Raw genomic sequence first — 72,089 nt, forward strand, 5'->3', positions numbered from 1 at the left:
TTGTTGGTTTTCAATTTGTTGTTAGATATGAATTGACATTCAAGCCCGGAGGACATCAGGCCCTCCTTAATGTGCCACAACAAAAGTCTCGGTTTTAAACCAACAACAAATCAATGACTAACACTTCTGTTAGACAATAAAATTAAATAATAAATATTATTAAACTTTCCTCAAAAGCCAATGGTCACACGTGAGGGATTAAAGATTTTCAAAGGTTACTTCAGGGGCGGTGCAGCAGCTTGAGAGAGAAACAGATACGCACACGCACGCACGCGCGCGCACACACACACACGCACACGCACACGCACGCACGCTCACACACGCACACACACAAAACAATATACAACACCAAAATCTTTTTGTTTTGTCTGTGTGGCGGCTTGATTATGAACCGCTGATCTTGATAACAATTATACAAACAAATCCGGAATCTTCAAATAGTATTAGTTGCCCTACTCATTTTAGTTAATAACCAAGCTCAAGTGAACAGAATGAGCAAAGAAATGGACAGAGCACAATTTGAACCGAAAAGAACATAGCACATACCTGTTCATTAAGTCAGTTCATAGTTGGAGGAGGAACTCTATGAAAAGAATCCTAACAGGGGCTGCCAGTGTGAAGACTTTCTATTAAATAAAAAGGCAAAGGTGACTTTATTTAACTATTTTCCATCTCAGGCATCAGTGCACTTTTCTCTTTGAATACATGCAAAATTACAGGGCGAAGCAAAGAAAAGTGGTGCAGGCATGGCAGAATGAAGAAAACGCGAAAAGCCAGGATCTTGTTAAAAGCCCCCATGTGCCAGCCAGGGGGAGGCTGAAGCTGCAAGTCATTAAATGTGCCTGAAGATGGTTTGGGAAAACATCCAGGCAATTTAGAGGAGAATGTTTCGCAAAATGACGAGTGGAGTGATGTTTGACAGCAGAAGGTCAAATAGTAGTAATAGATGGTCGAAAAGATTTTTACTTTCAAGCCTGAACTAACAGAAAACATAAAAAGCCCTATATTTAAGTCCGTGTTTGCACCTGCTTTTTAATTTTATGTGATTTTCCAGACTGTGTCAACACTCCACAGTGGAAACTCAGTTGAGTGTCAAAAATGTACATTATAAAAAAGAAACACTCATTTATTTACGTATTTCAATTAATACAATTAATAAACGACATCTAAGCCACGATGTGTTTTACTTACATTTTTTTATGATTTCATCATATTATTAGACATTATATATGAATTGCTGCAACAGCAGGTATCGCGACAATAGTTAATGAGGATTGTCTTACGATTGTAAAAAACAGATACTGCTGCTGTTTACGAAGTTGAAATGTGCAATCGCTTCCAATAGCAAAGATGTTAGAAATACTAAATTGACTTTTAATATCTTTATTGATATCTTCCTTAAATCGAAAGATGGCTTTCACTATATCCTCACAAGTACACCGTTATTGTGAATGTTTTTTATATGTGCCCAAAGTCAGCTGCCTGCGCCTGCGACTCAAATGAGAACAAGCCAGCTCCACCTTAGAAGAAAGGGGAAACGGTTTCTCATAAAACCCAAAATGAATGCTGTGGCAGTGTTTAATTGTGTAAGATCCCTTTTGCAAATCATTGCTTTGTCCTTTTTTTTTTGTCCAACTTCAGAATGAACAAAGCAGTAGCTGGTTTTGCTGAAGGTGAGCCATATAACTCAACATCATTTTACTGCAAAACGTTCCTGTAAGACGTGTCTATTTTTTCCCCGAATGTTACATCCTTTGCTTGACACTATTATTCTATAAGCTTCAAGTACTGTAATTTCTGGACTATAAGATGCTACTTTTTGCACAAGCTTTTAACCCTGCAGTTTATAGTCCGGTGTGCCTTATCTACGGATTTTTCATGGATTTATCATATTGTTAGAGGATTTGTTTTGGTAATACGGATAATATGATAATGAACAAAACATGATTTTCCCCTAATTTTAGCTGGTGTGGCTTATAGTCCAGAAATTATGATGATTATATTTGACTTGTAGAGCACCTTAGAGCACTTCAAGTGCATTCTCAGTGCCACCCTAACAACTAGATGTTCGGTAACTTGCTCAATGACACTTGGGCACAGTCCCAGGGGTTCAGTATGGAACCCACAACATTTGGTTTAGCAGACATTTTGTCTCTAGCCAAATGTCAACTGGGATGTACTCTGACTCATTTGAGAACTCAAATGAGGACAAGGGCAATAGAAAATGAATGAATTGGTGAACGGGTTTGATTTCAAATGTACTTTTTGATTTTTAACTCATGGCGTTGTGATACAATTCCTTGACTTTGCTTTTTATGACTAATTGACAACCAATCCATGGCATCGTCCATCTTTTACACAGAGTCGGCTTCCCCTGACACTTACAGAATACGTGTTGCAGGAAATAGATGGATGGACACTTCCAACTTAATCGTGATGTTTTGGCGAGTAAGGAGAGAGATTTCTCATGGCAGCACAGAAGGAATATTGTAAACTCTATTCCTAGTCATCTTGTGGTGAATGATTTGTGAGTCGGGGAGCACTGTAAAATAGTGGTTAGCACATGTGCTTCAAAGTTCTGAAGTTTGCATGTTCTCCCAGTACATGTGCAAGTTTTCTTTCCTACCTTCCAAAAATGGTCACTATAGGCTCTAAATTGTCCATAGGTGTAAATATTTGTAAGACGATTTTCTTTCATGCCCAGTGCAAGTATAGCACAAAAAGTGCTAAACTGTGAACATGGGGGAGGTTTTCTTTCTTTGGAATTTTCATTCACAGGCGCAGTGAGCAAGTTTAAGTTGAACAGTTGGGAATATTGTGAAGAAAAGAAAACAGGTTAGAGAAGAGAATGTCTGCTTCCATCTCAGCCTTGCAGGAGAGAAAAAAAAAAGCTCTGGTCTCGTAGCTCCATACTGACCTGGATCAAAGAGAATCCTGATCTGATCCAAATATCGTTTGAATCTTTCATGCTAGCTGGGGTGAAGCTTAAATCAGACATGGCTGCAGAGTTCTCTGATAAGCAGGTAGCCTCTCGTTTTCATATGGGAACCTCAAATGTTTTTAGTTCACATGTATGGCCCCGAACGGAGGCTGTGTATATTTTGAAAGGAACAAAAATATTACACTTGTGTATTACAATTAAACACGAGAAAAAAATAAACATTATAGAGAAATGCAGTGAAACGTCAACAATCAATGTACCGTAATTTCCGTACTATAAGCCGCACCCGACTATAAGCCGCACCAGCTAAAATTCGAGGATATTTTAGTTTTTTTATTACATAAGCCACACCGGACTATAAGCCGCACGTGCACACGAGTTTTTTTTACAAAGAAAGACAGTACACAGAAAACCTTTTTAAAGTTTGAATAACATACTTTAACATGTCTTTCTAAACATTGCCTGTGACGCAGCAGTAGTACCGCAGCAACACGGAAGTGTGCACACGAGTTATTAACAAAGAAAGACTGGACACAGAAAGCTTTTTTAAAGTTTTAATAACATACCTTAACATTTCTTTCCAAACACTGCCTGTGACGCGGCAGTAATACCGCAGCAACATGGAAGTAACACAGCACTAATAGGGTTTGATTAAATAAAACATACCGGTAAAAGTCACTCAGACGCAGCGGTAACACAGCAGCAACACGGTAGCACAGCACTAACAGGGCTGGTTAAAGTAAAAGTAAAAAAAAGAGCTTCATCATCTTCATCTTCCTCCTGTGCACTGAAACCATCGAAGTCTTCCTCAGTGTCCGATTGGAATAGCGTTAGATATCCTTCGCCTCACACTTTCTCAGTCTCTCTTTCGTCGTCGCTTTTATTCATTTCTTCAAGTGTGATGAGGGTCTGTTCATGCTAATCTTATTCATGCACGAAGCGTTAAATTACATTAAACTAGTGAGCGACACGTATAGCTCCAGAGTAGACGGGACCACGAAATAAAGAAAAGGGTGACGCAACACAATGTCATCAACATCGACTGCCTTTAGCTTAAAAGCGGCATCATATGCATTCCTTTTGTCCCCCATAATGACGGTTTGTGTATAAAAGCTTCCTTTCAGTAATGTCCGTCTTGATCGCATTCTGCGTGATGCGCGAAATGTTCAAAACACAAACTAGCATGTCTTCTTCGGCGCATTATCTCTTCTTTGTCTGTCTCGCTCTTGCTTCCTGCTAGAGCGCCCCCTGAAGGCCGTAAAAATCTATACATACACCGCGCCGCCATTTAAGCCTCGGGGTTCAAAGTAACCTTCTGAATAAAATGCATTAAAAGTTCACATTCATTACAACTTGTTTTTGGTGAGCAAAATGTCAGAAGAATTGAATTTAAATGCTGATTGATTGGGTTTTAATACAATGCAGATGGTCCTAACAGCGCCACTGCTTTGTGTAATCTCTGAGTCACATGGCAGACTAAGACAAAGGGTTTAGAGCACAGGTGTCCAACTCAAGGCCCGGGGGCCAGATACGGCCCGCCACATCATTCTATGTGGCCCGCGAAGACAAATTGTGCATCAAATTCGTGTGTCATCACTAGAATTGCAAATTGTCTTCACTTTTAATAATATCTTGTTTTTTAAAATATTTGACCAGTTTTTACTCGTCTGATTTGAAAACGAGTTATTTGTCAGTTTGTTTTGTAGCTTTTACTGTATATAATATGAGGTGCTCATACATTTATTTGGGTTGACAGTCATAATGGCCCTCTGAAAGAAGCTATGACTACAATGCGGCCCGCGAAAGAAACGAGTTTGACACCCCTGGTTTAGAGCCCTTTGACGCAGGTCACCTAGCGTGCATTCCTACTAAAGCTCATAATAGTCACAAGCAAGACAGCCAGAATAAGCAGCAGTCATAGTAGTGTTTCAAAATAGTATTTTTGTTGTTTTTTTCTTCAAGATACCGCACAACAGTGGTCCACAGCCTTTTTACGAGTGTATAAAGTGAGTGTGATCAAGTCATCAAAAAAATCACGAAAAAATCTTATATAAGCCGCACCTGACTATAAGCCGCAGGGTTCAAAATTTTGGAAAAAAGTCGCGGCTTATAGTCCGGAAATTACGGTTGATTGATTGGGTAGAGCAAAGAAATTGAATGGCTCTAGAGCACCAACATGGACATACACTTACACACACGGCATTTTGATTGACTTTGGGAAAAGGCATTTGTACAAACACGTTTTTCCGATTAATAATTTAAGTTTCTTGTATGTTACAGTGAAACGGGAGAAATTAAAATCAATTGCGTAAATGCAAATTCCCAAGCGAAGGACACAACTAGCAGTTAATTGAGAAACGACATCTATTAGAATTAGAGGCCTTTATTTGAGGAAATACATCCATTCTTAAGGTATATGCATGAGGACAGGCTTGCTCGCTGCATCACTGAAGCATCAATGACTTTGGAGTTGGACGCACTAAAGACCGCGGCTGTTAAATAATGAAGCAGTGCATGGCAGATATACAATACGCATACAACATGTAAATATTAATGACGGCATAAATCACCTGCATCCCCTGTGCCTCTTTTCTCATTCGGCAGCCTTCAACTGATTTCAATGCAATCCACACATTGGATCGGCTCACGCCTAAACGCTCAAAGCTGGATGGTAAATAGAGGCTTGATGATGCTTGGGAGTGCTGCATTTAAAGACCACTTTCTTTAGAGAAGAAAGCACAAGACAAATCCATTCAGAGTTTATTATGCATATGCCAGTATGAGCTTTGATGTGTAACGCAAAGAAACTGGCACATCCATGAATTCAATTTGCATGTTGAACACTAATATTTCCATAGCAGCTGATACGCATGAGAAAGTAGCAAGCTGGTTGTTGGATGAAGAAAACAAGGTGGACTAAATCTTACTCCGTCAAGTCCTCCAAATGCGTTTTATTTTGTACTTTTTTGCGTGTTTCTGTAATGTCACTTTTGACTACTAGATTGCTGGACACTTATTTAGTTTGAGATGGTGTAAAATTGCATGAAGGACAAAATTGTGATTTTTTGTTGAAAACTATTGAATATCATTTGCTGTAATCCTGCTTTTTAATCCTACAGAAAGTGACAGCTGTGGTTCCTGTTGTAATGTATATCTTATATCAATGTAATATTGATATATATTGTGACATGATCATTTGGTTTGGAAAACTGGGATTTGTTTCCTGTAAACACACAACTCTTACAATTTGCACAATATTTATATTACACATTGCTCTCGCCATATTCATATACTATGTTAACATTGTGCTAAAAATGTGTTTGAAGTAATTAAGTGCTATCAATGCGAGGAAAACATGCCAATATTTTTGTACTGTAAATAAACATTTCTATATCTGCGATTTCACTTATTAAGGGATGGTCTGGAATGTAACCCCCACAACGGAGGGGACGTACATTATTTCCGGTTTTATAGGCAAGTTTAAATCTTGAGACTATGGCTCAATGACTGCTTGCATCTGTCAAGGCGCACATGCTTACTCCTGCATTATGTGTACTTAATGACGTGTCAAATGTAATTAGATAAATCTATCCATTTGGGCTCCTTAACGAGACTCAAGTCCACATGCTTGCTAATGAGCCGGTATACAATCATTCGTCCTGGGAGAGGAAGCAACCGCAGACGTTCACTGGAGTCACACATTAAATCCACCTATTTATCTTTGAGAGGTGACTCTTGCAACATAGCAAGTAACAAGAACAGGCGTGCACACATTCACTAATTATGTGTAATCATCACTCCACCATGAGAATGATGCTCCATTGGCTTATGTTCTGTTGCAACTGGAGCAGAAGTGGTATTTGTCTTATACAGTGGTGTTACACAACCACAAACAGGTATCAGTAAACAGATGGGCTACAAAGCAGAACAGTCAATTCTACTATACACTGGTCCTCCAACTTAAGAGTTTTATTTCTTCCATTGTTCCTATAATGCCATAAGGTATTGACGTGCACGCGTGAATAAAAAAACATTTTGTTGCAAGCATTTGGCCTATATTATACCATTATGTTCAAAATTAACTAAGTGAAAATGTTTATTTGTAATATTATAATTTTTATGTAACTGGAGTGCATGAATTTCATCCTGCAGTTTTTCCCCATTATGCAGGCGCATGCAGAAGTAAATAGCCAGTTGCATTATGGGAAAGATGCTACGTTTGTAGCATTTAGCTCCAAGTTTGTTCAAACATATGTGTGAGTACTTTTGAATCTATGTGCGAATATATTTGAACGCTGGAACGTTTGAACGTATTTGCCAGTACGTTCGAATATATTTAAATACATACCGTATTTGCCGGTGTATAGGTCGACTCGGTGTATAAGTTGACCCCCTAAAATTCGACGGAAATTTACGATTTTATGATATATCCTTTGTATAATTCGAGCTCAATTGTTGCATTATATTAAACTTCAAAATTCAATATGCGAAATTTATTGACGAAATGTGTTCAAATTCCGGGAGGCCGTGCGCATGCGGCTGTTTATAAGCACCGCGGAGGAGATCGCGGAGCCTCATTCGACTTCCAGCGGCCGGCGAGCTCGCGCACGCCGCCCGGCACCAACGGGAGGCCGGAAATAGCTCCAAGCCGAGCGGATCGGCACTTTATAAGCACCGCGGAGGAGATCGTGGAGCCTCATTCGACTTCCAGCGGCCGGCGAGCTCGCGCACCCGCCCGGCACATCCGGGAGGCTGTGTGCACGCGCCAAGGGGCCGAAAATAGCCCCCCCCCCCCCCCCCCCCGAGCGGATCGGCTGTTTATAAGCACCGCGGAGGAGATCACGGAGCCTCATTCGACTTTCAGCGGCCGGCGAGCTCGCGCACCCGCCTGGCACATCCGGGAGGCCGTGCGCACGCGCCAATTGGCCGAAGATAGCCCCCGCCGAGCGGATCGGCTGTTTATAAGCACCGCGGAGGAGATCGCGGAGCCTCATTCGACTTCCAGCGGGCCGCGCACTCGCGCACGCCGCCCGGTTCAAATTTTCTAAGTGCAACGCACAATGAGATGCATGAGAAACGGCCTTGGTTACCACACATTTGAAGCGATGAATACGAAGTTAAGTTTTATGACTCGGTGTATAAGTCGAGGTCGATTTTTTTCGGTCGATTTTGGATCGAAAAAGGTCGACCAATACACCGGCAAATACGGTATCTAAATAATTTTGAATCTACTGGCAAGTTCGTTTGAACATATTTGCCAGTCAAAATATGTTTTCTCCACATTGGCAACCCCACGCCTCCGTAGGAAACAACTAAAAACTCATCTGGCAGACTGGAATGAACTGTTATAGTCTTCCGCCCTTGAATTTGTACCTTAAACGTTTTTTCCCCATTGAAAAGAAAAGCCCTTGTTACAGTGAATGTCAGCATTTCCTAAACCGTGAATTAGTTGCTTTTTATGGACACTAGAGAAAAATAGTGGGTGAGAGACGGTGCCCTTTCTTGCCGCGACACATTCCAATTGCAGTCTCAAGAAATGTTCATCTTTTACACACTCGGACAGGCTTAAATATAACTGGACCTCACCAAGCCTTTTTCTTTGTGGAGCCTTTAATGTACACTTTCGAGTCTTGAAAGGTCACTATACTATAGGACAGTCTTCTGCAAGTTAGAAATGAAAGTTTTTCTTCAAAATTTTGATGGCGTACCTCTCTTGCAAAACACCTGGACAGTGATTAGACAAACAATTAAATGCTGCGACTCAATCACAGCTAATAACAAGAACAAGTAAACCGTAAATCAAAATGCAAATGTTTCCAGTTTCACTTATTATTACGAGACAAAAAAAAAAAAAATAGCATGCATTTACAACTTCAGGGTTATTGCGTTCACAAGCAAAGCATTTACGGTTGTTCACATCAGGGAATCGAAGCTTCTATTTTTTAATGCCTTGTGGATTTAATGATACAGCTGGCAAATGTTTAATGCTTTTAAGGCTTCATAATTCAAAGAGTGTGCCCGCTGACATGTACCTCGTGCTCAAACAATATGACAAAGTGGAGCTAGTTTACCAAAGTTTACTTTTCCAAACTCTCTCACTATTTTTCGTGACTAGGAACTTTAATTCCTGTGAAGAAACAGTATATGTTGTTTTAGCATGTTGGCAGTGAAATTTGTACATGAGACTCAACTCTGAACAATTCCAAAAACAAGACAATACATCATGACTTCATTACACTGACGTTTACATTGTATATGTACGGTAAATCTGTCCGATCACAAAAAATGTAATCTTCCAGTTTAGAAACAGTAATTTTAGGATTAGCCTAATGCTGTGTTTGAAGGCCGCCCAGGGTAAAACATGACATGAGGAATATTTCATAGCAAACATCCAAGGATTCAATCAAACCCTGCAGTTGATTTGTCTCATGTCTACCGATTAAGGTACGATACTCCGAAGCCTTGTGTGCCAGGTAAAAATAAACCCGTAATGAGCCGAGATTTAATCATGGCCCGTGTACTTTCTAATTACTTTTCGAGGTAATTGCATTATGAGCCGTAAACAGAAGACGGCTCCTGGAGTCCAGACGTGTTGTTTCTCCTTCTCATCTGTTGGCCTGACGCTAATTGCTCTGCATTTTAAAATGTTGGCAGAGGCGCACATGGAGACGCTAAACGCTCAGTGTTAGGTCACAGCTAATGCGCTGCGGGAAACCTGCACAGGGCAGCTAATTAACTAATTGTGCTCCCGCTGCATTGTTTTTCATAACACCGTTAGTGTGCTGGGGAATGAATCCCCCGCAGAGAAAAGTAATGAAAAAGCTTAAACTAGGGCAAAAAATTTAATCAAGTTTAAATTAAAAATAACAAAACAGAAAAGGTTTATAATGACCTGGCATTAAAAGGGGAAGTCAAAAAAGGGCTTTGTTCTATGTTCCCCACTAGTCTTAAAATTGTACTCTGATTAATACTGTGTTTGTTAAATATGAATTAAGAAGAAAAATCCACCCCTTTGTAGCCATCTCAGGAGTTGGAGATTTTGCCTCGTACTGCTACTTGCTGAAAATGACATCACAGTGCCATTGCCTACAGCTTCAACTATGTAGCAAACGTCACAAACCCATTAACGAGGTCTTGGGAGTTTAAGATCAGGGGATGTTTGAGAATATCTGCCATTTTTCACATGTCCTGAGTGTTGTTGTTAGTCACCTAAATGTTGAACAGAGGCTGTGATTTACCGAAGTCAAATTCCTTGTTTGGCACGCTGAAACATGGCGAATAAAAAACTCTTGAATCTTGAACTCTTGAATCTTGACTCTTACCTCGACGATCATTATTTTGCTCAGTCTATTTGGATCATTTCCTGTTTCATTTTGTATCATTTGTCACATTTATTTGTGTTTTGTCTTGAGTTATACGCTATTGTACAGTCTATTCTCTCACTAAAGATCATCAGAATGCAAAGAAAGCAGCGAGCAGACATCATTTTGATGCCTGATTGACTTCATGCATTTATGGATGCGTGCGCAATGCACATCCTCCATATTGCAGCCAAGTCTCGTCTCCTTATTTGACACCAGACCTAGCCCATAATGTGTTTACAAGGGATTTTTAATAGGCGCTTTCATTTAGACGAGCCTCTTCCCTCATCGACCATTAGACAAGGACAAATTGAGCTTTTCTGGGCATTGTATTTCACCAATTTGTCATGTCGTCTGTCGGCTGATCTCGTGTTTGAAGCATGATCTGTTTTTGATAAATCCATCTGAGTCGGGAGGAGATTGAATCCATCGTCTCGTGAAAATGCCTGCAATGCAGTCTTTTTTGCTTCAAATCGCTACTAGGCTAGGCTGACAATTTTAGTACAAAGACAGGAGGTACAGAGGACAAAGATTTTTCTTTTTCATTTATACTATGGTAGATAATAAAAATGCTATTATGGTTTTGCATGATATATTTGTCCAGTTGTTTTAAAATATGTACTTCTTACAAGTCCCGTTTGACTATAGAAATGGGATGAAAAAAATGACAGTAATTTCCAATAAGATGGCGGTGAGGCAATTTTATCTGTCCCAAATTGGGATATTGATAAGATAAAACTAATGAAACAACAATTGTGGTAAAAAGATGACTTTTTAGGACTTTTATTCCTATCCACAACTTATCTAAAAGGTTTGCATGTAAATTACCCATGGCCCATACCATGGAGGCGTCAAAGCCAGTTTGCGAAGCGTCTATGGAAATGTTACTGTAATATGAAGATGAGAAGATACATTCATCCAACTAACAAATTACTTTTCAGATAAGCGTTGCCTCTCAGGAGGAGGAAACGTGAGTAATTTCACGCCAAGTGATTACCCAAATTGCAGCGCACCACCTGATATGAATAAACACAATGGCAGCTGTGGAACTTAATTGCACATATAGGGAATAAATATGACAATAATTTGAGAATTAACAAACCAAAGAGCAATTAAAAACAAGAAAAGAAACATTCGGTTTAGCTGTTTTCAAGCAATTATGAGTATGCTGTCATCCCCACCATGTTTACCTTTGCCTCCTCTTGCATTTTTTTCGTTTAAATCTACTGTGTCACTTTACTTTTTCGACAACATCATGCTTCAAAACACTCGCAGACAGAACGTGTGAATACTAATGAGAGTTAACATCAGACCCCTGAAAAAAACTGTCTGCAATCTCATCAAACTCGCCTACGTACCTTTTTAAAGTTTTTTTTTTCCTTTCCTGGGACGCTTGCAGCTGTCAACATCCATCTCGGGGAATTATCTTTTTCGACGCTCGACAAAGGCGTCACCTTCTGTCGGTCCATTGAGCTCACTGCTGTCAGTCGAGCAGCTGATCGCCGTCAACATTCTCGGCGGGAACAGAGATCAAAGTTTTTGGGATGGAAGCCAGAGGTTTTTGTACACGAGGAAGACGCCCCAAAGAGCTGCGGGATATGAAATGACACGTGATCTAAACTTTGTGCGACCAAAAATCAATCGGGGACAACCCTCGGAAACTTTGTTTTACTTACCTCACCCACAAGCACGAGATCTTGCGTGGAGGCACTCGTTACTGTGCATTTTTCCCATCCATCCATTTCCATTCGTTCTTGTCCTCATTATGATCATGGGTGACAACCATTATCAATGGATAATTTAAAGCCACAGTTTTCAAAGTGTTGTGTAATATCACTCATGCTCCCTGCAGTGGTGGATGAAAGAATCACTGAATAAATAAGTTGCTCAAACTTTATTTTTTTTATCCTATACAGTTCATTTGTTAAGTACATTGATTAATTATGCAATTCAATTCATTCATTCATTCATTCATTCATGCATGCGTTTTGGAACAATTCAATGTTTTCCATGTAATACATTTAATCGAATCATTTAGGTTTTTTTTATGAGATTGAAGGGGGATATTTAAACTGCATTATATAGTGACTTCACATTATATTAAATATACTCTAGCAATATATATATGCTGCAGTATTTCAATGTTTATCCTTACAGTGGATATTGGAGCGCAAGGTTTTTTTTTTTTTGATGGCATTTGGGGAAAAGGTTATGGAACCATTGATTTTGAGTCATCACTGAACATAACATGCACATTTTGGAATGTGACAAAAAAACTGGAACGCACAGAAAGAACATGCAAGACCGGACCTGAGATTGAAACCTCTGAACCGTGAGGAAAACATGCCAACCACTATCCTGGATTTTTTTCTCTGCATAAAACCTAAACGTGAACCTGCTGACACCGGCAACAAGAAGAAAGAAATTTCTCGAAAAGGCAGAGAGATAAGTGAAGGGAAGCTTTTACACACAGCCTTGTAAATTGACAGCTCTTCTGCAAGAAAAATGAAAAAGTATATATGATTCAAAATGAAAGTTTATCGTTCCAAGGGACCAATTTCGGACTTATTTTCACCATGTAAAAAGTGGGCAGCATGGAGGCTTAACGTTCCGCCTTACATCAGAAGTATACAGAAGTAACATATGAAATTTATGGGGGCCCAATTATTTGTGGCCCACAGTACATACTGTATTTTTTATTATCCTTTATTGGGCACGTAATCATCACATTAAACATAACAGCAAATATGACCAGGTATAGCCTACACCAGTCCTCATAATTTAAAGCAATAAATTATAAAAGCAATGATATCAAAATTCACATAACAAAAGTAGCAACATATTAGATCTATAGTAATACCAGAAATTTTTGATTTATGTTATATATGTTTTATATATAAGAAAGGCATGTTATTTTAAATTTTGACATTTTATATTAGATCTTTATTTTGAAGGCAACATGTTTTCGGGTTAATGTGAGTTAAAAAGATGATGATGACTGAGAAATAAATGCTAATATTAAGGAGATGAAATCAAATGATTTTATATGATAATCCCTCATGTTACGTTCTTCTTTTGGAGAATCAATGACACATGGTATGACAAAAAGATGTACACTAGACAAAATAAGTTAGAAACCACTGGTCCAATTCATGACCACATCGTTAGCCGACTCGCTGGTGAGGGAGGCCGCGAGCTAGCTTGCTAGCTCACTATCCCGTTAACTAGCTCTTGGACCGGTGGCAAAATCGTCTAAGTCGTCTCTCTCCATATCTACACACATAACAGAAGCACTGTAGCCCGAATAACACAAAACGCAATACATGCCAGTTAAGATGCATTTTTGTTTTTAGTAGTAGGAACATTAAGTATCAATCTAAGAATCTATCTTTAAAGATATTTTACCACAATAATATGCTCATTTTATCGGATATTGAAGCGTTATACTTGGCACTCTCCTCAGTCTCTTCTCAGTTGTTTATATGCTGCGAAGTAAACACCAAAATCCTTGTTATCGTTTTCTCTCTAGTGTGGTCACACCGATTGACGTGTTCTCGTGCCACATGGGTTCCCGGACACAGCATTAGTGTGTTCTCATCTAGACCATTTTGTTTTCCGCTAAATGATGTGTAAACATGTACACTTGCTCATTGGCTCTTGTTAAAGTCATGTAAACAGCAGGCTTGCGGCACACATTTGCAGTTCATTTGAGTCAATTTTGTTTTTGCATGATTATGTAAATGATGCATTCATCCCTTGGAAGCGCATTAAGGGTTCACTGGAAGACATCAAAGATAACACATTTATTTTCCAAACATAATTTCCCTGTAGAACTGTTTGCATTCTGTTATTATGCATATATGCCAAAACATCTGCACAAAAGAATGATGCATTCAGACTTTGGTTTTTGAACGTATGACATAAACCAGTCTCCTTGCCGACTCAATTCAGTCTCATAAATACACACTGCAGTTAAATCAAATTCTATTGCTGCAAACATGAGAAGATCATTCATCAAAAATTATGTGTTTCAGAGATGTTATGAAGAGATGGCAACACAGATTTGATCCCACCATTCGTTTTCTAGTATCTCTTTATAGATAACATGACACCACGAGACAGTACAAGGTTGTATTTGACCGTTATACTTCTCAAACAATTGTAAATCTTAAAAATAGGATTTCATTACTCAGAAACCAACTTTCATTTCTTCCATCAGCGTTGTTCTCATAACACATTTGTTTGATGCGGAATCATTGACTCACTGACATTAGCTCCAGGCAAAATATGGAGTTAGTGAATAATTAAAATATTAGTCTGGACCATATTTTACTCACCTATTTTTTTTTTTTCTATGATGGAATTTGTATGTGTTTGATAAACAGTAGCTCGCACTACATCAGTGCCTATCGCCTGGAGGCGAGAAAACTGGAGACACAAGGGAAGGTTGCACTGATGTGTACTGCTGTGTTTAGTTTTATTTCATTATTATTACAATATTTTTGTTCATTGGTGAAGTACTCGGGGTTGCATTTTTATGTATGAAAGAGGATCTACAAATAAAGTTGAATTTAGAAAAGGTGGACTACTCTAGTCTGGACTGAACTGAAAGACACAGACAGTCAAACAACCATTCATCTATTTTAAAGTAATTCCCAGAATGTTTACTTTCACTGTACTTTATCTTTGAGACTTATGTCATAAGGTTGAAATGTGGCATGTGTGACCTCACTGTCATCACACGAATGATTTGCTTCCTGCACGCTGAACAAAGACATCCAACATAGCTGACGACAGTCAGGCTTGTGGCAAAAGATGATATTAGTGATAAAGGGCTCTCAATCACACGGTCAGAGGCGCTGTCTGTCTGCTGACTGATCACTTTCCACACAATGGTGGCCAGCACTCACGTTTGTCTGACTAAGCCTGTAATGATAACTTGAGAAATTAGTCTGTTGTCACCACTGACATTAGCCAGTATTCAAAGAACGCAGTCAAAGTACCCTGAAGTCACCAGTGGTTAAGCAATGGAATGGACGAGGCAGACGCTTGGCTCCACTTTTAAGCTGGCAACCGAATCACTTAATGATGTTTAATGACAGAAGACCATCAGCAGCTGAAGCGCCACAGGGCTTCCTCAGCACTGCTTTTATATTTAGCTGCAGAACTGAGCAAAAGTCTTAGGACATCATTAAATGGGTTGTTTCAGAAATACTATCTTTTAAGGCTTCACCACAACAAAACATGTCACTCTTATTTATGGCTCAGGTTTAAATCCGATGCCGTTCTTGACGTACATAAAGCCTCCCATTTATCTTGGCTTGGGACATGGCACTGGAGATTCTCAATGATTGGAGTGTTGAGTCATTAGTCAGTGGTGAGATAATTTTTTTTTTGCTCAGCTTTGACTGAGTGGTACGTTGACTCAGAATTTAGTTTGCTCCATGAGCATAGTAGTAACGCAAGCCATTCATGCAGAAGTGTTGCTTATTCACCATCATGGTGGCAAGGATTAGCCGATGCACGTTGCTAGTGTGGCTAGCTGGTGTGGCATAAGTACACACTTATTACATACTTTACGTTGAGGGCCATCTCTGTGACTTGATTATCAAGAAAAATCTGTGACTTTCAGATATGCTATTTAATGTGTTTTGAGGAGCCGTAAACTTCTAATTTTAACTTGCAAACTGTGATATTTTGAGCATTGTATTTCTTGTAACAAATTAATTTTGTACACCTTATGATCTTTGCTGGCACACGACTATGCTGTAGCACTGTGATTGGGAATTACCTACTACTATTACTTCAAGCAATTTCACTTTCCGATTTTCCTACTTTTCTTGAGCGTAGATTGTAAGCCATAAAATTCTCACTTTTGCAGCAAGGGATTTATGGCCGTAGTTTGTTGTGTTGCACAGTGTGCGCTTGAAGCTTACAAAATGGGCAGAATAAGAGTCAGGTTTCCATGGCGACACAGTAACCCATGTTGACAGGTATGTGTTGACAGACGGCCCAGATGCTGTTGTTCACTTGGTCTGTTTCCACAGAGATTTGAATGGAGAAAAATTTAGGTTCTCGTCTGTGCCGGTTGTCAATGCAATGTTGTGGGCATGTGGTAAGGCTAGAAAAGAACCCACCGCTCTCCCCCACACACACGGCACATCACGCACCTACAGCTGCTTTGTTGTGCTCCTATCGCACTGGGCCACATGCACTTTTGTGTGCAAACATAAAAACAGCAGCAAATCTTCTGTGCTGCTTGAGACGACTTATCACACCGATAGCTTTCTGTGAAAATGGGCTCAGAGAAGTGAAACCACTCGCAGTGCAGATGCTGTTGTTGCCCTTGTTTTCTTGGCCTGTTTGATAACATTGGTTGGACTGAAACACCATTGCAATTTTGTTGAATGTGAATAAATGAAACTGCTGGCATGACACTGAGACTGATGTGTATTTGTTACAAAACTGAAGATGAAGAAAGTCTTGGCACAACGCCCTGAATACACAATTGTGTTTTCTACTACAACAACATGCTGGATATTATTACTATAACAAATGCAGGAAGCAATTCCTTCTAAGGAAAAAATGTCTTGTGACTGCAGCTGTTGACCAACCAAAATGCTAAAATAATTTTTCTTGCGACCCTGGTGTGCAGAATTCTTAGCACACAATCAATTTTTTTTAAACGGCTATGCTCTTTACTTGGCTACATGGCTGCCCACACAACAGGGAAAGGACGATGAAAGTCGACAGTCATAATGGCAGCAGACGCTTTCCTTATAAAACATGAAATTTGCTTTGCATGTTTAAGCGACACTTATTACGAAGCAGAATTTGTGGCCCACCAATGCTTGTCGTCTCAAACGAAAAAAAAAAAATCCTTTAGCAACTTGGGGCAGAGGGCCTAACATAGTCGCAAACTGAGCAAATAATTCCTAAAACAACATGACACAACTAATTACAAAAAATAATTAATAATGAAAGCACAGTGACATCTGCTGGATTTGATGGCATCTAGTCTTCCGTTGCCACTATTACCAAGTAGTTTACACTAAAGTTCCTTTTATTCCCCATCGTCTGCTGCTCTGGTCCTGTCTTTCCACACCACATGATGTTTACACACACAGGTAAAGAAGAACAAAGTGCACTGAGGGCCACCAACACGTCATTAGTATTCATTACATTGGCGACACAGGGACAATTCCTCCTGCTGTCATTCCCACAGGCCTCCGGGAATCCACTGAAGGTTAATTTATATAAGTCCCCCCCCTCATCTACTCATCTCTATTCCATTAAGCTCTTCTAATACATCTTTGCTTTGCCATGTAATCTCTTTCCTACTGTCAGAGCTTGTTCTTTATCTGCCAAGATATTGCATCTTACCGATCAGTTTTATTATTGCTTATGTGGAAGTTCAGTAAAATTAAGAAATACCAGAATTGGATGGGTCGAGTTATCTTTTTTCTTTTTTTTTCTTAAAAATTCTTGAATCTTTTTGACATTGAAAGTCTGTAACACGGCGTAAACTCGTTTTATAGCACTGCTGTCAGTACCAAATGAGGAGGTTGCAGTAGAGATGAAGTGCAACACGAGTGTTTTTATCACAAAGATGTCCTTATTAAAGCTGTCAAAATGGTAAACCGTGCTAAATATTAAATAAAGTTTGTATCCATTACAGTAAAATGACTCATTTGTTAGATAAACATCCTCGAGAGGATTTTTTTAAAGATGCGAGCTCAGGAATATGTACAATGGACCGTATTTTCCGCACTATAAGGCGGACCTAAAAACCTCAAATTTTCTCGAAAGTCGGCAGTGCGTCTTATAATCAGGTGCGCCTTATATATTGACCAATATTGAGCCACTACAGCAGGCGTGTCCAAAGTCCGGTCCGCGGGCCAAATGTATATATCTTATATATGGACAAAATTTTACAATGGGCAATTCATTGAAGGTGCGCCTTATAATCCGGTGCGCCTTATGTATGGACAAAGTTTTAAAATGATCCATTCATTGAAGGTGTGCCTTATAATCCAGTGCGCCTTATAGTGCGGAAAATATAGTATTCAAATTTGCACGTTTTGGCCGATAAACATTGATATTCAAAATTTCAAAATTGGAGCCTTATGAGTTTGTTTTCATCATGCCCCCCAAATGACTACATGGATGTTTCTGTTAGGAGGGAGAGGTTATTGGAAGGCTTGTTTTAAAAAAATTCAGCGTTTCTGGTTCTTCTGGTGGGTAATTTGTTTATATTGTGTCATTATTACTCACTCAAGTGCTATGTTCTTGCAGTGTGGAATTAGAGCAGGATAGCAGCTGTTGTTTGAAATCAGTTCATGTCAAGCCTTTGAATATTCCGACAAGTTGCGTTCAAATATCAGGTCCAGGAAGGGGAAAAAGTGAAATTATAATGCTATTATTTTTATCATTACGGAAGATGGAGTTTTGAAGAAAGCCACCTTTAACCACTTGGACATGTTGTGCCGTTATTGCTCAGAAGCTGCCACGATAATGGTGATTAAAGTGGTCAGCTATTAAAAGCATTTGCAGGATGCTGCTGCTGCTGGAAACAACCCGTGACCATGTTTGTTTTTTTTCCTCGTTATTTATGTGTTGGAACCAAGGCTTGCCACTGTGAAAGCTGAAGCCATTTGGTCAGTTAGTGTTGTGTTTTTTGTATGAAAGTAATTAACACTAAGATATATACTAGTTATTTCTAATAATTGCACAAGGGAAATGCAGTTCACAAGAAATAAAACAATACACAAAATAGTCAATCTGGTGTGGTTGTAAGACAAGGTACCAATGTATAAAGCGCATAAAAAACGATTGCTTTAAAAAAAATCATTAAAAAAAAATTCCTGTCACACATTATACACGTCATATAAGACTCTTCCTGCAGCTCTGTAGTTCCATCATCTATAGGAGGCTATCAGCTGCCACGGTTTAAATCAGGCCTCATTTATTCACCTGGCACACTCATGCGAGTCCCAACTCTGTGTAGAAATCTCATCAACATTCCCATCCCTCCTCCTCCTCATCTTGCGCTCGAGGCTCCTCTTGCCAACCAACACCTTCCCGTTGGGGGTTTGCTGTCGGCGGCACCCTCCATTGATTCCGTCCCGTCTGCGGTATGAGGAGACCTCCGCCTTTGTCAGCCCAACTCCCTCAGTCTTTGAATTGCTTAGCTGCAGGTCTCCCACAGATCACACGCTCCATCTTATGGGTTTTCAGAGCTTGCTGGAATCCACAATAGTGTTTAAAAGCATAGCATTTAAATGCAGGCTTTGTGAGACACATTCACATGCACTGCTAGATGGTGGATGAGAAAGACGTCAAAGCACTCCCACTATAGTGCTTAAAGCTATAACAGAGATCATTTCCGCTTGTTACGTTGAAAAAATAAATAAAACCAATTGTAAATAAAACACATCATAGTCATGTCATTCACCACACGAATAAAGCAGTAGGCTTCCTTCTCGCTAAAAAAGGTTTTCTTCCTCGCTCCAAAAATGTGTTCTTCGGCTGCATGACCGTTTACCACTGCTTGTTTATCTCCAGTGTGTTGTCGTCCTACATTGTTTTTTTTATTTCGCCATATGTGTGTGTGTTTAAAAGAAAAAGAAAAACATGGCAACGTCACCCTGATAACTGTCTGGTGCCATAGTTAGCCTAGCTACTGTTGTTTTCAACAGCCCTCCAACTGACCTCACGGCTCTTGACTCTCCCACTGGTCCAACGGAGGATTATCTCCCTGTCAGCAGCAGCCTCTCTGAATGCCCCATTTTCGCAAGTGTCAAGTGATGCCAACTGTTGTGTACTCTCCCTTTGCTTGGCACCTCAGCAGTACTGTCAACACAGCATTACAAGTGGCTGCTGATTGTGGCTAATTGTCACATGCCAGTGTTGGCAATGCTAAAAGGTCACCTCTTTCCACCAACATTTTTACATTCTGATAAAACAAATGACATAGGAATAGTACATTTTTTGTTTGTGTGTAACATTCAAACTTTATTAAACCATTTAAGTCGTTGGATGTGTGCTATTTTTCTTTATTAAAGGTACAATGTGTAAAATGCATTTGCCATCTAGGGGTGAATTAACAGATGGCACCTTACTAGGCACTTTCGCAAGCCAGTTGCTTCACCAGGGGTGCAAGTAAAATGTCATCACAAACCACTTCTAGTTTTCCCTCAAGTGACCTTGTCGGTGCATTGTAATTACACACGCTGTAGTCATTGTGCGTTGCGAGATTGTGTTGGCTAAGTTTGTCTCCTTCAGGTAACCGTAGCAGAAAGATGGCAACAAAACATGTCAGCCTCCTGTAAGGCAAGGCGCGACCAATGTAAAATAGTAAATTACTAGAATTGTGGATCCATCACCTGGGAATGACTTCACTTTGATCCATTTTTAATGACCATATTTTTATTCTTTGGCTTTTGACCTAACATAAGACTGACTTTCTGTATATTAATTTGTGTTTCAACTTACTGATTTCACTGTCTGTGTAGTTGTATCATCATTTTATGTTATATGTAAAGCACATTGTTACAGCTGCAGTGAAATGCACCATGTAAATAAAGTTGTATTGTATTTTATTGCATTGTATTGTTGACATGTGTCCAAAAGAGTGCCATTGTTGCTTTATTGCTATGGGCCAAAATCAACCATTTCTCTGGGCCCCCTTAAGCTTGGGGTAATGCAATGTTGCAGCATCGATGACTAGAAGCTGTACATTTTTCTGCCTGTGCATGTTCTCGCATTGATTGAAATCTTTTGCTATTTACACAACTTTGGTCCACATAAATGCTCTGGGCATGTACTATATATCCTACCACTTTTTTTTTTTTTTTTTACAAAGGTCAATTGAGTTTCTCTCTTTGTTCTTGAGAACAGGGGCAATTTGTGTACACCTCCCCACATCATCTTAATTCAGTTAATTTTGACCTAGATAGTAGCCTTGGCACAAGTCAGCCTTTGGCACTCCCTAACCAAACGGTTTACCGTAATTTCCGGACTATAAGTCGCGCTTTTTTTCATAGTTTGGGTGGGGGGGCGACTTATACTCAGGAGCGACTTATATATGTTTTATTTCACAAATTTTTACTTGAGCATTAAGTCCACTTACTTACAAGTACAGTTGACCACTTCCCATGTTATTTTTAGTATAGTTGATCACTTCACATGCTTTTATATCTTTATCTTGAACATATTCAAAACATAAAAAATAGAGAAAACATCAAATAAAGCAATTAACACTTTAAAGCACCATATCCAAGTCCACTGTCTGCTGTATGTACACTTGCTCTATTTTTGCTCCTTATATTTATTATTATTATTTATTATTATTTGGCCCATTCTCAGCTCTTTGTTTGTGTTTGTCACGTTAGCATACCTATCGTTTAGCCTGTTGTTGCTATTTAATGAATTGGAGTGACACCGATGGTTTTATAAACATGTTATTCATGTAATAGTTGTCCTTAATCACTCTATATGTTACGTCAGGCCCGTTCTCAGCTCTTTGTTTGTATTTGTCACGTTAGCATACCTATCGTTTAGCCTGTTGTTGCTATTGTTTAGCCTGTTGTTGCTCGTTCATGACTGTTTTTGGTGTGGGATTTTGTCGAATAAATTGCCCCCCAAAGTGCGACTTATACTCCGGAGCGACTTATATATGTTTTTTTCACTTTTTGGGGCATTTTATGGCTGGTGCGACTTATACTCCGGAGCGACTTATAGTCCGGAAAATACGGTAGTTCGATGCTGTGTGTGCAAGGGCATATTAATTTGTGGCAAGTGACGTAAATAGATTAGAAGAATCAAAAGAAACGTTGACGCACTGTAATTGATGGCCCATGAAACAGGCATTCTGTGTTCTAAATTACTTTTATTGGATTTATTTTCAACAGAATTGAACTTTTTCACAAGTTTCAATTCTCAAGAGGGGGCTCTTGGCCTGTGGAATAATTGGAACTGCAACTGACGATGAGTCTGACGTAAACCACGTAGAAGAGGAAGTGCCCGCATCTTCGACCTTCTGTTGTTGGCGGAGTGATACCGAGGATGAAGATTTCATTGGATTTAGTGATTTGGAGTGACACGGATGGTTTGGTAAACTTGTAAGCATGTTATTTATGCTATAGTTATCTGAATATACTCTTAATATGTTATGTTAACATACCAGGCACATTCTCAGTTTGTTTATTGCTGGTGCGACTTGTACTCCGGAGCGACTTATAGTCCGGAAAATATGGTACATAGTAAAGAATGACAAGAAGAAATGTTTCTGATACTCAAAAGATTTTTTTTTTAACTTAAAGCTGTACTGCAGACATTGATTAATTTTGTTCACTTTGAGGCAAATTTTTGTCTTTATGATCCCCCATGGAACCAACTATCCTAGTGGTTGGGAGGTTAGACCCCATCCAATGCATGAAAAGGATGGCCGCAGAACTTGATAAGCTTTTGAAGGAATAACAATAAAAAAAGATGGTGAAAAAAACGGGTGGACATCATGTCCTATTGGAACCGCGTATATCAGACAGATGGGCAATAATGAATTAAATCTAATGTGGACGGATAATCATTTTGAAAATGCATAGTTTACTCAAAAAACAAACTGCTGGAAAGTGGCCAGTAAATTTAATGTAAACATGGTTGATTCTCAAATCATTTTTATATGGTAGATGGTATTATATATTTGGTAATGTTCTCCCTCACAGGGGTTAAAAGGAACGACAACCAAACAAGCCAAAGCGATGAGTTTAGCTTCAATGTTCCCATCTTTGCATTACCTCACTGTGCTGCTGACGGGCATCCAAGTAACATTCAGCACCACGTGGAAAAATGAGGATTAATTGTTTTGCATGTGCACAGGGGGCAATCGCAGCAGTCCGTTTTATTGAGTTCCCGTCGAGAGTCCATATGCTTGGCTGAAATGTGCCAGCAGCGTGTTAGTCTGCACTCTGGACTGCAGCGCTGCCATAACGACATGGATGCCCGTGGCTCCCATCCCAGAATGACAAGCCTCCAGTATTTTTTTTTTCCCCCACAAAAATTAGCAAGTTTTTAAATGAAGTAATAGGCTGAACGGAGTAATGGACTACAGATGGATTGGACATGTTGCAGTCTGACACAGTCTCGTGCCAAAGTCAAACTACAGCCTGTTGCAACCAAAGTGATGGCAAACAAGAAGTGAACTCCACCAAGGTTGAACTCTTAACAGAAAGTGGGGGAAGAACTTATCTTGTGCTTTTTTTGTTTGCTCACATGATAGATGTCATTTTCATGAGGGAGCAAAATGACTCATGTCCAGAAGTTGGGCTGTAGCTGGAAGGAAGAGGACAGACTGGCACAGGACAGTCTCAGTTGGAGGAACTTTTTTGCTGGTACTCCAGATTGAAGACTCTAAAATGTCCATAAGTGTGTTTGGGACTGTAAATAGTTGTTTGCCTACAAGTGTCCTGCGAATGCTGTTCCTTAAGTCTCACAAGTCTTTACTGTGATTGACTAATTTGCATTTTAAGGTATGGCCTCCGTACGGGACCAGACCGATGTTTGGCAGCGAGAACAATGGTGGAATCTACCAAAGCATTTCTTTGTTCCCCTACTGCCCTTTTTTATAATTTCTGCCTGTCCTTGAGGTCCAGATTGCTTTTTGACAGCTCTGAGATAAATGCCCCATGTCCATTGCTACATATTTTATTTGGCTGTGTCCACTACATCATGGCCATAAATCAGCACAATGTGTATAACTGCTGTGCGTGTTGCGGATGTGCCACATTTGCTCAACAACTTGAATGAAAATTTGCTTCCTGAAGGCCAGCCCAAGATGTCCACTGTCGCTGGGTTGATTTATGAAAGCCTAAACGCCTTGTGCGTTTTGATAAGAGAGAGCGTGAGACCTATTTTCTGCTTTAAACACTGTCTTTTCCATAATAGCCAGTTCATACCTGTTGATCTTAAAAGTCTTTTTCTGTCCTTCTTTAAAGACCCAATAACATAATAATCAACTTGGAAGCAATAATGTGGGCATCTTTACGACTTGTTTGCAAAAATGGTCAAGTGACGAAGTAAGTGCATTGCATTTGTTACAAAATCATTCATCCAGCAAATTTGTGACCAGGTGATTTGTCTCCTTTGGGTATCCATAGCAGAAACATGGCTCAGAAAATGGCTCTGGCCTCTGGCTAAGGTGCGACAAGACTGATAATATAATAAGCGATCACGAGACGTACAGTTGCATTTTTTTTTTCTAAATGTACAGCAAAGTGATAGAACATATCGTTTTTGGATATCATCCAAATTAATAGTAGGTTTCTCAAATAAATACATTTGCTGGGTGTAAGCAAACTTCTGCGAGTATCTGGTCCACTAAAATTGGAGCATATGACTCATGCTGATCAACAGGAGGGGCTTACTCTTGTAGCATTGGTGATTAATGCCTCACTAATTCAATGGTCTGCAGATGGGCTGTGCTGGCCTGCCACTTGTTGTGCTGAGCTGTGTCGCGTTGACCCATCTAATCGTACCCGCTAGACGAGCGGATAATTAATGGCGGTGTGGCAACACGGAGAGAACCGGCGGCCATTAACAGGCTACGGCCTCGACCGTGTTTACCCAATGTGTCCTGCTACTCGCTTAATGAGAATACGAGTTAATCGAACATCTGGACCCGCTTGTTGATCACAAGTAGGGAAGAAGAATCGTCAACTACGTCACACACCATATGGGGGCATCCAAATGAATTACAATGGGAACATCGATGCGATTCGCCAAAATAATATGCATCACTGAGAAGACACTTTGTTTTGCCTCTGTGTAAGGTTCTCTTACTTCCTTTTCCACATCCTTTTGGTAGCTCCATTAACAAAGTACATCATCTAGCGAGAGCCAATACAAGAGCCGGAGCCAAAATATCTTTTTTCATTTTTATTTGTTTTCTGTATTACCGTATTTTCCGGACTATAAGTTGCTCCGGAGTATAAGTCGCACCAGCCATAAAATGCCCCAAAAAGTGAAAAAAAACATATAAGTCGCTCTGGAGTATAAGTCGCATTTTGGGGAGCAATTTATTCGACAAAATCCCACAACAAAAACAGTCATGACAGAGCAACAACAGGCTAAACGATAGCAACAACAGACTAAACGATAGGTATGCTAACGTGACAAACACAAACAAAGAGCTGAGAACGGGCCTGACGTAACATATAGAGTGATTAAGGACAACTATTACATGAATAACATGTTTATAAAACCATCGGTGTCACTCCAATTCATTAAATCCATCGATCATTCGATACGATAGCAACAGGCTAAACGATAGGTATGCTAACGTGACAAACACAAATGAGGAGCTGAGAACGGGCCTGACGTAACATATAGAGTGATTTAGGACAACTATTACATAAATAACATGTTTATAAAACCATCGGTGTCACTCCAATTCATTAAATCCATCGATCGTTCTTTGTCAACAATGGGTGCGCGCGGCTGAGGGCAACTTGCACTTCAAAATATTCCACAGGCTCACATAACGATAGATAAACTATATTTCAAATAACTATAATATAAGCAATAATATTATCAAACATCCGTGCACTTTAAATCCATTAAATCCATCGATCAAATTCCTCCTCCTTTGTCAACATCGCCGCGCGTGCGCCCTGACGTCAGCCTCGTCTTTATTCCACAGATCTAGTATATAACTATATTGTAGCGTTAACAAAGTACAAGGAAAGATGTGGGTTTGGTAAACGGCTCTTTATTAAACAAAACAAACTTCCAAGCGTGTGGCGGCATGGACTTCCAGACACGAGAGCTCCATGGCACAGGACCGGACGTGCGTAATGGCCATGTCCGAGCCCCATGCACCGTTCGCGGACAGCCACTCGGCCGAGCGCCGGCCCCCGACTCAGTAGAGTAGGACCGGGCGTGCGTAAAAGACATAATAGTTTTTCAAACCTTCTATGTCACTCCAAATCCTTAATTCCTTCAAACTCTTTTTCCTCCGTGTCACTTAGAAATGATCACCGCTAATGATGCCGGTAGTCCTTACCTGGGTACGTTTGTCCTTTATGTAAACAACCGCCGCGCCGCGCCGCGCCGCGCCGCGCCGTGCCACTGACGTCACTTGAAATAGTAATCCATTGGTACATCAGGATTCTCCAAACTTTCTTTCTGCTGCTCAATTACTGTTTTCAGCTGCATATTTTACAACTTGAAGTTTGTAACTTGCAAAATATGAGTTTCTTTTTGGTGCCATTTTTCTTAAGCCCACCCAGTTGATGAGTCACGGCCAACGGTGAAATTTAGAGCGGCCTCATCCAGTTTCAAGGAAAATATAATTTTTTTCAGATGTAGTTTTTTGCTTTGTTTATTTGGTTGTTTTATCAAAGTCAAAGTGTGCTTTATTGTCGATTTTTTTTCCATATACCAAGACACACAAAGAGATTGAAATTACGTTCCCACTATCCCTCGGTGAGATAGTACACATATGCATACAAGCAACACAAAAAAAAAACAAGGCACAAACAATGAATAAATAAGAGTGTTGAATAAATGATAAATAAACAAATAATAATAAATAGTAATAAATATAAGAGGAACAAAAATGGAGCAAGTGTACATACAGCAGACAGTGGACATGGATATGGTGCTTTAAAGTGTTAATTGCTTTATTTGATGTTTTCTCTATTTTTTATGTTTTGAATATGTTCAAGATAAAGATATAAAAGCATGTGAAGTGATCAACTATAAAAATTTGTGAAAAAAAAACATAAGTCGCTCCTGAGTATAAGTTTCCCTATAGTTGGAACACACTCCTTCTTAAAGAGGGGAACCACAATCCCAGTCTGCCAATCCAGAGGCACCGTCCCCGATGTCCACGCAATGCTGTAGAGGCGTGTCAGCCATGACAGCCCCACAACATCTAGAGCCTTTAAAAACTCTGGGCGGATCTCATTTAACTACTTCAGTAAAAACGTAATGGAGTACACAGTATTCTCTGTATTTTTTGATTGATTGAGACTGCTAAAACTGTTTCGACTAATTGGCTAAAATGTTTGCTGCCTGAGGCTTAGGATGAAACCAAGCGCTACTCTAAGACAAAAAAATTACACATACACCGGTGCTGTTAATTGATTCCAGTATGACGCAGCATGGCAGCAAAACGACCTTTGGGCTGGCCTACTGTAATTGCAGAAAGTGTGAGCGATGTTTTTCAAGCTAATAGCACTAATGGGTGCATCAAAGGCAGACGGGGTGGCCGATGTTTTTTTATTTTTATTTTAGGTATTAGGAAATCTGAGCATGTGCAAACAGTATCATGAGAGTCACATCATCATAATAAAACGTTGCTGATCCCTCTGCACAAAATGTGCGACTAGAATTCATGCTACTAGTTAACAGGAAACTATTGGAAGGTTTGAAAGGAACTTGTGGACTTGTATAATGACGTTTAATAAAGTAGCAATACGTTGTATGCAGTTTACATTGTAAATGTATGTAAAAGTAAGAAAAATGAGCAATTGGTCACTCAAAAAGTAAACCTTTTTAACATTGTCAGCAATAATCTAACAGAAGAATACAACTATATAATATTAAATATTTTATCTCATGAAAATGGGATATTGCTATGTTGTTTTGCTGTTGTATATTATTTGGATGTTTGCATTTCTTCATATTTTTCCACCGTAGTGTTTGGTAACAATCAGACACAGAATGGGGAACGGACACCAAGAAAAATCACCCAACAATCAAATGTGTGACCTTGAGATTTAAATCATTTTTAAGTCAGTTTCGAAAGAGGTTTTAAAAGGACAGTTTGGCTTCCAAGCAGTGTTCCCGTTTTTACAGGTGGTTACCTAGTTGATTAAAATAATAGAAAGTTCAGGTCAGTGAAAGTCCCAGCACAGTTTAGATCCCAAAGCCGCAATGAAGTCAGGGGTGGTACCCCACTGTGTCACAAAGACAGCTGTGGTGCCTAAAGAGTCATTGTTTCAAATGAGTGTTTCAGGTTTCAAAGATGCTCATCATTTTTGGCCAAGGCTTCATTGGCTACTTAATACTTTGATTTAACGCTTGAGGGCCGGCTAGACATTCCCAATTTTCCATGCACATACAGTGATTTCAAATTTAACGTAAACAGTATGAGTAAACTAAAAATTCTGAAGCTGGAAATTACAAACTCAGAACCAACTCCACACCCTTGGAAAGTTTCATCGCCCAGCTAAAATGGTTAATAAATATATCCATAAATTCAAAAAACATAGCAAGACTAACATAAATGGCCAGTGGGTTTAAAATGTCCATACTTGCTACTAACCAAGCAAGTTTCATCAGCACAATCAAACTATGCAGATGTCAAACGGTTGACAAGCTTTTAAAAAAAAAGCTATTAACATTTCACTTCTCTCACTCATTACTCACTCAGAGATCAATCAAGTCGAGTTGACTGGAGGGGGCTTAAATATTCGCGTTAGGCCAGGATCCCTGTATTCCTCACTCAAATGCATTCTGGCTGACTTGCTTGCTTTGCCCACTGATGATGAATTGGAATCTATGGCCGCTGCTGATCATCCCTCTCATTTGCTGGCGAAATGCTTTTTTTTTTTTTTTTTTTTTTTTTAAACTTGTGAAAGATCGAATGGCTTCTCGCCACGCCGGGAGGAATATGGCCATCAATTCTAATGCCGTTTGTCCGGCCGCTAGAGAAAAGAAAAGTGCAATAGTACAGCTGCATCATTCCACTTCATTCAGTTATCAAAAACTTTTAGGGTCGCCTATATATGTATGGTGCCTCTGAAGGGACAAAAAGCACACTGAATGCGCCATTATAAACGTTGATAAATAAGAAAAAAAAAGTACAGTTTTACTCTCGTAGTGTTACAGTTTTGATGTTTTAAAAACCTATCCTCAACAAATGAATTTTTTGTGTATAAATAATACGTAATATGGAATGTTGCTTTACTATATTGTCGCTTTCTTTTTTGTGCAAAAAGACAGTTGAATATGGTTATAAAACATATTTGGAACATTTCTTTTTCATTAAAAGATGTATTTACGATTTTCCCCTCATTACAGAATTTCTCTAGAGAATGGCAGACTTTCTTCTCAAAATATTATAAACATTTGGAGTAAAAATAAAATGATTTTCTCATATATATAGTATATACAATTATTTTGTTCTCAAAAAATACAATTCATTTTGTGAAGCAAACAAAACATTAAAACATTATTCATAATATTACAGATTTCTTGTAAAATATGACTTTATTCTTGTACTATTAGGTGTCTTTCATAAAACAAAACAAATTTTAAAAGACAAAAAGTTGTGTAAGTATGCATACATTATTGTAAACTGCTCACCATAAAAATACTACTATTATTACAATTCATGAGTTGTAAAAATCTAGGTGTAATTTTGTCATGAATAATTGTTGATAGAGATCTGATTTTCCTCTCATCATATCACATAATCTATCCCAAAAAAATCAACATATTACATGTTTTGTGTTATATATAAAGAAATTCCTAAAATATTAAATAAATAAAGCCTAACATTGCACCTCTTCGGAAAAAAATGAGCCCATTCTTGTAATGCATTATCCTTTTTAATTGTAGTCTTGTTACAGCAGTATTTTGCATGTGTAAAGTATCACTAATAACATTTTTCAATTATATTTAATTTTCTTTTTTTTCACATAATAAACTTTTGAAAGAAAATTTAACTTGTTGGGTGATAATTGTTTGGTATTATGCCCCTCACTGCCATTGGAGGCGCTTTGCTTACACACCGTAGTGTCGAGGAACATTAAACTGAACTTTTCTTAGTTGAAAGTGCATTTGTGTGAAGAGAAGTAGCCGTGTCTATACTGATCTCACACATGAAAGCTCTTTTTGAAATATTACACCAGCGCTTCCTCGGCAAAGCCGAGCATGCTCCATTACCCAAGAAGGCTGAGAAAATAAAGACGTTCAACACTTTTCTCTCTGTGATGTGCTACGGCACAGAACCTCTACTTTCTTTCCTCCCTCTTTTTTTTTAGGACATACAGTGAATCCTTCATGGGCTCGAAGATATGTAAATGTTTATGAAAAGATTGGCACAAGGAGTCTTTCACAGCATGGGTGTTTACAGCAAACAAGGGCAAACACTCCAATATTGGATTCCCAGAAATACTCTCTCGGGGGAAAAGGAAAACAAGCGAGCTGCCCTGAGGTTTTTCCGTGTTTGAGTAATTCCGGAATAAATGAAGCTCCTAGTCTGAAGTAGTTACCACAGGGAGAAAAGACACTCTTGTTCACTGAAGCATATTTAAGTGATGTTCTTCATTCAATGCCAAACTGCCCCAAAGGGCCGGATTCATCCAGCACGGAATGTGTATTCACCAAAAAAATCTCCATCATGTCCACAATATGTTTCTTAATTTATTATAGTTCTGTGTGTTTATGTTACACAACCTTAAATGTCCCCATTCCTTCTAGAACTGCCCCCCACCCACCACCACCATCACCCTGCACCAGCACCAGTGTCGTGGATGTTGAGACGTCTCAATGCTAGCAGTTTTTTTTCCTCCTTACTCCAAAGCAGTGAACCACATCTACATGTTTCCTCCAAACATGTCAGCGGCTCTTGGAAAAGAAGTGATAAAATACTAGGAATTAAGAGTGGTGTGTTATTTACCATTGCATTTTCCCGACGATACCAAAATTGTTGTTTTCCTGACAACTGATATATTGGAAGAAAACCATCTACATATTGTTCATGCAAATGATCATTCAATAAACAGTGGTGTGGTTTGTAGATGTGTGTAATTATTGTTTATGCTACTTTTGGTAATAAATTATTAAAAATCGGTGACACCCTGACGAACAGAGGTGGTTAATCAGGCTGCCTAGATTTACTTGTGCTGGGTTGGAACAATGAGGTTGAATTCAATTGTTTTGGAGGCATCGGTAAGAGTTGCAGCGCTAACAGCATATACTCCAGTGGGGATTCAGCAGAACAAAAACGATCAAGAAAGTTTGTTCATGACACCTCAGATCATCTGGCGGGAGGACTTCACTAATGACGTGTGATGGCTCCACAATGTTGTGTGCATCATCCATATAATTGAAGAAGCTACACCACTTAGTACGTTCTCCTCTGTTCTTGATGTTTCGCTGCCTTTTTCCCATAATAATTTTCTTTTCTTTTAAACTTTACTCTCACTCGGCAAACCCAAATGCTGCATGCACTAGAAAAGCTGCTCGGCATGTCAGAATTATGTAATACTACTGGTTATACGCACAACGATTTAGCAAATTGTTTCTGCGGGTGTGACTGGTGTTCTTTCAGAAGCAAAAATGAATTACAAAAATCTTAAACAGTCGAACAAATGCCAACGTTGCTAAAAGTCCCGCTTGTTCCAAAATGACAATCCTTATTTTGTTGTTGACAGGTCTCCTTCCTAAACAAAACGCAAATCCCACGCCAAAAAACGCATTTACTCGCAGAACCGCGATATGGAAATATAATCCTGAGGGACATCATTTGATTACAGTTCTGCTTTTTAATAAGGCTTTTTAGTGGTAAGATATTCTGCTTTAACTCAAAATAATTAGGGCCTGCCTTCAGGCAAAGCTTCTCTTCAACTTATGAGCTCCTTTTTGCTGATACACAAAAAGCAGAATATATACTTTTTCATACATGTGGTATTTTAGTATGACTTATTTAAATGATTCAGAGTAATTCCACTGATTTCCCTACTCTGGAATGTTGCTGGTATCTCCTTCAGTAACCAACTAATGACGGTGGATGATTTTATTGACCAATGCCTGACGAACTGAGTTCTTCTCCGATAATCGTCCAGACGCTCGCCCTTCCAGACAAAGTTCTTGCTATGCCTCCCTAGCTTCAAATTTCTTTGACATAAGCCGAAATGCCCTAAAAGGCACAGTGTGCACAAAACAAAGCATATGTCCATCCATTTCTCCCTTGTGTGCTATTTCTGTCACTCAACCCCGTACGGTCCCTCTCTCTGGAGTGTAATCCACCAAAGTTGTGCCCATTGATCATAGAGCACTGTGGAGGTAAATGACTGTCACGACCAATGATGGACCTTAATTCAATGCACAGTGGCTCCTGAGGCCACTCAAGCCGCCACTTACTCTGATGGATGGAAGCATGTCAGCACTCACATTCTTGAGAGGGGGCCGAAGACTTTGGTCCTCTCCTGGAGGGATTTGGAAGCATGAACTTCAAAACAGAAAGTATCTCCAGTTGCTTTTTACTGCAGAGTACAGAAGCCGGGAGATGGAGAAAAGCTACCAAAACCAATCGTGAGCCATTCTGTGAAGCTGGGTGACTTCTAATTTGTTGTAATGTAATGTAAATGATAATTAATTAGTTGTATTGAGCATTCTGTACAAGACAGCCGGACTCATCCCTATGTTGTATTAATTTAAATTTCCAATTTTTGTTGCCATTGACATTCACTAGTATGCATAATACCTGTTTTCCTCAGGTTACCATATTTTCACACTCGTGTTATAGTTCAAATTAAAATGTCACTTAAAATATAACCAATGCAGTTTTATGTCAGCGGCAGCTTGACCCATGAATGGATTATATGACCTCTTGATGCTCAGTGGGATTCAGGAAGTTTGTATAGTAAGGCGATAGAGTAGCTACCATAAAGACTTGTGGAGCTGAGTTCATGTGAGGGATTGTGGAATAGTAACCACAGTGTGGCTGCAGAATCAGCCCGGCAGCCTCAGGGGAGTTCATATGATTGATGGAGCCCCCCGTCGTCCCTAATCACATCCTGGATGAGGCACTAAAAATGGGATGCAGCAGGTGCAGCAGCTAAAGTACATCCCAGTTTGGCCAATAACTTCTTATTGTCTCCATGTCATCTCTCCCGTGTTTATTCGCGAAAGCCTCTTTTCAGATTTGCTTGCTTCTGTTCAGCGTGAAACGGCATTTGTAGCTGCTGCATTTGTATGGGACCTTTCAGGCTCACATGGCGGAACCATCGCTATTATGCACCAACTTATCTGCTTCGGCTGCAGAGTCAATTTCAATAACACTGATATTTGCATGGATTTCATGTCACATTTGTGAGGAACATATAAGATAAGGTGCATTTTTGAATGAGGAGCAGGTTATTCTGCGTTATATGTGAAATAACTTGAAATGAGGATTATTCGCAATGACACGCATGTAGGTTTAGTTCCCACTCAGTGAAGGCGCGATTGTGAGTGTGAATGTTTATCTACCGCTATATGTACCCGTCATTGACTGGTGACCGATCCAGGGTGTAGTCTGCCTTTTGATCAAAGTCAGATGGGATAGTTGATAAATGCTGTACTGAATTGACATGAATTAATAAGCTGAGCTACCAGGAAAATATTTACACAGAAAATGTATGAAATCCATCCATCCATCCAATTTATACACTGCTTATTCTGTTTAGGTCTGCAGGGAGCTGGAGTTTATCCCAGCTAACTTTGGGCCAAGGCGGATTGCACCCTGGACTTGCTGCTAAGTAAATCAACGAGCACACGTACAGACAGAGAACCAGTCACACTCATATTCTCACCATTACTGAGTGGTAACCGCCTTCACACATCTGCCAAAGTCACATGAGGTTTGGGAGTTTGAATCTTGGCTCTGTTGTGTTTTTCTTGTCCTGCCAATATTAGTTTCATTGAAGACTTGAATGTTGGCATTAAATCGGACTTAAAGACTGCGCAAACAAAAAGACAAGCAAAATGATGAGATGAGGAAGATATTTATTTCAGTAAAATTATGTCAGTAGAACAGAGAAAGAAAACGATTTCATAAAATAATAAAACAAAGCTATACTTAAAGCCTCAAACAATGTCTTAAAATAAGTGTTTCTAAAACTAAAAACATGTACCCCTTCACTATTTGTATAAAGAAAATCTTTCAAAATTATTTCCTTGATTTCTACAAAAAAAAATTCTAGAGAAATTATCATGCCGCCCTAACTAAACAGAGTTATCTCCAGTTGCAAAATAAATACCGGTGTCAAGTTATAAAGTAGAGATTTTTTTGTTTAAAAAACATGTTGAAAAAGGTGAAATGCCCCTATGCATGAACTTCCTGGTAAAAATATTTTTTTTTTTTGCCATGATTTAATTTTGGAAAGATCAAAAGTCAAAGTCAAAGTCAGCTTTATTGTCAATTTCTCCACATGCCAAAGACACACAAAGAAACCGAAATTTCGTTCCCCCCTATCCCACGGTGACAAGACATGGCTCACAACAGACAACAAGTAAACAAGTATAACAAAAGCGTGCTGAATAAATAATGAATAAATAACACAACAACAACAATAATAAACAACAATAAATAAATAGGAGGAGCAGAAAAAAAAAAAGGAGCAAGTGCGCGTACAGCAGACATTCCCGAAAGTAGCGCAACAGTGCCGCACGCTACGCAGAAGGGGGTAGCGAGTTCAGGGCCCTAACAGCCTGGAGAAAGAAGCTGTTTGCGAGTCTGGTGGTGCGGGAGCGCAGGCTCCTGTACCTCTTCCCAGAGGGCAGAAGGTCAAACAAAGAGTGAGCCGGGTGACTCACATCTCTGGCAATCGAGGTTGCCTTGCGGGCGACATGGGAGGTGTAAATGTCCTTCAGGGAGGGTAGCGAAGCACCAATAAAGGACCAGGAGAGGTCCTCACTGATGTGCACCCCCAGGAACTTGGTGCAGCTCACCCTCTCCACCACAGCACCGTCGATGATCAGCGGCAGGTGTGTTGTGTGACCCTTCCGGAAGTCAACAATCATTTCCTTGGTCTTATCGACGTTCAGCAGGAGGTTGTTGTCCCTGCACCACGTGGTCAGAAGGTCAACTTCCGACCTGTACCGAGTCTCGTCGCCCTTCGTGATGAGACCCACCAGAGTCGTGTCGTCAGCAAACTTCACTATGCGGTTGTCGCTGTAGGTCGCAGTGCAGTCATGCGTCAGCAGGGTGAAGAGCAATGGACTGAGCACGCAGCCCTGGGGGGCTCCCGTGCTCAGCGTGATGCTGGCGGAGATTTTGTCGCCAACACGCACCACCTGAGGCCTCTGACAGAGGAAGTCCAGTATCCAGTTGCAGAGGGAGGTACTGAGGCCCAGCTCGTCGAGTTTGCAGATGAGTCGCTGCGGCACAATGGTGTTGAAGGCAGAGCTGAAGTCCACAAACAGCAACCTCACATATGAGTCCTTTCTCTCCAGGTGGGTGAGGGCCGAGTGGAGGGCAGAGCAGATGGCGTCCTCAGAGGACCGCTTGGCACGGTACGCAAACTGGAAAGGGTCAATGGTGGGGGGGAGAACGGACTTGATGTGCTCCATGACCAGCCGCTCAAAGCACTTCATGATGATGGGCGTCAGTGCCACAGGGCGGTAGTCATTGAAGCAGGACGGTGCAGGTTTCTTTGGCACAGGAACGATGGTGGCAGCCTTGAAACACGAGGGGACGATGGCCTGCTGCAGGGAAACGTTAAAGATGTCCGTGAAGACACCCGACAGCTCCCCAGCACAGTCCTTCAGCGCTCGACCCGGGATGTTGTCAGGGCCCGCCGTCTTACGGGTGTCAATAGCGGCAAGCGCCCTCCTCACACCGTCGGCAGAGAGGCGCAGGGGCTGCTCGTGCAGGGGGGGAGTGGACTTCAGTGGGCAAGTGCTGTTCTGGGCGTCGAAGCGAGCAAAGAAGCGGTTCAGATCGTTCAGCAGACGGACGTCGCCCTCACAGCTCCTCGGCTCGGGCTTGTAGTCCGTGATGGTCTGAATGCCCCGCCAAAGGCTACGTGCGTCCTTGCTGTCCTTGAAGTGGGTGGAGACCTTGCACGAGAACGCCTTCTTTGCTTCTTTGATGCCTCGGGACAGGTCGGCCCTCGCTGTCCTCAAGCCAGCCTCATCCCCCGCTCTGAAAGCCTTGTCCCTGGCCCTCAACAGTCTGAGGACAGCCCCCGTCAGCCACGGCTTCCAGTTCGCGCGAGTGACGACGGATTTTGAGCAAGTCACATCATCGATGCACTTTGTGATGTAAGAGGTAACAGAGTCAGTATACTCCTCTATGTCCGTCCAATCGTTGTAGGTGGCTGCCTGCTTAAATAAGTCCCAGTCAGTGGTGTCGAAGCAGTCACGAAGTGCATCGGAGGCAGATTTTAGTTGTTGCGGCATGACCATTTTTCAAAAAAATGGTCTGTAACTGTATGCAACCTTTTCAGAACCTTGACGAAATACCAACACGGCTCAGTGGGAGACGAGCTTTACAGTCATCTGATAAGCTAATCATTTGCTTGTATTTTTCTACTGTTTGCGTTTCTTCTATTTTCCAACACTTGCATGCCCTGTGGCACCTCTAGTTTGGAGGCGACTTCTGTTTTGGAGGAGGGCACTTGAGATTGTTAGTGCTTATGCTTAAATGTGTGGTCCTTCACGATCTTAAGAAGACCACACATTGAAAGAGCAGCAAGAACAAAGTGTAGGGTCTTTTCACATTAAAAAAAGACCATGTGTCTTGGCCTTTGATTTGGACTTTGATTTGTTTTTTATTTGGATTTGGGCTAATAACGGCTAGCTGGATTCTCGGGGACCAATTCAAGATGAGGAAACTGCAGCTCAACCTCCTTGAAGACACTGCCAGGACAATCGAGGGCACCTCCGACATCCATTTTTTCATTGATTTTCATATGTATTACTTGTGCCCTCTCTGCATCCATTACAACCTGGTGATCCTGAAAGGGGGATCCTTCCATCTGTGGTCCCTTTTCAAGGTTTCTCATTTTCCCCTGGTAGGGGTTTTTGAGTTTTTCCTTGCCCTTTTGGGAGCTTAAGATCAGGGGATGCTTTGCGAATAATTGTCAATTTTTGTCTATGTTGAAGCCCTTTGAGACTGTTTGTGATTTAGGGCTATACAAATAAACTTGACTTGACTTGACTTATATATATGTATGTATATATTAATATATATACATATATATATATATATATATATATATATATATATATATATATATATATATATATATATATATATATATATATATATATATATATATAATAGTTATTAGTAGTAGTTATGATAATGATATATATTATATATATATAATAGTTATTAGTAGTAGTTATGATAATGATATATATTATATATGTATATATATTATGTGAACTGAGAAGGTACTGCTAGAAACAGACTAGACAGGATTGAAGAAATTCCTAATGATCAATTAGTCAATTATCAAGATCATAGTTACTACTGTTGTGAAATAGGTTTTTCATTGTAAATTAGTCTACTTCAAAAACTATTTGGAAATTCAATGACACTGCTACAATGATTCACATCTCATGATGGCTCTAGAAAGTAGGACTTGCACAGAAATCAAAGTCACAAAGTGAGGAGCAAAGGCTGCCGACAGTGTTATTTGAATTACTGACAATGAACATCTGGTCATCACAAAGTTGTTAGTGAAAGATAAAAATCAATTCTTAGTCATTTAGAATCTCTTAGCCTCTTAGTTATGGAATAGAAAGATGTGCTCTTAGTTAATTAAAAAGAGATATCATTGGGTAGGTTGCTATTTGCCAAGATGACTCATGCACAATAAAATCTATCAGGAATGCCAATGTGTGGCAACGGTGTTTTATTCTCCGTAAAACTTGTTGTTGCTTACTTTCTCTGAGGGCAGAGAGAAAGAAGCTGTTTGGTACACAGAGACATTGTGCAAATGAAATTAAATCCTAGAGGCTAGTCTATGTATCTCTGGAGGCTTCACCCCTTAGCATGAATATTAATGTTGGCCTTTGTAATAATGCCCCAAAGAGGAATTCTCATTGGCAAATACCTCCAAGGGGGGTCACGCCGATTAAAAAACTGACTGTCCATCTAGTTCAATCAATATGAAGACACCAACCTTTTGCATCACATGGATGAGGAGTAGGAGTAGGGGTAAGCAAAGTCTAGGTAAATTTTCTCTTCTTTTGCATGACATTCCTCCACTTGTCTAGCATGTCCAAACATTTTACTAATTGGGAGTGTGTGTGTGTTTATATATATATATATATATATATATATATATATATATATATATATATATATATATATATATATATATATATATATATATATATATATATATATATATATATACCGTAATTTCCGGACTATAAGTCGCGCTTTTTTTCATAGTTTGGGTGGGGGGGCGACTTATACTCAGGAGCGACTTATATATGTTTTATTTCACAAATTTTTACTTGAGCATTAAGACATCACTTACTTACAAGTATAGTTGACCACTTCCCATGTTATTTTTAGTATAGTTGATCACTTCACATGCTTTTATATCTTTATCTTGAACATATTCAAAACATAAAAAATGGAGAAAACATCAAATAAAGCAATTAACACTTTAAAGCACCATATCCAAGTCCACTGTCTGCTGTATGTACACTTGCTCTATTTTTGCTCCTCTTAAATTTATTATTATTATTTATTATTATTTGGCCCGTTCTCAGCTCTTTGTTTGTGTTTGTCACGTTAGCATACCTATCGTTTAGCCTGTTGTTGCTATTTAATGAATTGGAGTGATACCGATGGTTTTATAAACATGTTATTCATGTAATAGTTGTCCTTAATCACTCTATATGTTACGTCAGGCCCGTTCTCAACTCTTTGTTCGTATTTGTCACGTTAGCATACCTATCGTTTAGCCTGTTGTTGCTATTGTTTAGCCTGTTGTTGCTCATTCATGACTGTTTTTGGTGTGGGATTTTGTCGAATAAATTGCCCCCCAAAATGCGACTTATACTCCGGAGCGACTTATATATGTTTTTTTCACTTTTTGGGGCATTTTATGGCTGGTGCGACTTATACTCCGGAGCGACTTATAGTCCGGAAAATACGGTATATATATATATATATATATATATATATATATATATATATATATATAGCCACACACACACACTCTCATTCACACACAAACGTGTCCCCTGGTTTGCGTCCCCTGGTGCAAACCAGTTAGTATACACACTCAAACATTAGAAAGCCTCAAAAGTCAAACAATCTGCTCTTTGGATTAAATGCCAAATGTTCGGAGATCACACAATGGCCACACAACTGCACTCCCGCACAGGCACACACATCCACTACATGACAAGTGAGTAGAAAACGATTGGGTGTTGAAAGCATTAACATTTCACGTAGGCTGTGAAACATATGACATGCATTGGCATGATAATAACAGACTGTCAAGCGTGGGCGTAGCGTGGTGAGCGGCAACACAAAAGGCAAGCAAGCAAGAGAAAGTAGCGACATTAAGGAAATAAAAATCTAAGATGTTTGTTTAACTTCACATCTTTCACCTTTCCCTCATCAGCCTCAATGCTTCCATCTTCCATATAATCTCCATCTGAAGACCAGTTTTTTCATTCAACGCAGACCAGTGACGTGCGGTGAGGGTTGGGGTTGGTGAGGCAATGACTCAGAGTCAGATTTACAAATGTACTGTATGACGCTATGGCACTGACTCACAAGTACGATTTACAAGCATACATGGTTGTTATCCCATTCTTCATTAAATTTAATAACATTTTAAACACACCACTGTACATTTAAACACACCACCGCAGTATTCTTACCTTTTGTCACGTGCTGGTACCACCTGCGACAGGACCACGCCCCCCTGTCAGTGGAATCGCCATCACCTGCCACGGGTTCATGGACAGCGCTCTATCAGCGCCGCCAGCGCAGACCTGAGTGTCAGTCTGTCCCGTGATGCTTCGCTCATCTGTCCCTGAGAATCTGACTTACAATTCGAATCCACAGAACTGCTTGTCCACCCCAGCCAGATCGCCGCTCCAGCGCCAGCCACCCCAGCGCCAGCCACCCCCATCATCTCCTTCCACAATAAAGTCTGTCGCTACGCACTTGGCTGTACTGTCCGATCCCTTACACCTTTACTTGTAAATGAAGTCTTTTTTAGAGTACCACTCCTTTTGAAACGAATGTTGTAGTCTGTCCCGGGAGGCCCGTAGTTTGAATTAATCCTCGCAAATCTGGCGTCGGTCTTCCCTTACTTATGATTTCTTGCTTTGACTGAAAGTCAAGTTTTGAAAAATTTCTTATCTTCGAGATTATATCCTCCATTTTCAGGGAAAATAAAGCCAAATAGCAATTCGTTAGCACCGACTGTTGTTGGTTGTTTTTCTTTTCTTTTTTTTCTTCTTAATTTACTCTCACATTTACTCGTGTCGTGAACAATTAGCCGCAGGCTCACTATCACCCCATCTTTGAGGCAAAAGTACTGGCTGCCTCAAGGCTTGTATTTTCCTGCTGACTGCAAGCACGCGCCGTTTGTACGCGCTCAGTACAGTGTGTGAGTGGTGCACACTCTCACACGCACGCCCTGAGAGGCACTACCTGTCACTGCCTCAGCCTCCATGATTCTCGTCTCCCGTTGTTATTTGAACAAGAAATACAGCTATTTTGACTATGAAAATGAGCCAAATGTATAGGAAACACACCAAAATTGCATTAAAAGCATAGACCACAGGACAGATATTAAATTATGTTTTATTATATTATTCATTTTTTAACAACTTATGGTGACAGCTGAGGAAACCATGTTGAGCCCTTTACCACCCCTAGTGGCAAGGTGAGGCACTGCCTCACCTGCCTCCTATCAGTGCACGTGCCTGACGCAGACGGCTGAGCTTTAGACTTTTTTTTTTTTTCTTTCAAAAAGATGGTAAGACTTATGATGTCATCACCCTCTGTTGACTAATTGGACTATGTCCTGTGTGTGGCCTTTAGGGACTAAGACATAATTAAACTGGAGCGACAGTTGAAGACGAGTCATGTTCTTGCTCGGTGGGCCAACCTTTATAATTGGGGAGAGTGACGGGGGGAGGGCAAGCCAAAGGGTAAAAAAAACAGGTCATTTGTGGCTCTTTCACTTGTGGTGAGTGCTTCATTTTTGTGCTGGGCATGGCAGTACAATGACAATGATGTGATGTCATAAACTTAATTACCACAGAGGAAACCCAACGCTTGGAGGCTTCAGATAAAGTTGAAGTTATGATGGCTCTATTTTGGGATAGGTGTGTAACTTTTGAGGTCAAACTCAGTTTGTTCTAGGACTGTTTTTCTACCAGGAAATAATGGTCATCGAAATAATCAATCAATGCTGTCCCCATCATAAACCGTTTTATAAATGTAGTTCCAAATTTGTTTTTTTTTTTACACACGTGATAAGTATTAAAGTATTAAAGTTACACAAAACATTGGCTGTACAGTTATGTAACCAATTGAAGATTTTAGATTATTATTTCCAATGTTAAAAATTATTTCATCAATTCAATCAAAAACATTAAAATAAAATAATTCAATCACCAATGTGTAAAATGATTTCATCAATCCAATCAAAAACATTAAAATAAAAGAATTTAATCACCAATTCTCAGATGCCTCTGAAAGAAAGGTGTTTAGGTGTGGGATATATTGAGTTCCCTCCCTGATCTATTTGGAAAACCGTCGGCAGATAATCGTAAAAGTTAAATCTGTCAATAGGAGGGACAATTTCTCTGGCCTGGCAAACAAATAGAAAGGCCAGGGCTTTGTGGAAACTCACACAGGTGGGCATGTCCAAAGTTGGCAAGCAAGATGGGGGCAGCAGGCAAGCTTCTGGCTACAAATAATGAGGAACTATAAGGGAAATGAGATGGATCCTCGGGGTAGCTGCAAGGGGATCCCGTTGCTCTACCACCATAGGATGCTCCGAAATTAATGGCGCAGCACATCATCAATAGAGGGTGGCCCACAGCTGACCAACTTGCAGCTGCCCCACTTGCACTGTCGGAGGTGCGGCCAGGCTGGAAAGCCTTGCACTTAGCCTCTGCTTGTGCCTTTAACTCTGCTCTGTAAAGATTAAGACTTATTTTTCTTGAATAAAATACCATCTTATTGCCTTAACATTGCAACATTTTTCCCCTCAATATATCATGACTTTTTACTTTTTTAATTCCTTTGGCATAATGGTGTCCACTTGGTACTTATGTTTTATTGATCTCCCATATAAGGGTTGCCTGTACAAAAATTAGATTTACACAAGCAACATTGGCATGAGAATAAAATGCAGGAGAAAGCCACACATCTGCTTTCTTTCAAAGCACACAATGCCGCTGACATTTCGAGTGAACACGCATCCTCGCACACACCTGTTCACACCTCCGTTCATATTGGAACGAGCCAGAGGAGGGAAAACAATGATGCCATATGGGGCTGTGCATATCGCACTTGCGCTAAATTGGCAGATGCGTTTTTTTTTGCTCCTTCTAGAAGTCGCCCACATGACAAACAGCAGCAGTCATTCATCCCGCCGGTACACAGTGTAAGCACTCAGTCCAGATTTTTATCATGCCTGCTAATACACACACATTACATCCAAGGACTAGAGCCTGATACAACACATGTGTAAAGCATATAAATGTGGAGAGATAAAGGGGGACATAAATCAGCCTGACTGTATGCATGTGTGCTCACATTGATGCTTCACAGGGAATCCTTGAATTGTCTTTTGAAGAAATGCTCCATATGTGGAGGATGTCATCATTCTTTCTGGTCTTTCCTAACATGTTAAGAAATAAGAGAAATATTGTGTAGATAAAATTATGTTCATGAGGAGTATCTCTAATGTTATCTTAAAACGTAAGTGAGGCTACAATGAGAGATCATATTGATAGCAGTGAGCAAAATTATCATATTAATGATAAAAGAAAAATGTGAGTGACTCACCGAGGGGCCTAAAGGAAAACAATAAATACAATCAAAATGTTCGGTAATAGATAACATTTATACTAGATAAAAAAAATATGGCAAATATTACACAAATGGGAACACATATCAGATAGGTATTAGATTATTTTGTAAAATTATAAAATATTTGATCTTAAAAAAATTAGACAAAACTAGAAAAATACAACAAATAAAATAGATCAGAAAGAATATTCGGAAAATGCAAATATAATTGATTGAAAAAAATATATTCATAAAATAATACAATAATATTACAATAGATTTTGCAATGTTGTGTGACTCACTGCCAGAGAAATTGTCCCTCCTATTGACAGGTTTAACTTTTACGATTATCTGCCGACGGGTTTCCAAATAGATCAGGGAGGGAACTCAATATATCCCACACCTAAACACCTTTCTTTCAGAGGCATCTGAGAATTGGTGATTGAATTCTTTTATTTTAATGTTTTTGATTAAAATAAAAGGTCCAATTCACAGAAAACATAATGGGAATCGTTCTAATAGGTGGGATATAAAAGTAACCAATACTTAATAATACAAAAGATGTTGCAGCATAGTGCTGTGCCAGATCATCACAAATTTCATTACCTGGTAAAGATCATTTCATATCCCCATAGCAAACAGACTCCTGGTATAGTATTTTCCTTAGAATTCAATGTAATTATTGGCAATTGTTTCTCAAAGAAGATAATAAAAAATAACTGGTATTGCAATGCTACATTAGCTACAGAGCTAACATTATACCACACAAATCATAGAATTCTGTATGGTAGCACCATCTTGGAAAACTTCACAACCAAAATACACTTATTGCATATGACCTTATCATTGATACTTTGTGAAATTAGAGGAACTGATGAATGGAATTGTCAGGCAAGCAAAACATTCCCAGGAATCCAATGACTGAGAACCAGTCCTGATTTTCTATTCCCATCCTTATGTAGGCACGGTTTAAACTGGCTTTCTCTAAAATGTAAATGTGTTCGGCCTAGACTACATGTACCGTATATTCCGGACTATAAGGCGCACCTAAAAACCTCAAATCTTCTCAAAAGCCAACAGTGCACCTTATAGTCCAGTGCGCCTTATATATGGACCATATTCCAAATTTAAAGTGGCCCGAAGCATTGTGTCATAAAATCAATCATAATTGGCCCGCTGAAGACTATGAATCATGAATCAAAAAGACTATGGATCATTATTTTGTGATTATAAAGTAATTTGTTGCGTCTGAAGTTGAAGTAAAAAAGATAAAATGGAGAATGATTTGATTTGGATTAAAAATCTGACATGATGCAACCTGGCCTGTTTACTGCAGTCACAAACACCAATATCACCCTTCTTATTCATACAACAATAACAACAATAAAACAAACTTAATACATCTAATAAAAAAATCATTCAACTTTCATAAAATTGTTAATTTGTTATTATTTTAATCTTTAACTTTTCTGGTAGTGCAGATTCTCATTTGCAACATCAACCTATCTGTAAAGGATATAGTAAAGGATATAGTTACATATTTACAAGTTCATTCACAATGGTAATGGTTTGTGGAATGTCGGTGCGAATGGTCGGCCCTATACAGGACTGTCTCAGAAAATTAATGCATTAATGGTGCACCTTATAGTCTGGTGCGCCTTATATATGGACAAAGTTTTAAAATGGGCCATTTATTGAAGGTGCGCCTATAGTCTGATGTGCCTTATAGTCCGGAAAATACGGTAGTTCTGTGAAAAGCTGCCTTACAAACCCAGCAAGGAAAGGCCTCATTCACTTCAAGTGACTTGGCAGGATTAAAAATGAAAGTCAGCTCACATTAAGGTTTTAATGGTGGGAGATACTCCACTGTGATATATGTGACGCCATTCATCTTGGCCAGCCGAAATGGCATGACCACTGGCGTGACAAACGCAGCGGCAGCCGCACGAATTCCACTGCCACGGATTAGTCTTTGCAAACTTTACCAGAAGCAATCTATACCTCTCACCACAGCATCTGCTTGGTCCTCAGCCTGCATTCTTATCATCAGTGATGGAGCACCTCGTCCGGTTCAATGAGAGGCAACAGGGAAAAGAACTGCTGATGATTCCATGCATGTGTGACTTGACTAAGTGCAGTTTGGGAACTCTGTGCACTTTATTAATTATTACTACATTTTGCTCTGACGTTATACTTTAATGTGCTTTCGTCAACAAGTTCAAATGTTCTCACGACAAACACTGAATTGTTTTTAATGAAACGTTTGCTTTCTATTTCATCCTTTGGATTGCTTGTAATGGATCTTGGACTTAGATGTCATTTCACACTATTTCTGATGTCATTTATAGTATTTAAGCTTTTGAATTTATTTATTTATTTTATTTTTTGCAAACCCCTGAACACCAAAGCCTGTCTGAAGCTGCAATCCTAACCACTAACCCAAACTCAAACCGATCAGGGCTCATTCAAACCCCCAAAATTGTCATTCTATCTTTAATCCTAACACTGACCTCTAAATGTTACCATGACCAGAATCCCAAACCTAATTTCCTCTGTGCAGTTTTTTTCCCCGTGCGTTTCAATTTGTGCCCTAGCTGTTTTTTTTTTTGTCTGTAGAGTAGAGGTTTATCTTTCTAACACCTGAGGCCACAACTGGGTAATTGCATCCAAGAAGTTCAACCTTGGTTAATCAGTCAAATATTTTCATTTGCTTATGGTACACCTTTTTGAAGAGAACTGCAGAGGGATCATCTGACCACCTTATACTATCTATGTAAAAAAGGGCTGTTTGTAGGGACCTGCTGGTCTGTTTATAATTCCTCTTGTTCAGTGAGGCTGGCACTCTCGTCGTCTGACAGCGAGGTGATGGCACACATTTGTTTAGCTAATGAGTCCCTGGTGACATGTTTGATGCGTGACGGGCAGCAGGCGCATTTGCGCTTCCATCCGCTCAAGGAATCAACAACCCTGAGAAAGTTGGCTGCACAGCTGGCACGAGCTGCATCACAATGCAAGGTGAATGTCCCAGATGTGACCAGTTCATGTTTGAAATAACAAAGTCCGGGATGATCGTTGAAATACAGGTGATTTGAGAACATCATGTCCTTGGTGGGGGTACTTTAAATTGTGGGAATGAACCATCAAGAAAAACATGTGGATTTAAAAAAAAAGAAAAAAAAAAAAGAAAAGGACATAATTTACTGTCGATAAAGCCTCAATTGATTGTCTGAAGGAATATTGGTTTGACTTTTGAGGCACATTTTCCAAGGTTGAACTCTAAATTATACAACTTTGGGAGTGTTCAACTTTGACAGTTCGATTGTATCGTAATCGGGGTTTTGAAAATGTGCCCCAGCTACTTACGATGAATGTGCAGAGGTGATGTGAGTTCATTTGTTTTTAATTTGCAACTAATTAAAATCTTCCTGACCTCCAGAGAAGCATGCTTTGGCATTTACTACAAAATGTATTATATTATTTTAATTATATGACTATTATACTCTGGTGAGAAAATAATGTCAGCAACTCTTTTATGAGAAATAAGCAAGGCAGCGTTTATTTTTAGGGGAATACTGAACCTCCTTACATCCCAGCTATTGCATGAGATCTTATTCCAGAAAGTTCTGCAGAACGACAAAGAACATTGAGTACCTGATGCTTCGATCTGTGATAAAAGAAAATCATGTTGTTCCATTAATAGCATAGACGTGTTTGAACGTTCTCTGCAGGCAATCACTGCATTCAGTCTCTTGAATCAGCTTTAATTTGAATTTGTTGCACGCAGCGATTAAAAAAGAACCCGCAATTACTTTGGCAATTATTGTGTGTATAACTTTCTGTTTATGTATTACTTGGAGGGCTCACAAATACTTAAAGGGGAAGTCAACCCCCAAATTTTCTTTGCCGCCCAACTAGTCGAAACACAGTATTCTGATTAAAGTTTGTGGAATATGAATTAAACAGGCAAAATCCATCTCAGGGGGCGGCCATTTCGCCACTTGTTGTCAACTAAAACTGACATCACAGTTGCCAGGTCTTAGGTCACAATTAACCAATCACGGCTCACTAGTATACTACCAATTGCGCGCCAGGGGCTTCAGATGAAAGGTGAATTGCAATTCCATAACAAAACAATCACATTAAACCTTTGTAATATCATAGGTAAAAATCAGACAGACAGACAGACAGACATACAGATAGATATACATTTTAATGTTGTGTTAGTGTTGTAGCAAAGATGGACAATGCGCCTAAATGAACAACATAAGAGTGTTCTTTGTTGCATCACTTCGCTGTATCGGACTGGCCAGCGTGAACGATCATGCAATCAACTGTTTTCTTTGGAATCAGCCGTTTAGGTTTTTCTTTTTTTTTTCTAAATGGAAAGAAAGAAACCAGAGGGCAATCAAATGTTCATCAGGGCCTCTCACCTCGAATTCAAGCTGCCTGATGAGAGCTCAGAGAGTGCTCTACTCGCTTTCGCTAATGATGTTTCTGTGAATTTGTACCCAAATTAGTTTCACAAATAATTGCTTCCACTAATTAAAGTAGTCCTGCTGCTCACCAGATGTAACGTTGATGTACATGCAAACGGCATAATGGAGTTTCACATGCGCTCTCTGCAGTCCACTTTGTTCACGAATTTCCGTCGTAAGAGCAGGTGAAATTGTCTGGCATCGTATTCCGTACGGTCACTATGAAGGGGGAATGTGGTGATCATTTTCATGCTTTGTGCAGCTGCTTTGAGCGGAGCATAAATAATTCATTGTTTTCAACAGACAACAATGAATACCAATCGTTTCATATTGCCCAGCCCCACTCATCAAGGCTGAGTCGGATGCCCGAGGGTCTTAACTTTACAGGTGCAAATATGTCAACAAAATTAAACAGTTGACATTCAGGTGAGGCTTTTAAAATGAATGAGAAAGTGTGTAACAAGTACAAAAAGTATTTCTTACTCGCCATTTGTTTGAATGTTGGCTGACAAGGTATTTGAGGACTTTGGGGATACCCTGTAAGTATATTTGTGGATGAAAGGACAGTGGATAATGGTTGGATGCATTGCCAGGAAAGTACGACCAGTATGCCAATGGATACCAATGGACCATAGCGATGAAACTAGTGTTTATTCGTCAACATTCCGTCCAAGTGAATTCACATCTCACTTTGATGGAAATGACATACATTATGAGATATCCACAAGCTGGAACAAGGTATTGGATATTACTGATTGATCAAGCACCAAGAGTACCTTTTTTCAACAAATGTGACAGGAGATAGGGAGAATCCTCCTGCCGGCTTGGCAGTACACAGATTTCACATGTAGGTTGGGGAGGGTTGTACTTATGATTTTCATAGCTTAATATTTGAGGCAAGTGTAATGCTTCTACCACAATCACCCATGTTGCCTTGTCGCCAGCTGTGGTTATGCTGTCTCTCGTGTGAGGAGCATGGCAGGTGGGTGACCGGGTAGGCAACTGTTTGGTCGGCAAAATGCCCGCCCTTTTTTCCCCTTCTGCATCCAGTCGGGTGGTATAAACAATTGCAGGATAATCATTCAGAATGAATGGTTGAAGGTGACATATCAGTTGACCAGGATCAAAGTTATGATATACCCCTAAACCACTTAAGATGCACCATGCATTAAGATCAAGGATGAAAAATGGGTGGGTTGATGGTATAGTAACTGCGAGGCAATCATTCGGGCTATGGGTGGATGGTTTATAGATGGCATGATTAATGGTTGCGGATGCCTAAATGATTGGGTGGGTGTTAGGCTTGAGCACTTGGTGGGTGAGTGTCAGCATTGGGTGGGAATTAGGACGGATGGGTGGATTGGTGAGTGGGTGTTGTGATGGATGGACTTCATAGCTGATGGTTTCAGGATTTTTACCCCATCTCTGAAACGAAATACCGCCTAGTGTGCAATATGATTGCATTCACTACACTATCTCATTCTTTACCTATTGACTTGTGGCATTGCTCATTTGCCTAAGGTTATATTTGCCACCAAATAATTATTAAGTTACTAACAGGTAGACATTGTTTACTTTCTGTCCATGGTTAAATTTAAAGGCCTGTTGTCAAAGTATAACGAGCAAAGTTTGTTCTAGTAGGATTTAGAAGTATGAATAGTTGCTGATTATTAGTTGCATGCTAAAAGAAAAAAAATGTCGGGTGATGTTCCTAACGCACTCACTCACAAACGTATATGACAAGACGAGACTTTTATGTATTTATGAACCTTTTACATTTTCTATAATATAGCCTTTTTGTGAGCAATCTTTAATGGCATGTCCAAGCTGTGCATTTAGAGATATAATCACAGATCCTTAGCCCTAAGTGCAGGTATGCGGGCATGTGGGACACTTTGAAGATGGAGAACAAATTGCTTGGATCGGTCAATCAATTTCCTGCCTAGTCCGGCCCTTCTCTGCACCTAGCTTTGACTCTACGTTTTCATGTGATCAGCAAAGCGTCCTTTGTATTTGTTCTTTTATTAGTTTACTGGTTTATGTATAAAATTTGGTTTGTGTATTTGGGTACTGTAAACACATTTACCCGTCATATTTACAAAGCTGAGCCAAAATAATACATTTGTGACTTGTCACATGTTTCACAGATCGACAATTTCCCCTCCAGCAACCTTACAGTTAATTTTGAATATAAAACAAGAAGATAAAAACAATTCTTGTAAATTGTCAAAACCCAAACAAGAAGAGGCTTAGCTGCACATCAAATGCTATATTTATTCCTTTATTGTGACATGGATGCTTCTGGTTAATTTTTCATATAGTAAGATGAAATTACTTTATTCTAGGCCCCACTTGTTGTTTTAAGAAACATTCAACTGTTCTACAGTAACAAATAAAACTAAAATGTAGTAATTGTTATGTCATTTCATACATTCTACTTGAATTGTGCTAATGTGTATCATAATAGGCTGTCGAAGAAGTGTGTTGTATCCTACATCTGCTTGGAAAAAAATATTGGTTTTGATCACACATTTTCCGTTGGCCATCAGTGGTATCCTTTTGTGTGGATGCTTCACAGTCTCACTGGGTTTTCCGACATTATTTATGTTATAGTTATTTCACTAACTGTTAATATGTCACGTCAGGCACGTTCTCAGTTCCTCGTTTGTTTATGTAACGTTAGCATACCGTATCATTTAGCCTGTTGTTGCATATTCATGTCTGTTCTTGGTGTTGGATTTTGTCAAATAAAGTCCCCCAAAAAATGCGACTTGTACTCCGGTGCGACTTGTAAATGTTTTCTTCTTCTTTATTATGCATTTCATGGCTGGTGCGACTTGTACTCCGAAGGGACATATAGTCCGGAAAGTATGGTATATATCATGCGAAATTTAAGTGCGATACATTGAGATGGAATGAGAATGACTGATTGGATTGGCGGCAAATGGATTCAGCTATGTTCAAACACTTTTAAATCCTTAGGTTTGTGTCGGTCAGAGAAATTACCACCACCGGGGCAAAAATGCCTCCACGTAGATTTTTAATAGATTACGTAATGGAATTTCAGTTAATTCCTGTAAAATAAATAAATAAATAAAATAAAATGGATTTGTTATACGAGTAAACTTGGTAACGAGATTGGTCACGGAACGAATTCAACTTGTAAGTCAAGGTGTCAGTTCACAAGTAAATCCTGTAACTCACGGTGAGCAGGTTGTGTAGCGAAGTGGAAAGCTCATCATCATTTTTTCTGGCCCAGTTGACGGATGCACTACTAAGGTGTGCGTCAGCCAAAGCTATTAAGTGGTCTGCTGGAGCGAGGTGCTTCAGTCGTTCGGTTCACCAATACCTCGCCTGCCGTTGTCTCGACGCCGTGTGAATAAGTTCATTTCTTGCAAGACAAGTCCGAACACGCTATACACCGATACGCTCAACAAATAACAAATATAAATACTGAATGAGTTCTATTGTTTGCATGGAATCCAGATGAAGAGGTGCTCCAAAGTGGTCTTTGTCTTGAGATACACGTTGCGTGCCTTATAAAGCAAGCGCAGGCCTCATCCATCACTCGTGTAAAACCTCTTGATATTTTTTATTTGTTGTTGCTGTTGATTTTTTGATTACTATTCCCGCTCTGCGGTAAATCAGATTGGATGAGTCAGTGGCATCGTGACTTCATATCAAAGAGGAATGGAAAATAGAATGTTGATCCCTCTTCAATACCTGCCTCTTCCCGCTTCTCCCATTACTCATGGTCATATTTAGGGCTGGGACATAAAGGTGGTATTTACATTCATGGTGACAGGCGGGAATGGTGGCTCTCAATGATTTACGTGCCCAACATGGATGGCCTGACACAAAAATGCATTTCCTTGTGGAGAAAACACTTGAGTTTCCCCTTAAGACCTTGAAACACGCACCCACAAACACACACACTATTTAAAGCCTACTCATTTACAGTGTCTTTATTTCATCAAAGTCTTTAAAATCAGGGGATGGTGAGTATAATTGTCAACTGTGGCCATGTGAAACCCTTTTTGTGATTAAAGACTCTATAAAGTGACTTGACTTGAAAACGTATATTGATGTGACCAGGAATGGGCAAAGTCATGGCCACGGATCACATAATGTACAGCCCACTAACTCCATTCTTTAATGCGTCCCAAAACTGAGCCAGAGTGGAAGCTGAGCATGTTTTTATATACTATACTATTTTCATGTACAGTGTTCAACACGTAGACACAATACATCCAGCATTTTCCATACAATTTATGCTTGCAATTTTGCGTGTTCAGTTATATTTACAGTTTGTTTCAAAGGTGTGTTTAAAGTTTAATGCGTTCAAAAATCTGTCTCTCTCGAGTGCAGATTTTCTTTTATTGTGGGTGGGTCTTGAATATATCCTCCATGATAAACAGGGCTTCACTGTATGTAAGTACAGTCATACATTTTTTACTATTTGGGCAATCCACCTGTAAGAGGCCTGTGTCCCCTGTTTGATCCTGATCCTGACCAGTTGAAAATTACTATGATATATATAACAATGGGGGACTTCTGACAATGTAAAAATATATAGAGACTATAGCATTTAAAAAACAATTCCTATTCTCTGTGAAACAATATTGTATGGCGCAGTAGTACTAGCATTTGTGCTAAGCGAGTAATTATAAAACTTGTGCCTTCCTCACTACGTTTGACTTTTATTTTGCTCTAAGGCAATATATGTAAATCAAAACTTGCTTGACACTTTAATTCGCCAAGCAAGTAAAGTGATATTCAGAAATGGGATCAATACTACTATATTTCTTCATGTGTAAAAACTCAATAACCATAATGGACATTGTAAGAAATAGCTTAGGTCTATGGGGAAATTAAGAGAGGCTTGTAGCAGGGGAGGAATAAAAGTGCAGCAGGTGTAAAGTTGGTGATCACGTACAAACTCTGATGTGTTCCCTCCCCTACCCCCAGCACACAACTCATTGTCGAGGCCTGTCTGGGGGCTTTATCAGTCCACAGAGCGCCTGGCTCACTGTGGTTGTCTCTACGGGCGTGTTGAATGAGGGAAGGCCTGCCTTCTCAGATAAGGCCTTCTGCTCGCCTCCCTGCAGGCTAGCAAACTCCTGCTTTGCTGCAGGTGCCTTTAAAAAAATGGTCCACAACTATTAGACATCCTTACATCCACTGGTGACAAGATGGCCTCCATGCCTGAGGTAGATAAATGATTGAAAAGGTGGGGGAATGGAAGCTATCGAGTAAACAAGCAAGGGAGGAGGAAGTTGAGGACAGAGATGGGAAATAATCAATGGACGCACAATGGAGAAAATGTGCATTCTTCAAAGTATTTAAGTACCCTATGACCAGTCAATTTGTGTGTGTGGAATACGTGAAAGATTTCCCCGATGCAGTTGGCCTACCGGAGGTTGATTCGGAATACTTGCATCAAAACTAGTATGCTACTGGTAAGACTTTTGTGCTGACGGTTTTGCTTTGTTGTTGTTGTTTTTGTTTTTTTACAGAAAGCAAGTTTTAGAAAAGTCTCCTGAAAGACAATGATTAGGATTCTTCTTCTGCCCCCACTTTCTATTCTCCATCCACTTTCACTCTGTCTTTCCCCATTACATCACTTATGTGTTTTGTAGTTATAGCTTACTCTGGACCACAACCCAGTCTGAAAATAAGTGTTTTTCACCTCCAACTCAATTCTGTCATTTGAATGGATTCAACACGATTACAAGGCCAATATTTCCACAGGGCGGCTAGGCGGCGGCTAATTCAATATATAACAGAATTCAGTTTCACTGCAGCGCCACTTTTCTTGTTCTAAGACACGTTAAATTTCTCCACCTGGGGCACTTAGCGTTATTGCGACTGTATTTTCAACGCAGCTGTGCCTTCCAACAAGCTCAGATGACTCTAAAAAAAATCCTCAATGTCATACACACGGGTTGGAAATGTAGAAATAGAGCAAAGTTCCCTTGAAACAGTGTTATATCGAAGCCATTTTATCATTTTGATGGTGCACTGGCTTGTAATAATGACAATAGCACGCTGTGGTTGCCACTGTGACCTCAGACCACCTATTTTAGGGGTCTAGCTCATGCTAAAAGTGGTTTGGTACTGTTAGTTTGCTCTGCAATGGAGTGGTCAGCCTGTGCAGGTAGGCATCTTTGTGCTAATAATGAAGCCCTATTTTATGACTGATTATAGCTCAGTGGTCTTGTGCAAGTTCAGCTTTTCGTGTTTTCTTTTGCAAACTATTTTACAAGCGACAACACAGTAAGATCAGCAATAACAAATTACCGGCAATTTTACTGACTGCATTCATCTTCACACCAAGACAGCTATAATTAAACCTTAGATTAGACGCTGGATATCAGGAGTGGCCAACCAGCAGCCACTAGTTTTGCTGTGATAAAAAATTTGAAGCGGCTGAACCACATCGCAGCGTCATAGCTGTCACGGCAATCAAAAACGACGTCATATCACGAGCTTTTGCAACCAAACATAACAATTTTCAGTTATGTAGGGAGATTCAGCTGGTCAATGCCAACTTGTACAAAAAAAAAATTCACTACTTTTCCTTGAGTCTCCTTTTGCCACCTCCTGTAACTATAATTTCTTTTGAACATTTATAATCGATCTTAACGTAAGGCTTATGCACGCAAGGTAAAGCGGAAATCACTGTCGTTAGAGGACATCAGTCACATGCATGTGCATGAATAAGCAGAAACAAATCATTGCAAATGTTTCAGAAACCAAAATTTTGACTTTAAGCCAAATATGGACGCATGTAAACGTAGTGAATAGCCTTGCGATGGGGTTATGCTCCCCAGACTTGAACTCTTTATGCATAATAAAACAGCCACTGTACAGACTTATATTTTTGCATTATTTCTACATATATATTTTAAGCCTTTATGCATAATAAAACAGCCAATATACATTTGAAGGGCAGGTATTATTTTTGTCCATTTGGGTTTGTCATCCTCACGTTCTCCACTCTGCTATCTGCGCCTTGGATTATGTGTGTGCGGGGGCCTGCCCTTTGGTTTCCCCGGGAGTCAGCGAATAAGCAGAGTGTGCTGTCATTGGCTCATTGTAGTGGACTGTTAATTGGCTAACCAATTGCTAATCTGCGTGTATAGTGCCTCTGGGCATCATTTAAGTCATGCAGCTAGTGTATGAATGTGCCTGTTATGTGTTTATTTTCTTACCATTTGTTCAATAAAGTGATTAAAAGTGCACTGGTGGCTGTGTTTATCTTTGATCACTTGTGGCAGGATTGCTATTTGTTCTAACAAGCAGTGTTAGGCTTCATCAAATTCGCTAACAATGTTTACTTTACACCCGATGTGCCAGTTGTGTAAAACAATTCTGCTTTGCAGCAGAGACATTGCACGTTATCTTGTAAAATGATCCAGAACTTTGGACATTCCCATTTACGGACTCTTTTCTTGCTTATACCTACAGTCCATGTGGAAAAATTATCACCATAAAATCTGGCTAAGACGCAAACTAAAAAATTAACCAGGTCAAATTAGAAATGTTGGATTGAAAATCTGTGATAGAATGAGACGTCAATAGTGCGTGCGAAGCCTCTGAGTAAAATCACCAAGAGTCGTGTAATTGGATTACAAATGTTCTGTTCAGTCACTTAGTGTTCAGCAACCCCAATACGTAGATGACAATCTCGAAAATATGAACACCTCTGTCTGTAAGAGCGAACATGCAGTTTAGCGCATGCCATTTGGGCCCGTAGTGTCACTATTTTAGCCCAAGCTACGATGCATATATAATGAAGTCTCTGTCTCCTTTCAGAGTTCTAAACAATGCAATATTGTGACCTTTTGGGATGAAATGAATACGGCCGAGGCTGAATTCCAATCAGCCAGGTAATCAATTAAAAGGTCAGGAGAAACAACAATCATCGATGGAAAAGAGCAACATGGCGTTGTGGCATACATTTAGCTGTGTTGAATAATTAATAGTTTATAAAATGCCCTAATTTTCACAGGAAAAACAGCATTGCAAAACATGGTAAATGTCAAGCGAGCTGCTCATTTAATTCATGACAGCTTAAAGACAATAAACACATGCAGCTGTTGCAGGAATTTGACGCATCTTGTGAGCTCCCGGGAGATCACCCAAGCGGTCGCTCTGAACGTGGCGGGAAAAACGGAGTCGCAGTGGTGGAGCAGACCACCTGGCCCTGCCAAACTGTCAGCACAGTCATACCTGGGACTGTCATTTTCCACCACCGTGACTAGGTATCATTGACAAGGAGATCCGAAGGGTAGACACTGTGTGAAGCTCAGGAAAACAAGTGGGGGGAATCAGATGACCTGCTGTCTCTTTCTAGTAAGGGTTTTCCCAAAGGACTTAAAGCAGTGACAGTGTTTTTTTGTTGTTGTTTTTGCCCTCGCCACTTTGTGGCACCTCAATGACCAAAGAAAAACAGTAACTGCATCCAATCCTCTATTTTACCACTGATTTCAGTATAAAGTACATTGAATCATAATAAGAGCTGTTCCTAATCTTTTAGTTGTTTAGGCCAACTGCATAGTCATAGACAAACACAATGGACTCTTTTTTTTTTTGTGACCATTGCAAATCCGATGCAGTACGCTGTCTAAATCAGTGACTCATGTATTTTTCCACTGCACCGTGGTCTGCTTTTTTTTTTTATAATGAGAGTGAAGTTGCTCTCACAACATCTTTATTTAATGACTTGAGTGCACAAAATAACCCGTAAGCATGGCCTGCAACTACAACGTACTTGCTGCCTCTCCTCAACCACGTGCAGAGTGAGGGTGTGATAGGAAACAAAAAGACAAATGTTAACAATTGTCAATTTTCATACTAATAAGTGATGATAATGTATTACGGCAAAGACGAATTGATCAAATGCCCCTCCTTCATAATAGTTGTTTCTTCGCAGCACACAAAGACAGCAAGTGAGAGACTGAGCTGTATTTCCTGCATTTTCCCTTTGCCAGTCTTTTTAATTAATAGACATCCTGTCCTTTGGCTCTCCTTTGAAAAAGGGAAAGCGTTGCACTGGCAGGGAGCGGGTGGGGGTTGCTAAGGGCATTGTAATTAGTTATCGAGTGGGAAGGGTGCCCGCCACAGTGGACAGTGTCAGCCAGAACTATTTGCTTCCTGTCACCTCTCCAGTTAGTGTCAGACATTTTGCCTTTGTGTGCCTGTCAACAACATTGACTGTGCAATCCCCTATGGTAAAAGGGGGAAAAGATTGAAGACATCTTACCCTCGAGTAAGCAGGTGTTTCTGTGTCATTTCATAACGTCATTCACTCGTGGCATCCTTTTATTGAGTCAATGTGAAGTCAAAGTCAAACTGAGACGTGACAGACCGGCGGAATGGGAAGACCGGTGACAGAGTGAGAGCAGGTGATCCGCATGTGCACCAGTGCCGTATAAAACAATATGCCCTCCGGTGGTTCACCAGCTTATGCATGTGATGGTGTTTGTCTGCTTGGCAAGTACAATAGGGGGATCAATGAAGCATTATTTGGCACCGTGTATGCAACTAAGGCACCATACTGGGAACACATGGCCAGTAGATTAGACTGTATGGTTGTGGACGCCTTAAAATGGAAGCCCAAGCAGATCAGCATTCCAAAGATATTGTGATTATTACTATAGTCAAGTCACATTTATTTCTATAGGCCTTGATTACAGTAACCTCTCAAAGTATGCCAAGTTGACCAAAAAAAGCAACGTTAAGCCAGATGGGAACCTACCTGTGCATGCAATCATCCAATTGTCATGAATTCGAGACGAGTTATGCAAGCTTTCGTGCAGCTTCCTCAAAATAAACAAAGTGGTAGATTTTTGGTCTGTTACTCACGAAAATGTTCACTTGATTTGTACTTTTTCCATGATGAAGACTAACAGTGCTGCCTAAAGAGAAATATGCTTGTGAATTTGTGAGTGAATATAGACTAGATCAGAGGCATCAAACTCATTTTTTTGCGGGCCGCATTGTTGTCATAGCTTCTTTCAGAGGGCCATTATGACTGTCAACCCAAATAAATGTATGAGCACCTCATATTATATACAGTAAAAGCTACAAAACAAACTGACAAGTAACTCGTTTTCAAATCAGACGAGTAAAAACTGGTCAAATATTTAAAAAAAAGATATTATTAAAAGTGAAGACAATTTGCAATTCTAGTAATGACACAAATTTGATGCACAATTTGTCTTCATAAAATGATATGGCGGGCCGTATCTGGCCCCCGGGCCTTGAGTTTGACACTTGTAGACTAGATCATGATAATTTCATATTTTTGTGGTATTTTTGTTTTATGATGTGCTGTAATGTAAAACGGCTGCCTTGACTCAATAAAGGTTTGAAACACTGTTTAGAGTGAGTGAATATCCAATTTAGCACCCACTATTTTGGATTGTAGTAAAAGATAACCTTGTTTGTGACAACCTTTGGCAATATCTACAAAATGTCACTTTGATAAGAGTACGGCTTGCCAAACTTGCTCTCCCTTCATTACACGTCCATGTTTATTTTAGTTATGGTGGTTCACAGATTTTAACATGTTTCATGTATACAGTTAATGTAGCCTTTCAGATTTACAACTTTATTTTCAACTGCAAAAATAAAACAAAGGTGGTTTGCGATTAGAAAAACTTGGAAGTTACCCAGCACCAGCATCAATACATTCGATTAGGGGTTGCCTTTCCACTCAGATTATTTTGGTATTGGTGCTATAGCTCTGATAGAGCCGTGCTGTTCTCACATTAGTAATCAGAAAATGTTTATTAGCAGGCGCTGTGATGGCAATATTTTCTGTTACTGTAATAAATACTAGGAAGCATCAAGTTGTACAGAAAGAGGAGAGAAAGACACAAGGTCCTCTGATGAACAGCTGCTGTCACACTCACACTATACATCGAACCGCCTCAGGAACACAAACATCCAATTCTTACTAGTTGCTACTGGGAACATACTGTACGAGAATAATTTAGAGTAATAAAGCATGTTTCTTCGCTAAAGACAGACACTATATGATCCCATGTAGCAGGCTGATTGGTAAAATTACACTACAAGACAGATGCGCGCAAAAGACTCGTTTATTGCTGTCTAATTGTATTTACTAAGTGCATTCCAATGGTTGGGAGAGCCCAAGATACAAACAAAATCTGTGGTTATTGCAGTCTGAACAGTTGAGCTTGAAGCAATGTGTGGAAGTTGCTCAAAATCCAAACAAAGAAAGGCAGTTTTTAGGTAGTTATTCTATTGTGATGAAGAGTATGCACAAAAAAACTGAACCAAATTCCCCATTTGGCTGCAACAAATCATGCAGTAACACAATAAGCATCTGCTATGAAATCTGCTTGAATTAGCCACAAGACCCCCCCCCACACACACACACACACACCCCCTACACACACACACACACACAATTCTGGGGGTCAGAGCAGGTGAGTCTAATTGAAACAGAGCGAAAGACCTGCGGTGGGGGGAGGGCGGCTGTTGAAGACATGCCATGTTATTAACTGATCTGTAGATAGACTTGTTGGTGTATAAATTGAGAAGGGAAAAGGAGCAGACCAGACCCCAGATAATCCATCATTCCCTTGGGGACACAAGCTTCATCAACAGCCAGAATGCAGCCAGCAGACCCGCTTTCACCCAAGTGAGGCGGATATAGCAGGTGGTAATACGAGTAGAAAATGGACCTTGAGGCACCCTGGAATTCTTTACTACTAAAAGCCGGATGGCCTCACGGAAATAAAAATAGCTTGAGACGAATGTGAGGTATAAATGTCCAATTACGACAGCAAATAAAATCCGTTAAAAACGGCAGGGGCTTGTTGATACGTGACCTAAAGACGTTGACGGCAAACTTTCCACCTTGAAGCCCTCGCGCCGACAAAACAATATAATTCACAGTGTAATCACAGGGCTGTCGATATGATATTGAAACGTATCCAGGCCGAAATTGCAGTGTGGAATTAATCACTTACGAGGCCAATATGCCGGCCCCGCGAATCTATTTTCCATGCGTACGGCAACATAAATCACGCTGAAGCTCATTAAATGCCCAGCAAGCTCAAGATAATTACCCCAGCTTGCCTGGCTCAAAGACCCCCAAATCTTCATGAGTGTTTGCGGCCCCAGCAGGGCTTCGAGATGCAGCGAGGGGGAGGAGGCCGGGGGGGGGGGGGGGGGGGGGGGAGTGATAGATAGAGAATCAGATTCAAGGAAGGTTACATTGGATTTGGCTCCAGTCCTTATTTGTGAAGGACTCTTTTCAACAAAGTCACACTTAGTACCCTACTAATCTTCTCTCGCTTCTCATATTATGAGAAACATTTACGACAATAAAATTGTTGTGACATTGTAAAATAGCACCTGAAAGTGAGTTTGACAGCTCTAGTATAAAAGTCAAACTTGAAAACCTCCCTGAGAAAAGTAGTATGTCACTCACAAGATAAATTTATCTTGGGAACTTTTTGGATCAATCATTGTTTTGCTAAGTACAGACTCCAGTGCCCGTGTTATGCTAAAGCTTTCCCCCAAATCCATAATCCTGTTTTCATTACTTTGCAAATCACGATTTGTGTTCCACAGCTTCTAATCTGAAAATACTTCAGCAGCCTAAATCCTATTTGCCTTGCCTTGCAGATGTGATGCCAAAATGGTGGGTGCTGGACTGACAGGTGTGCACAGCAAGAATACATCAAGCAACAAGAACACCAATCCAAAAACAGGTTTGCCTGTTTATTTACTTTTCAAATCTTTTTTTTTTCCTTTTGCAACAAATTAATTTGCTCGACAGTTTGTTTCTTCTTAGTGGTTCAAGCGAGTGGCAACAAAGCCGCACAGCCAGCATGTGGATCCTTTCCAGTAATCACAAATCTAATTTAAAAAGCACACAAAAATGGTTGTTTACAGTTTGCCAGAGATTACACCCCAATATAAACTATAACTGCCCTTGGGAATCATCTGAATTGGACTTTGCTACATGCAATCAGTCAAGCGTGACCCCCTTTCGCAGAAGTGGCCAAAAAAACCAACACACACACACACACCAAAAGTCTACTTGCACTACCTTAGCAACAGTAACTTGTGAACGACTCAGTGAGCCACTCTCTCGCGCTCTCTCTAGCCTCTTTTACTCTTAACGAAATAGCTGCATCAGAGACATAAAAGAACATTCAGCATCCAACTGGGCCTTTTACACAGAACCCAATGAAGCTGCAACTGTGTTGGCTTTTAGACGTGATGCTGTAGTTCCCCCCCGCCAGTTCTTTTCTTGATAAACGAATGGAAGATATGTCAATGAGCAGTCCAAGAATTGATACAATTTTGTATAAAAGATTAACAATTCATACACAGTTCACCAGAAATCATTCTACGTGGGTTTCAGCAGATGACCTGTCCGCCTTTCATAATCTCTCTCTTTTTTCATCTGATGTGTCGGGTATTTCATAGTTTTCATTCAGGAGGTGTGTGATGTGTAGCAATATGGACAAAATCGTAAATCCTGATAGCCGTATTCATTTTGAATACATACAATGATATTCAGTATATGTTGATAAGGTTTGTCCTTTAAATGACACAAAATTAAACATTTTAACATGAAAAACACATTAAAATCAATAAATGACAAATCCACAGTTACTTTAAAAAAGTAATTTGATTTTACTTGATTTTAGAACTACGTTGGGTTACATGTGAAAATAATACACCTAAATCTTGACTTTACGCGGACTTTGGGGTGCAGAATTTGCGAATCACGTTAACCCCGAAAGCGAGTTGTATAGACTGTCCATTTAAAATAATACTTGAAAATGTATTTATGACAAAAAAATTGGGGTCCATGACCAAACCGCGTCAGACAGAAAGTCGCGGAGGATCAAAGCGAGTAAAATCGAGATTTAGGTGTATCACAACATGAATCCAATTTACTGACATGAATCGTAGTAATTGCTCGGATAACACAACAAGGTACGACACAGTCTTAATTGTCCAACTTAATTGTATACACACAAAATGGCTTCCTTCCCATGGACACACTGGTGGAGAAGCTAACAATACTCAGTAATATGTGAAATCTTGCTAGCTCTGTATCCTTATTGCACTCAAATTGCTTTCTCTCTCTTTCCCGCTTGCTGAACTGTGACGTCTTTCAAGGTACAGAAGACCATCGAGAATAGCACCCGTACTAGTCTCCTGTCTCAAAAACATAAACAATTGTCTTTTTTTACACAGCATGGTCGAGCATTTGTGTTTGACTGATGTTTGCAAATTGCTTCATCTCCTGTTGTACAGCCATAGATGGAAAAGGAAACTCCAGTATCATTCGTCTTTTATAAAAACATTCAAAAAGCACACTTACTGTATCTCTTTCAGTATTATTTTGTACAGAACTTGCATAATTGGCTGCCGCACAAGGTCCCAATGTCCTTCAGTCATCCTGCAGTTATCATCCTGTAGAGCCACATGACTATTGAGTTGCCCGTAACTTTTTAACCAATCTCTCATTTCAAATCTGTTAACTACCAAGCAGTGCGGCACTGGCTCCAGGGCTTGCTAATTGATTGTGTGAGATCAGTCACTTTGCGGGATTAGTTGTCACTTTCGCTTTCCCAGTAATGGATCTGTGACATGAGCGCTCGCTTGTCAACGCTTAAATCAGTCTGTTGTGACCGACGAGCTGTACTGATCAATTGCGGTGACGCCACTCAGGCCTCCCGTTACTCCTCCGGGACGGCCTCGCTGAATGACGGCGGCGCCGTTAATGACAATACTTCATTTCCGCACCCTGCTGAGCTTGCAGAAGGCCGTCCTAACCTATTGTCATCGCTGAGGTGCCTCCTCATCTCATTAGTGCCAGCATCAGAGCGTCCAAAAGATCATTATTCATTTTGCTGTGCTTCCACGGTGCCACCAGACTGTCTTCAAGCGCACACCATGGTATCATCATAAGATGTGCTTTTGAAGTCAAAGTCGGTCACTGGGTGTGTTTTGATGGGATCTTGTTAAATTGAACAGGTTCACTCGCGACTTGGAAAGGCAAATATTTCCAAGTATTTGCTGAAAATTACTTTGTACTTTTTTGGGAAGTGGAGAACTGTGATTTCTACTGGTAAAACAGCAAAAATAAATAATGATATCAATGAAACTGAATGAAAATGGTATCATGATGATATGTCATCATGATTAAATGGTGAAACATTAAGTAAATTGCAAAATATGCTGAGATGCACGACAGGGGTCATATGTTAAATTAAAATTGGAGCCTTCCCAATATCTTTCCAATATTTGATATGAAAATACACACGCCATATGGACTATTCGAAATAGTGATTAGTGTGAATCATTCAAAACATTCAATAATTGAGAAAAAGTCCTTTCACTCATTTGACTGACGACAAGATATTTTTTTATCTTGTCTTGCCTTTCCCTGCTAACCCTTCCTATGTTTATTTTATTATTTGAGCTTTTGTGTGGGCCCAAAGTCCATATGCAGTAACCTTGAAATATTGATTCATTCATTCCTTTGTGTGTGTTTACGACTTTGTGCATCATCACAGTCATCAAATCCAAACAATCCATTTTTTTATGCTCTCATCACATCTTACTGGACTGAAACTTAGACTAATAATGCACAAAGTGAGTGGACTTGCAACAAAGGATCCTTTTCTAAGCAGTTTTTCATAATAGAGTCAAAATGAGGATACCTACGTCATGCTACCCCTTATTAATCATTCAATAAAATGTTAGGTGATAATCACGCACATTCTATGATCTGTGTCAGTATAATAAATGGGATGAATACATTAGTAATTTGCAATAGGGCAGATGTGATTAGTACATATATTCAGCATCTGCCTGGTCGGCAGTTGAATGATTGCCTTATTGTTGAGTGAGCGACGGCCATTGCTGAAGACAGAGCGGTCCACTTTTTGCTGCTAATAGTGAAAGCGAGCAAGGACGTCAGGGCAATATGAAAGAGAAATTAGGAAAAAGGAGCCAATTTGTGAGGTGATCAAATGCAAATTGCAATGGGCATATGCATGCGACAATCTAATAACATCGGGAAGATGGGAGGGTGGTACATAAAAACAGGGACTTAAAGGTGATGGGAATTTAAAGGAGAGTGTCTGTCATGGCTGGTATCAGTGAGGGCGCAGGGGAAATTATTACAGTGGATGCAGAGTTGCATCGGAACGGCACATTACAGCTTGGAAACTATCGCTTCTGTTCATATGGGTAATAGCTATTGGATCATACACAACACGCATTCCATTTCAGAGCAGGAATGGCACTTGGCATTGAAACTTACTCAACACAGTTTGTAGCAGTAAAGGTCTACCTCCAAAGTGTAGAATATAAATAAAATATGGCGCACTGGTTAGCATATCCGCCTCACAGTTCAGAGGTGAAGAGTTCGATTCTGGCTTCGGTCTTCCTGTGTGGAGTTTGCATGTTCTCCCTGTGCCTATGTGGGTTTTCTCCGGGCACTCCGGTTTCCTCCTACATCCCAAAAAACATGCATGGGAGGCTGATATGTATATATTTATATTCGGGGTTCAGATGGTACACTGCCTACCACCCGAGGGCGGCTGGGATAGGCTCCAGCACGCCCGCAACCCTTATGAGGATAGGCGGTTGACATAATGAATGAAAAATAACAAAAATTATGGTTGAACTCCAAATTTTTCAACTTTTGGTGTGTTCGGCTTCAGACACTCTATTAAAAAAAAAGACAAAACAGTCATTTTCCTCCCCTTAGAAATCCTGTAACAAAAAAGAACAAGGCTGCAAACAAGCATCCATCAAACCAATCCCCTGCGTACATACCCGTGATGCACAGTACATTTGTGTTCTTAACTTCTTATTGCAGCTTTGCTCGTGCAATAAAGATGATGCTGTAATCCTCCCCCTGCTATGAAACAAAAGAACATCAGTGTACGCCAATGTGATTTATCCTCCCTGGGATCGTTGTGTGCCCTCAAAATGATTGTGTTGCTCTCACGCACTCTTGCCTAACAAGTCAGCTCCTAAAGCGAAAGGATGACACAAAGTGAAACATTCACTTCATTTTCTTACCCAGTGAAAAAAGTTGCTCCTGGGAGGGAAATAGTACTTTGAATTAAAATGTGAAAAAGGGTGCTTCTCATTTTTATTTCACTTTTACTTTGGGGTTTACATCGGTTAGAATTTCCAAGCATCGCGTCGTGGGAGTTGAATAAACTGTCAAATGTGCAAATCAAAACGTCTTTTCTTTATTACCCTGAGCACGCCGACTGCGGCAATGGAATCGTAGGTTGGTACATTTTGGGAGTGTTGTTTGTTGTATTATGCGTTACAAAATAAAAGTTGGCTGAATGCCACCTCCAGTTTAAAGTGACGCCTCGATCCATGAGGAGAATTTCTAAGGCACCATTGATAGTCCGACCTCCCCTTTTTCCGGTCTTCTGTCTGTCAGCTGCAAATGGCGCTGGATTGATTAGGTCGGACAGGGTTGAATTTCACTCCCTAATTCACTGCGCTGCTCTGCTTTTTTCTCTGACGGCTGGCAATTAGGTTGAGGTTAAGTGAGGTCAGCACTCAGCAGCAATCATTGCAGTCCATCGCTAAAACGGGAAACGGGAATGGAAAATTGACCATGTAAAGTATTGTTCGTCCAAGATTATCTTCTACCATATTTCCAGTCGTTTATTCACCCAACTGCAAATAGGGGGAGGCAAACCACATATGGTTCACAGCTAAGGTAGCAAAATTCTGAATTAACAGATTTTTATAAAACTGAAGGTTGATTCTTGTTAGGGAATATGAATGATAATGGAAATTATATTCTAGCATATGCATTGAAATGAAATGGGAAATAAAATAAAATTGGCCAATTAAGGTGCTGTAATGCCCTTGTATGTGGGCACAGATTTGTGCTAATACCAAAACAAAATATATTATTGGTCATTGTTATACTTGAATATGATAAATGATTTTCATAATTCACATGTAAAGTTTCCAACCTGGAATATTTTCAAAAGTCCCCACGCTAATTTCTCAAGGAACTACACTTGTAATCAACCGCTTATTTTTTACCACTTTGCCTCACTTCTTTTAGCTCTCCAATGCATTCATTGAAGAGCAATCATGTTGATTCTACTGTACATTGTCGCTCCTGATGACATAGAATCTTTAGTACTGTACAAGGAACACAAGATGTCCACATAAACCATTAAATAAATTAAAATAGATGATGGCGTTGTGCAAAACCCAGCTCTGTGAGAGGTAGCATAATCACACAGGACCTCTCCAGACTGCTGAAAATTTCAAAGGAAAAAATAAGAGGCATCCATCTATCCTCTCCTTATCTCAGGTCGGATCGAGGTGGCAGCAGCTGAAGTAGGGAAGCGCAAACTACGAAGCCACTTGGTTCAGCTCTTCTGGGATAATCCCAAGACTATCCCGTCTGTGACGGCTGGGACGGAGACATAGTTCGTTCATTATGAAGAACCCCGAGTACGGCCTTGTGAGGACGTCAAGTCTGGTCTTAGAACTTAGAAATTTAGAAGTTTATTCTGAAGAAGGTGAGTCTGTACGGCTATGTACTTTTTAACTTCCCTTCTTTTACTTTTTCACATGATTTGCTTTGGCGGCGCCTCACTAGGGTTGAAACTAAACAAAAAGAGATCGTGGGTCATCTAGCTGGTCATAAGAGGCACATTTGATAGAACGTTCCAATTGCAATTTACAGGTTACGGTGGCCAGAACGACTGATTTTGAAGTCCATAAACTGATCATCAAGATGCTGGAATCTGATTGGTCACCAAATCCAACCAGGAAACAGTACAGCCGAAAGATGTACGATGAAGTTAAAAATAACTTCTAGGCATTAATTGATCAAATGTCATGTAACAAATAAAAGATTCTAGGTCGGAGCGTCTTATAGGGTTCAGGTAACATGCCCCCAGTTTAAAGAGAAGTGAACCACTGCATGATAATGGCTGCAACACGGTGAAATACAGATTACACCTTTCCAAGTGACATCAGGCATGACATTGGCGGCTCATTCAGGTCTGCATGCAAGCATCTTCCTAATCCTGTGAATCCCCCACTCTCTCACCAACCTTGTAATTGTCCGCAGGAGGAGGTCTTCTTCCACGCCAGGTGACACAGCCTCCAAGAACATCCAGCTGTGTCCAGTCTGCTGCCCGTCTGTATCGGTGTTTACACAGGGCTGAGCGGTGCAAGCGACCCATTGCTCGTTTGCCCTTCTCAGAGCCGATGACAGTCACTGATGCGTCAGTTGCAACATTCAAACATGGAGGAATAGAATTGTCCTGCACACGGCAGACAATGTTTGATGACATTCTGGAAAATTGCACCCATTTTGCTGTAGTCCTACTGGCCGTGATAGCCGCCACCTTCTGACTTATTGCAATGTGTACCACTTTCTCCCATGTTTCGGCACCAGCACTAGTATGTACACAAACGGACCGTGATTGGCTACTCATTCTCCTCTTTTTGATGTTGTTTTAACTGTGGGGTTCTCATTAGCATTTCAATTTGTCAGCGCTACTTTTCTGACATCTCATTCTACCCGGCCCGGCTTCAACCTGATTAGATGTCTAATTAGCCAGAATAAACGAGGGAACCTGAGTGTAATTGTTAATTACTGGTTAGATGCCATTTAGTGACATAGTCAGCAATCGACTAATTAAATGGTTGATGTGCAGATTTACATATATTGCAAGATATAGCTGTCTTAGCTAATGCCAATTTTTTCAAGTTAAGACACTGGGCAGTAATATCTTTCTTTTATAAGTCTCTGACAACGAAAAGTCAGCATTTTTTTTTATTTGTAAAGGGTGAGTTTTTATATACATATGATTATAATGTTGAGATGTAAACTGGAACGCATTCATTACTTTAGTATCTTAATCCAAGTGGGAGACCCCACACATGATCTTGGGGGGGTATTAATGTGTTTGCTTTGGCGTTTGTCGTGTTTGGTGTACACAAGATGACCAACACCGTGAGTCTCCTTCCCCATACCGTAAGTCTGTCTTACACTGACCTGTGGGGTGCAGCAAAGAGCTATAAGGCATTCAGACAATACAAAGAAGTAATCAAAGTTTGGCTGTCAACTTTTCTGGTAACGACAGCGCAGTTGCAATGCTAGTCTTTTTTTGGGGTTTTTTTTTTGGGGTTATACAAACAATGAGCACAACCACATGCTTCTGTTTTTGTGCTTCGAGTTGCTTCTTAATTGGCTATCGTTCAGTTTCTGGTTACAGTCATGGCGTTTCATTTGACCTCGGTGCTGACCACATATATAAGGATCTCACTCCATATAATTGCTTGGTAAAATGCCTCAGAGACATTTGATGGTGAGACGTTAGCTGACTTCTATTGCAAAAAAGAGATATTTGGCATGAATGTCAGTATGTGTGAACACTGCCTAAAACGAAAAGAATCAGCAACTTTTATGGTAAAACTATTCTAAATGTGCAGCAGCCTTTCTCTAACTTTTTATTTGATCTTGATGTAGCCATTAAAAGCCACATCGCTATTAAGCCATTTAATTTTCTGATATTTTTCATCTCGAACACAGTATCACAAACACTCGAATCGTGCCTAGTGTGAAGAAATGTCGTCCTCTACGTCCATTTAATGTGATTCTGAGTCATTTATTAAAATTTAAATGAAAACCCGTCAGAGCACTTATGTTGAAGAATAGCTAAAGATTTCCTATCCTCCATTACCCTGAGCTGAAAGGACGTCCTTCGTCTAATTTCAGAAAACTAAGCCAGGTAAGAAGCAGCATTTATAATCTTGTCCCTTTTTTTGTACCAAACGGATTATGATTCTTCAAGTCTGCACTGAGTCGGCACAAGATCACCAACAAAAAATACAGTCAGCACCAACATTGACCAGCTCTCTGCGGTGAAAAACAGTATTTGTGCAAGTTTGATTCTAGGGTCAAGGTAAGTAGCAATTCTTTTAAACTATTCTTCAGTATGAGTAATAATGATTATTGAGTTAAGAATGAAAGCATATATGTGTTCCTATATGGTGACATCATACACACACACAAAGGTATGGAGGTTCAGGCTGAGTTATGGGGCTTCCTCATGTGAAATTAATTTACTTCAAACCGTCGCACACTTTGATGGAGGAGCCCTTGGAATGTGGCCGCCTGCAGCAAATTTGAACAAGAGCTTTGAGGAGGAAATGTTAGAGGATTGATTTTGTAGAATCAAAGCACGCCTAACTCTGGAACAGATGGTGGATGGAATACACGATCTCACAAGAATTTAGTAGAAATTTAGTAACATGCGTACTATAGCGGGCGGCTCGGTGGCGCACTGGGTAGCACGTCCGCCTCACAGTTAGGAGGGTGCGGGTTCGATTCCACCTCCGGCCCTCCCTGTGCGGAGTTTGCATGTTCTCCCCGAGCCCGCGTGGGTTTTCTCCGGGCACTCCGGTTTCCTTCCACATCCCAAAAACATGCTTGGTAGGCCGATTGATCACTCCAAATTGTCCCTAGGTGTGAGTGCGAGTGCGAATGGTTGTTTGTCTCTGTGTGCCCTGCGATTGGCTGGCAACTGGTTCAGGGTGTCGCCCGCCTACTGCCCGATGACAGCTGGGATAGGCTCCAGCACGCCCGCGACCCCCGTGGGGACTAAGCGGTTCAGAAAATGGATGGAGTACTATAGCCATGTTCTGCTCCAAGACATGTGAACCCCCATTCATTTGGATATATTTTACAAACCCACTCGTGATAAGTGAAAATGTCTTATATAGAGACTGTATGATTTCTTTTTAAAGTTATTCAACTTAATGTTGTTTTTAAGGAGTGCAACAACTAATCTAACTAATTGATCATAAATTGTTTCAAGGCCTTATTTAACTTGCCCAAATCCCCAAAATTTTAGTCTCTGTCTTTATTTTTTCTCCCCAGAGCATCAGCTTTTTAAATATTTCAAGTTTTGTTCTTAGGTTTGGCCTAAAAAAAGCTTTCACAATACGGATTTTACCATGTATTATAATTTATAGCTATGACTTTTCAGAAAATAACTCCACCTGTTGCTGATCGTAGCCCTGGATTAATTGTAAATATTACTAGATATATTAATATGCTACAAATATTATTATTATTATTATTATTATTATTATTATTATTATTATTATTATTATTATTATTATTATTATTGTTATTGCGCTAGAGAAAAAAAAAAGAGGGCGGATTCAGAATCAGCACAAAAAAATAATCTAGAGGAGTTGTTTACTTACTTTGTACAGCTCCGATTTTGTCATGCATTCGCATGACTGGTACTCTGGACAGCTCATCTCTCCTGCCCCTCCCCTCCCCTTCCGTCAGCAGCATTTACAATTATTGACCACACCTGCAGTCTTTTCCACACTTTCTCCCAGCTCGTTAGCCACCCTATATAAACCCTGCACACCCAGCTGTCTGCGTTAGTTTGTTCTGTTGCCCTCCCAGTCTGTTTGCTATTTGGTATGCTACCTGTCTGTTACCCTGTGCTACTATCCTTGTATGCTACCCATTGGTTGCCCCTGTTGTCTGTCCATGCTGCTTCCTGTTATTCTGTTCTCTACTAACCCTTTCACTTCAATAAACCTTGGTCCAAGCTGTCTCCGCCCGTGACAGATTTGCCAGTTGACCAGTGTTATTTAATGTAGTGTGTATTAAGGTTGAGACCTAATTAAAAAGCTTATATTTGCTGTTTTGCTCTGTCTTTATGCTCCCATCAAGATGGTGGTTTGTTCTTGAGGTTTACATGATCTCAACCAGGTTTGATTCAGTGACTTGATGAGCACCTTTATGCTACACTGCTTATCCGTGATTGCAGCTGCTTGATAATATTGAGCCAGATTGCTTGAACATATCCAGGATGGTTTGAGCCAGCACAGGCCCCAGGAGGCCCGGGATGAAAATAACCTTTGTTTTGTTTCCTATCGTAATGCGACTTTTCTTTTCCCCCTTTATGCTTCTGCCGCATCAGTAGATGCGTCGATGCTATCATTTTTAGCCTTTGTTTGCCAAAGAACAACTGATAAGTATTAACTATGTTGACAAACTGCTTATTCTTGTTACAGCAACAAATACTCGCTATCATGTAGAGAGTGAGATTACACATCTCTGTGAAATGAGTTTTCCAAGCTTTGCTTTGATTTGCTACTCTGCAGAAAATGTGATTGTATGCCGCCGTGTGGTTGTAATAATAACCAATAAAATAAAAATGCAGCCCAACCGTGACCTACTTTTGAGGCTAATCAATACATTTGACTGTTTTCTTTCAAATATTTATCATATCAATATATTCATCTAACCTGGTCCCTTTCCCTGGTAAATGGGATGCAGAAAAAGATGCATGACTATATCAAATCATCCTTTTCCATTTTTCCATTGAATTGAACAGAAAAGCCATTAATATGTTCCAGCCGACCCCCCCCCCCCCCCCACACACAAAAAAAAAAACCACAGCCAACATTTTGGTATTTTTGTTTAATGAGGAAAAGTAGCATTTGGTAGTAAGAAAAATATATAAATAATTGTAATGAATGTAAAGAATTTAAATTTTGCCTTCAATTCAATAGAAATTGTGCTCATTCTTCTGGGACCACAAGATTACGAAGGTTCAAGCTGAAGAGTTGAGTTCACAAGATAACAAGCGAACTACTGTATGCAATATTAAATAACGACGGATCTTTTAAAGAGTAAACTTTAATGTGGGGCCTTTTCAGTAATGAACATATCCACGAGGTGCAACACACCAGCTGCACTGCCGCACATGCACAATAACACGGTAGGTACGGGTGGGTGCCTGTGTGGACTTACATACGTCACACTGTATTTGTAAACAATAGCTATCCTTTCCTTCACATTGATTCACTTTTGGGACATTATTTCCTGGGACTTTGGCTTTTCTACCATTTTCTACATTTTGTGTTTAAATTATGTTATTTTGTTATGTTTAGTTTATTTCAAGCTTATTACTCGTCTTTTAAATGTCCGGTGTGTCAAGAGCCGCATATGGACGGCGTAAGGCTGTGCTCCAAGCTTTTGCTCTACTGTATTTTTGTTGTATTTTGTCTAAACTGCATGTAATTAATTCTCTTTTATTTTGGTTTTAGTTTGACAGTAAAGTAGGTGTGTCGATAAACAGCATGTTTGGTGTGAATGGTTGATAAGTCTCCATCTCATTTTCTAAATTATACTTTCAATACCTTGCCTCAATGAAAGAAAATAATGTCCCTCTTTCATTACTTTGCAGTGTTCATACTGAGGAGAAAAAAAATGACATCACTGGATATTATCAAAAAGATGTTCCCATAGCCTTGCTAACACAGTGAACTAACCCTGAAAATATGTTAAATTAACTCATAAGAAGTGAAAAAACAAACCTTGAATGTATTCTGTCATTGCAAGAAGCTGGAGAATTTTATTCTGGCACAAGATACAATGCAGTCACCTTGAATAACACTTG

The 72,089-nt window shown here is 39.9% G+C and overlaps 1 long non-coding RNA gene across 2 annotated transcripts; it reads right to left on the bottom strand.

Moving 5' to 3' along the window:
* Positions 1-5,049: 5,049 nt before the first annotated feature.
* LOC125990196 (uncharacterized) lies at positions 5,050-29,092 on the bottom strand. Of its 2 annotated transcripts, XR_007488850.1 has the most exons (6): positions 28,735-29,092; positions 11,979-12,148; positions 11,661-11,891; positions 8,528-8,665; positions 5,512-5,663; positions 5,050-5,433 (listed from the first exon to the last, which is right to left on the bottom strand). It is a non-coding gene; the product is annotated as an uncharacterized lncRNA (long non-coding RNA). The 2 variants fall into 2 exon arrangements; XR_007488848.1 differs by having other exon boundaries at positions 5,050-5,663.
* Between the last annotated feature and the right edge of the window lie 42,997 nt (positions 29,093-72,089).

This window comes from Syngnathus scovelli, chromosome 1 (assembly GCF_024217435.2).
Source record: "Syngnathus scovelli strain Florida chromosome 1, RoL_Ssco_1.2, whole genome shotgun sequence".
NCBI classification, from domain to species: Eukaryota; Metazoa; Chordata; class Actinopteri; order Syngnathiformes; family Syngnathidae; genus Syngnathus; species Syngnathus scovelli.